The sequence below is a fragment of the Podarcis vaucheri genome (genome assembly GCF_965113315.1).
Source record: "Podarcis vaucheri genome assembly, chromosome: 15".
In the NCBI taxonomy this organism is placed as follows: Eukaryota; Metazoa; Chordata; class Lepidosauria; order Squamata; family Lacertidae; genus Podarcis; species Podarcis vaucheri.
In genome coordinates this window covers 15853735-15924481 of record NC_138753.1, presented here as the reverse complement: position 1 = coordinate 15924481, position 70747 = coordinate 15853735, and the positions used below count along the sequence as shown (strand labels likewise).

The 70747-nt window shown below is 46.1% G+C and overlaps 3 protein-coding genes across 6 annotated transcripts in view; 2 read left to right on the top strand and 1 right to left on the bottom strand.

Annotated features, from left to right (window-relative positions):
• Positions 1-35860: 35860 nt before the first annotated feature.
• On the top strand, positions 35861-42647 carry CHCHD2 (coiled-coil-helix-coiled-coil-helix domain containing 2). Its single transcript, XM_082201612.1, has 4 exons — positions 35861-36021; positions 39001-39241; positions 40756-40909; positions 42337-42647. The coding sequence occupies exons 1-4, from the start codon at positions 35972-35974 to the stop codon at positions 42345-42347; spliced, it is 456 nt and encodes a 151-aa protein (XP_082057738.1). The 5' UTR covers positions 35861-35971; the 3' UTR covers positions 42348-42647.
• A 2406-nt stretch (positions 42648-45053) lies between these two features.
• On the top strand, positions 45054-65535 carry PHKG1 (phosphorylase kinase catalytic subunit gamma 1). 3 transcript variants are annotated; one of them, XM_082201501.1, is made up of 10 exons: positions 45054-45394; positions 47757-47892; positions 48960-49135; positions 57308-57362; positions 58330-58395; positions 59719-59882; positions 61119-61209; positions 61597-61750; positions 63030-63155; positions 64382-65535. In XM_082201501.1, exons 2-10 carry the CDS (start codon positions 47810-47812, stop codon positions 64631-64633), a joined length of 1167 nt encoding a protein of 388 aa, XP_082057627.1. In that variant the 5' UTR covers positions 45054-45394; positions 47757-47809; the 3' UTR covers positions 64634-65535. The 3 variants fall into 3 exon arrangements, with proteins under 3 accessions (XP_082057627.1, XP_082057628.1, XP_082057629.1); XM_082201502.1 differs by lacking the exons at positions 45054-45394; positions 47757-47892 and adding an exon at positions 48446-48507; XM_082201503.1 differs by lacking the exons at positions 45054-45394; positions 47757-47892; positions 48960-49135 and adding an exon at positions 49311-49353.
• Positions 65536-67544: 2009 nt separating this feature from the next.
• SUMF2 (sulfatase modifying factor 2) overlaps positions 67545-70747 on the bottom strand; it is a 9089-nt gene continuing 5886 nt past the window's right edge. For both annotated transcript variants that reach the window (XM_082201546.1, XM_082201547.1), the window contains exons 7-9: positions 70319-70403; positions 69613-69781; positions 67545-68711 (exon numbers count right to left, since the gene is read on the bottom strand). In XM_082201546.1, the coding sequence (XP_082057672.1) occupies positions 68603-68711; positions 69613-69781; positions 70319-70403 (363 nt within the window). In that variant the 3' untranslated portion in view covers positions 67545-68602. The remainder of the gene's footprint in view (positions 68712-69612; positions 69782-70318; positions 70404-70747) is intronic.

Below are 70747 nucleotides of genomic sequence, written 5' to 3'. Positions count from 1 at the left end.
CACCACTGCCACAACTTTAAGAGGCCTCATTGAGGCACTGGGACACCGCTGCTGCTGCTGCCACCGTGAGTGCTGGGGAGGGCCGCTCCCTTCTGCAGGCCAATTCCACCAGGCCTAGGGGATGGGGCCCACACTCACCACTGCCACAACTTTAAGAGGCCTCATTGAGGCACTGGGACACCGCTGCTGCTGCCACCGTGAGTGCTGGGGAGGGGTGCTCCCTCCTGCAGGCCAATTCCACCAGGCCTTGGGGGCGGGGCCCACACTCACCACTGCCACAACTTTAAGAGGCCTCATTGAGGCACTGGGACACCACTGCTGCTGCCACCGTGAGTGCTGGGGAAGGCCGCTCCCTTCTGCAGGCCAATTCCACCAGGCCTTGGGGGCGGGGCCCACACTCACCATCACCACAGCTTTAAGGACACTGGTGCTGCTGCAGCAAATGTCAAAAATGTTTTTATATATTTTAAAGTGTTTTAAAAGTGTTTTTACTTTTTACTTTGTTGTACCACTGTGAACGGTGGTTTTTATTCATGTATTTTTATTTTGTTTTGTTTTGGTGTGGGATGGATGTTGAATGGAGTGGGGATTGGTTTTGTTTTGGTATAATTGTTTTTGGTTTGGTTTGCTTTTCTATTTGTAAACGGAGGCCAGTATGAGGCTTGGGATTGCTATTGTGGAGGGGCGAGGGAGGTATGGCGGTGGGGGCAGATGGCATAGGCCAGGGGTCGGCAACCTGCGGCTCCAGAGCCGCATGCAGCTCTTTAACGCCTTTGCCGCGGCTCCGGGGCGGAGGCGAGGGGAGGAGGCGCATTTTCCGCAAAGCCATTTCCGAGCTAGAGAGGAGACGGGGTTGCGAGCTAACCCCTCCCACACTCCACTCGCGGGGGCTGGCCTTTTGCCCCCGCGAGAACAGGGGAATCCCCGGGCGTCCCTGCAACCCAGCCCGCCAATCGGCGGGGCCGGGGAGGCGTGGCCTAGCCCATTTAAGGCCAGGCACGACCGGGGACCGCCCTCTTTGCCCCGTTCCAGCTCGCACCCTCTCCCTTCCTTCCCCTCGCGGTGTGTGGGATTCCACTCCCGGCAGTCCTTCTCTGCCGTCCTCGCTGCTTTCCTCCCCCCCGCTTTTCTCCCTCTCTAGCCTCCTCTAGGCGTGGGTTGAAGCTGCGGCGGCCATTTCTTTAAAGGGCACCGATAAGGGAAAATCGTCGGCGCCATCTTTGTGGGCGCACGTGGGAGTCGCGGGAGCGGCCATTTTGGTTGAGGGCTGTAAGCAGGCTGCATTGAAAGGGGGCATGTAAGCTGGTCACTGTTTTGAAGGGGAGTGAAGAACACACACTCAAAAAAAGGTAACTTGTTAATTTAACGTTTATTTCTATGAGGAGTAATTCTGAGGGGTCAAACAAAAAAATAATAAAAAAGTGTCAAAAAAAGTTATTTTAAAATGACGAGGATGACATTGGGCCCTCATTATTAATTATTATTTACATCAGGCACTGATTATGATTTATGGTACACTGGGGCCCTGATTAATTTTCTATGGCATTTTGGGGCATTGATTATTGGACATAGCAAATTTTGCTATGGGGCCCTCTGATTTCTAGTTACGTCCCTCTTTTGGACCCCCGATAGGCCAGCCATGGATAAAGGCAAGAAAAGAAAAATTTCTGAAGAAAACAGAATGTTTAATGATACATAGACAGAATCATTTGCCTTCTCTACTGACAAGACTGGTTTACCAGTATGCTTAATATATGGTGAGAAATTTGCAAACAACAAAAAGTCAAATATTGCAAGACATTTCCACAATAAACACACAGCCTTTGCTGAAAAATATCCAGATGGAGATGAGAGACGAAAAGCCATTGCAGAACTTATGAGGAAGGTTGATAGGAGCAAAAATAATTTCAAGAATTGGGTGAAGTCTGCAAATTCCACAACATATGCTAGTTTTGTAGCCGCTCAGGAAATAGTCAAGCACAGTAAGCCGTTCACAGTGTTATATTTGTTTTAAATGTCGCAATGGTTTTGCGGCTCCCAGTTGTTGTTTTTTCTTCGGAAACGGGTCCAAGTGGCTCTTTTTGTCTTAAAGGTTGCAGACCCCTGGCATAGGCGAAGGGGATCGAGCTACGGATATGCTCGTACCCCTTCCAATCTGCGCCCCATCCCGAGGGACGAGGGAAGGGTGAGCAAGGATTACTCACCTCCATCACTAGTGCTGTGCAATGCCAGGTCTATAGGCAACGAAACCGCCACCCTGCGAAATTTCTTTAGCTCACAGGGGGTCGACCTGGCTTGTGTGACGGAGACCTGGGTGCGCGAAGGGGAAACAGTTACCCTACGAGAGATGGCACCCCCGGGTTTCTCCATCCTCCATCAGTCGCGGACTGTGGGCCAGGGGGGAGGGGTGGCATTATTAATCCAGGAAGATTGTTCTTTCAGGGCTCTACCATCGCCATCGATCCCCGGCATTGAATGTGTTGGCCTAGTGTGGGTCTCCGAGGTGAGCTTGGCTGTCTGGCTGGTGTACCGGCCACCTAGCGCACCAGCAGCCACCCTGTCAGGCCAACTGGAGGCGGTGGCCGGCTGGGCCTTGGAGTTCCCTATCATATTGGTATTGGGGGACTTCAACAGCCACTCCCTCCTCACAGGCTCTGGACCTGGTGTCTTCCATGGCGACACTAGGGCTCTCCCAGTTTGTTTCAGGCACCACACATCAAGCAGGCCACACGCTGGATTTGATATTTGGCGTAAATATAGATGTGGTCATGTCTCCTTCGATGAAGGTGCCATGGTCTGATCACTACGCTCTGAAAGCCAGGATTGACTGTCCACCCCCACCCTGCTTAGGTGGCGAGCCGATTTGGGCTCTCCCGCAGAGGCTGATGGGCAGTGGTGGGGAGGCTGCATTTGTTGTTGCATAGCGTAGAACACGGTATGTCTTATTTTCTATGAGGCAGTGTCAGTGATGAAGGAATACAATTTACGCCGGCACTTTGAGACCAAACATGGAGCCAAATTTGCTAACCTCAGCCACCAGGAAAAGCAACAAAAGGTCCAAGAATTAAAAGGTAGCCTGCATTCTCAACGGAATATTTTTGCAAAAATGACCACAAAAAATGATGCAGCAATGAAAGCCAGCTATCTTGTGGCTGAAGAAATTGCGCGAGCTTCAAAGTGCTTTTCAGAAGGTGCATTTGTAAAGCAGTGTATGCTGAAGGTATGTGAACAGGTGTGCCCTGAGCAGAGACAGGCTTTTAACAATGTCAGCTTGTCAAGAAACACCATCACAGACCCAAGTCAGGGACCTAGCCTGTAATCTTAAAACAAAGTTGGCTGAAGAGGCATGCAGTTATCTGGCATTTTCATTAGCTGTTGATGAAAGCACTGACAATACTGATACAGCTCATCTAGCTATTTTTGTAAGAGATGTGAAGGAAGACTTGTCTGTCAGTGAGGAACTCTTGGATGTGGTCGCCATGTATGGGACAACAACTGGGAGGGACATCTTCAATGCATTGGAGGAAACCGTAAATAAAATGGAATTACCTTGGGAAAAGTTGGTGGGACTTACTACTGATGGCGCTCCAGCAATGTGTGGAGAGAGAAATGGCTTGGTTGGACTGTTAAAAGAGAAAATGAAAAAAAGTAATTGCCACACACTGCTGATAACTTATCACTGCATTATCCACCAAGAAGCTGTGTGTGGCAAGGTTCTGCAACTGGATAACATAATGTCCACAGTCACGAAAACAGTGAATTTTCTGCGTGCACGGGGTCTGAATCATCGCCAGTTCCAACAATTTTTGAAGGAGGTGGGCATGGAACATACAGATGTGCCATACCATACAGAAGTAAGGTGGCTGAGTAGGAGCACCGTTCTCAAGAGATTTTTTGAGCTTTTGGAAGAAATTACTCTTTTTATGCAAAGTAAAGGGAAGCCCTTGTCAGAACTGTCAGATCCAAACTGGCTGTGCGATTTTGCCATGTTGTGTGACATAACAGAGCATCTCGCCCAACTGAATCTGAGGCTGCAGGGCCGCAAACAAGTCATAACCTTAATGTATGAGGCAATAACAGCTTTCCAGGAGAAACTGCGCCTATGAAGTCACAGCTTGAAAAAGACAGTCTTGCCCACTTTCCTATCTGCCAGAGCATCTCAACCTCATTCCCAGGTACTTTTTTATGTGCTCGATTGGGTACCAAAGTGAATCGGCTGATTGATGAATTCAATCGACGCTTTTCTGACTTTAAAGAACAAAACTTAACCTTTACCAGCTTTGCCAGTCCCTTCAACATCGATGTTGACAGTGCACCACATCACCTTCAAATGGAATTAATAGAACTTCAGTGCAACAGCAGCCTGAAAGCGAAGTTCCAGGATGCGACAGTCGGCGACTTTTACCGTCTCCTCCTCCCTGCTTTGATGCCACAGCTCCGACTTCAAGCTGCACGTGTTCTGTCCATGTTTGGGAGCACCTATCTATGTGAACAGATGTTTTCAGTCATGAATCTGAACAAGACCAAGCTCAGATCACGCATCACTGATGATAACCTCCATGCTGTTTTGCGGATTGCTACAGCACAAGACCTAACGCCAGACATCGATGGACTGACCTCAGGAAAACGATGCCAGCCATCTAGTCAGAAAAGTTAAAAAAAAGTTAATGCCTTGTGTTTGCCATATGTGTAATAAACAGTGTTTGGCAATATTTGTGTGTTTAAAAAAAAATTACTGTCTGTTACCAAAAATCATTTTTCAATAAATTGTACAATAATTGTACATTTGAATATCTACTTGCCATTATTCTGACTATGTTTCTGCTTTCAGAGCTAGTTATTACTTACATTATTACAAAAAACAGTAATAGTTGAATGCAGTGACAATAGTTTATGATAATAAAGAGTGGACACATAGTCCTACAGATACAACCGGCCCTTTGAGGGTGACCAAACTGCTGATGCGGCCCCCGATGAATTTGAGTTTGACACCCCTGGCTTAGAACATTCCTCTCCCTCTTGCCTCTTTATTTTCACCTCGTTTGTGGCGTCGCTGCAGCTAGGCAACCAGCAGCATTTACAAGCTCACATGGTGAAGCTTGGGCACCCATCTTTTGTAAGGGTGAGGTACTGGCAAACAGTCGTCGCCATTTTGGAGAGCCCACGTGGCAAAGCGCGGGCGGCCATTTTAAGTAAGGGAAGGGTACTGGCAAGCATATTTTTTTATGGTTCAGGCTTGACAGTATGGCGGGGTGCCCGTGACAGAGCCTCAAGAACATCTTATAGGGTTTTTATGAAAACCTACAAGATGGCGGTGAAGGCTGCTAAGAAGTCTTACTTCTCGGCCTCTATTGCATCCACTAGCTCTCGCCTGGCGCAATTATTTCGTATAATTAGGTCTTCAACGTCCCTTGAGGGACAGCCAAATTTAAATAATAATTTGACACACAGCTGTGAGGCATTTGCGAGCTTTTTTGCGGAGAAGGTCCTGTTGCTCCGCCATGACCTCCCTGCCAATTTGGATACAATAAAGGAACTGGAGGCCCCTCAACTGTCCTCGGGTCCAGTATTGGACCACTTTGACCAGATATCCCCAGCCGATGTGGACAGACTCCTCCAAGCTGGAAAGCCCAACACCTGTCCTCTTGACCCGTGCCCGTCTTGGCTGATTAGAGCGTGTCCAGACGAGGTGTGGGTCCCTTAGTCTAGCCGCAGACAAAACGGAGGGCCCAGCTACAACTATGGTTTACTTGGGTATTGAACTGGACACTATCGCCCAGATCTCTAGACTGCCCCAAGAAAAATTAATTGCTCTCAGAGACCTTATTCGACAACTTCTCCCCCTAAGGAAAGTTACCCTCAGGCAGATTCAGTCACTGTTAGGCCATTTAAATTTTGCTTGCCGTGTGGTTTCCCCTGGTCGCCCATTCTGCGGCCGCCTAGCGAGGATGTCAGCAGGCCTGCGATCCCCTCATCACAGGGTTCGCCTATAAAAGGAGGTAAAATGCAACCTGGAAGTCTGATTGAAGTTTTTGGAAAATTATAACGGAATTTCCTTGTGGCAGGATAACATGTCGCTGCAAGTTGACTTCCAAGTACAATCAGACACTTCAGGCTCTCTTGGATTCGGTGTTTATTTTAGAGGGCAATGGTGTGCCCAGCGCTGGCCTGCAGCCTGGCAGGGAGGCCCCATTACCAGAGATTTAACCTTCCTAGAATTCTTTCCGATCGTAGTGGCGGTGCACTTGTGGTCTAAGGAATTTAGCAACCATAGGGTATGCTTTCACACCGACAACCAGGCAGTAGTAGCAGTCCTTTCCAAGCAGGCTGCCTGGTCTCCAAGGGTGAGTGCCCTTCTTCGTTCCTTCGTTCTCGTGTTTAGAGCTCAATATCCACTTCTCCGCCAATTTTGTGCCTGGTGTTAACAATGACATTGCGGATGCCCTATCTCATTTTCAGATGGACCGCTTCCGCTCGTTAGCACCGGACTCACAACAGCTTCCTCAGCCGTTCCCGGAGCATTTATGGAGCCTTGGGAACTAGAAGTGATGCAGGGAGTATTAGCCTCAGTGGCGCCTTCCACTTTAAGATCTTGTAAGAAAGCTTGGTCTGATTTCTTAAAATTTCGCAGTAAATCCTACGCCGCTAGAATCAATTCCCCTCCCGTCAAGTCAGAGGTTCTTTCCTACTTAGTGCACCTGAGATGCTTGGGCCGCGCCCCTAAAACCCTCAACTTACAGGCGGCGGCAATATCATTCTTTTGCAAGTCAGTTTATTCCTCTGACCCATGCGCAGACTTTGTTGTGCGGAAGGCCTTGGGAGGGCTGGCGCAGGCTGCAGCCCCCCAGCTGCGATACGGGAAGGCCAATATCACTTGACATCCTTTATCAGATTCATAAAAAGTTGAGAACTGTCTGCTGGTCTAAGTACGAGGCCCGCTTATTCTCAGCGGCATACTCCATCGCCTTTTTCGGCGCACTTTGTGTTGGTGAGGTGGTACACAAAGAGGGTCAGCGAGGTTCCTCCTGGGGTTTGCTATTAAGCGATGTCACGCTATCGTGGGAGGATCTAGTCTTGTGGATACGCAGTTCCAAAACAGATCAGTACGGGAGGGGGGCTTTGGTTCGGCTCTTGGCAACCGGAAAATCAGGCCCTTGTCCGGTTAAGGACGCTAGGAGTTTCTTATTTCTGAGGACTAATTCCGCTGGGCCACTATTGATCCATGCTGATGGCTCACCCCTGACACGGCACCAGTTCACGTGTGTTATGCGCTTAACAGTGGCAGCATGTGGCTTACCCCCGCGGATTTCACAGCGCACTCTTTTAGGATAAGAGTGGCCACCACAGCAATGCACTTGGGCCTGACTGCTGAGAGGATTAAGGACCTGGGCCGCTGGAAATCGGATGCTTACAAGCGCTATGTTAGAAAAAACTTTCTTCTGGGGAAAAAACTGCTTTCCTGGGGTTACCTGGCCTTGGCCTGTTCTTTCAGTTTCTTGCAGGAGCTATGAGGGCACGCATCTGGATACTTGGGCACAGCATTGTGCATTGGGCCAGGGTCCGCACCATCAATTCCAGTCTCGGGTCGCAACTTAAATTACCGTCTGACATCAATATATCCTGGATCTCTCAGAGGGGAATGCGCTGGGCTGAAATGTTGCCCGCAATTAGGGCCAGAGCAGCAGCGGAGGGCCCCCCCCCCCGATGCTTTAGTTATCCAATTAGGTGAAAATGATTTAGCTTACCGAAAGGCAGTCAACATGATGTGGCATATCTTTAGTGACTTTTGAGGAACTTAAGGCCTCTTATCCAAACATCACCATTCTTTGGGCTAAGTCCAAATTCCCGCGCCTAAGTCCTGCAACAAGCAACCTAGTTCTGCATCACATGTGTGAAAAAATGTTCATTCTTCCATTGCGCCCCAAGGGGGGGATGAGCAGGCTCGGTGCACAAGCCAAAAGGCCTTGCAAAATCCAGATAGGCGGGTTTCTTCCCCCCCCCCCCATTCCCCTGTCTCAGCTGGGAGGCTGCCATCAGTGTCATTTTCCAGCTGCACGCCGAGCAATGCGTTGTCACAAATCATAGGCGCTTACACATCCTCGGAAGAGGAAAGTGTGCTTCAATACCCAGATGCAGCTATAGCAGCCAAGAAGCCTTGTCATAAGAAGCATTCCAAAAAGAGCAAGAAGTCCAGGAAGGACGACTCGGACTCAGATTCAGGTACATCCTCCTCTTCATCCAGCTCTGACTCTGATAGCAATGAGTCACTGGATTGTTACTGGGGTCAGGGGGAAGGGGTTCTGGGTTTACCGTTATGGGTTTGGAATAGGAGAGCAAATTCCCATCGAAAGCGGTTTGGCGGGACCTTAAGAGTATTAAGGACGGGGCTCTACTAGAGGACGTTAAGGTCTCTACAAAGAGGCCCAAGGACATTATCCTGGGTAATCCGCCCTGAGCCGCCCTGAGCCCAGCTTCGGCTGAGGAGGGCGGGATATAAATAAAATTTATTATTATTATATTATTAATCATTTATCCTCAAAAACCAGGGCCAAAAAATTGAATGGTGAGTATGTAGACATCTTTAAGGCCCTCCTTCCTTATATCAAGGGCACTACAGACAAAATCAGCAAAATCCTCCATAAACACAATATCAAAACAGCCTTCTGCACCAACCAAAAAATAACCAATATCCTCAGAAACCCAAAAGACAAAATCCAGCTGGAAAACCAAGGGGTCTATGAAATACCCTGCAAAGTCTGCCCAGCCACGTACATTGGACAAACAAACAGACGAATAAATGCACGTATCGCAGAACACAAGAATGCCGTCAAAAAAGAAGAAAAAACTTCCTCTCTTTTCCAACACATGAAAGAAACAGGACATGAAATTAATTTTGCAGATTCCAAATTGCTCTTTAACATGGAACATCACCACAAGAGAATAATCATGGAAGCCATCGAGATAGAGAAACACCCTCACAACATGAACAAGCGTGACGACACGTCCCGCCTGCCAGACATCTGGAAATTAGCCCTCCCCACAAAAACCGACACCAGAACCAGAGGCACACAGAACGCCGTCACCAATCAACCACACCAGACCCAAACCCAGACCCTCTCCACAGACATATTACAGACTCCATCCAGTAGCCAAACTATAGTGGCACCTCCGGATGCTGCACCCCCCTGCAATCCCTACACAGATCTGGCTGGCACAAGGCACAAAACCATAGCTCGCCCCTATACACGAAGCCAAGCCAGAGCACAACTAAATGCAGCACAGCCATCTTCTCAGAAAAACTCTTCACAAGCTCAAGAGGTCAAGACACGAAAGCTTTAGCAACTAATCTACACTTAATGACCCACCCAGTGATATTCTGAATATCACTCATGAAATCACCCAAGATATCCCTCAAGTAATTAAGGAACAAAAGAAGAAAAGGCACACTAATCTAGGAACTTCCTCTTTGCCCAGAACGTTGGAGGCTATACACCACACCCCTCAACAGTATTTATAGGAACTCAAACACCAGACTCTGCTCTGTTCCAGTAACAAGAAGCCGAAAGCACCAGCCTGAAGATGACGAGTGAGACCTCGTCGAAACGTCGCACAGACACCCCGACTCTTACACGGGAAGACACCCGAAGACACCAAAACCTGCATCTTTAAGTTGGTCTATATAAACTATAAAGTCTATATATGGTCTATATTAACTATAAAGAAATCAATCGAGAATCGGGCCAAATACCTGAAACAGGAATCAAAGAAGAGTTTTGTCCCAAAATAGTTCACATTCACAGCTTTCATTTTTTTTAATTTGTTCTTGAAGTAATGTAAATGTAACTTTGCACGTCAGTATTAGTATTAAGTCATAATAAAAGTTGGTATTCAATATTCTCGTATCCACTTGCTTAAATGTGAAAAAAATAATTGTTGGATCGTATGAGTCACATTTTGATTGAAATGCCAATATTATCAGCATTAAAAAGTGTTTTTTTTAAAAAAAAAAAGTACTGGTGTTTATAGTATCAATCTGTATTCAGCATCTTTTACTTTTTTTTAAAAAAAAGCAATTCATGCCAAATAAAGCTGAATTGGTCATAAAGTAACGAAAACAGCTGTTTACTTGGCTGTTTTCCTATGTCATGAAGGCTGAAATTTCAATTCAGTGGAGGGGGAACAAGGCATTATACCTCACGAAATTCATGAAATTTTAGATAGCTGCAAGACCAAACCTTTAGAGCAGGCATTTAAAAAAAATAAATTTATGAACCACCTTACTGATCCAAGTTATTGAGCTTGGGGGGGCACTGAGCTGTTGAGAAATTGGGGGGGTGACAAAAACACTCCAAAAAATACAAGCCACTGCCACTCACACAAATATGACATTACTAGCAGTGATCTAAAAGATGGAAATTGCCCAAAAATTACCTGCAGATCTTGATAGCAAAGTAAATAGTTTCCATCGGTACGTAATACAACAGCGCACTAAACATGGCTATGCGTTAAGTAGTGTTGGAAATATGGATGAAACTCCAATGAATTTTGATATGGTTGGAAATAAAACTATCCATCAAAAAGGTGGAAAAAAATTTGAAACAACAGGGCATGAGAAGTAAAGACATGTGATCTTTTTGCACAGCTGATTGAGCTTGGTGAACACTTTACAGAGCTGATGGCAGACAACTGAGCAACAAATGCTGTCTGCAAACTGCTCTGCAAATCTACAGAGCTGACGGCAGACAACTGAGTGAGCAACAAATGCTGTCTGCAAATTGCTCTGCAAATCATGCTCTGTCATGATTGCCGATGGAGAATGTCTTCCTACATCGTTGCTCAAGAGAAAGAGGGAATGAAAGTCAAGTATGCCATTACAGCTATTGGTATGATTGTAAATAGTACTAACTACCGTGATGCGTTTATGCCTGGTTCAAGCAATAAATCATTTGACTGAGTTTTACGGCATCTCTGAGTGTTTCATCTCAAAGTGCAATTGCTGACCCGCTTCCCAGAAACTCTGCTAAATGGATGAAAGCTTCTAATGAGGTGCCTACACGCAAGTATTCTCAAGCTGCTGAAGTGTGATGGACTGTGACCTTTAATAGGATGGCCAGCTGCCGCAGATGCTTCAACTGAGATTCCTGCATTGCAGGGGATTGAACATGATGAGCCTTGGGGTCCCTTCCAACTCCACAATTCTACGATTGCATGATGCTTTGGGCAGAAATAGCCTCTGACATGGCGAGGAAGGGCGTGTCCACTCATAGAAGAAGGGTGGCATGTGTTTTGTCTCTGGTTAAGGTATTCCAGCAGGAATCATTGCAACGTGGTTGTGATGGCCTGGGATTCGGACTCAGATGCTGTACCTGAGGGATCCCAGCCTGCACAGGATCCCCCACCTCCAGAACCAGCTGAGCTGGGGCTGGGGCATGAGCCTGAAGGGTCCTCACCTGTGCAGGATCCTCAGGTGCAGGCATCAGCTGAGTCTGCTCTGGCTCCGGAGGTGATGGAGGACCCATTGCCTGCAGGTGCTCCACTCTCAGCCCCGTCAGGGGAAGTGGAGGTTGCCTCTGGGCCCGGTAACCCTCCAGCCTCTCCTGAGCTGCAGAGGCTCAGGGCAGAGAGGCGGAGGGAACTAAGTTCCCTCAGGAGGACTGCTTGCCTCCAGGCCAGGAGAGGCAAATCACCAGAGGATTGGGGGCCGTCCTATGCCTTGGGGCAGATAAAAGCCGGCCAGCCCCAGTCCCAAGTTGTGGGAACAACATTGTTGGTTGCTAGTTCCTGCCTGAACCCTGTCCTGCTTTCCTGCCTGAGCTCCTGACCTGCCCTAGCTCCCTGCTTGCAAGCCTGTTCCTGACTTCACCCAACTCCCTGCCCTGCACCCAGCTTCGGCTACTACGGACTGCCTCCACGTTGCACCTCTGACCACAGACCAGACTTGGACCGTGCCTCTTGAGTAACCCACGGGACCAGCACAGTGGTATTTAATCACTTGTGAAATACTTTTGCCAACTGCTCACACGGTCAACACATGGGGAAAGGCCACAGCTCAATCCCTAGTGACGTCTGCCTGAAACCCTAGAGAGCAGCTGCCTGTCTGTGTAGACAATACTGAGCTAGATGGATCAGTGGCCTGGCTCAACGTAAGGCAGCTTCTTATACCCAACTCTGGATCTCTTCACAGAGAAAGGGACTCCCAGAGGGTTTGAGAACCATCAGCTACCCTCATGTGGTTTAGCTGGCCAGTCCAAGCCATTTCCGGGGTGTGGCTGCTGTTGCATGCTGACAGCTTCTAGGAACCACAGGTGAGAGCTGAGTGCTGGGCGCCACCTCCCCTAACACCCCGTACACCTGTTAAACAAATTGGTGCAATCAAAAAACTGTATATAAAGATGTAAAGTCATGCATCCTTATGCCTTCAAGCACATACCCTTTGCCCTCTGTAGTCAATCTTCCTGTCTAGGAAATGGCTAAAGGGATACGTCAACCCGTCATTGTGAAATTGCAATATGCAGCTTTGTGCAAATATTACTTCCAAGATTCCCCAAGTGTGAAAGAAAACAGCAAATGCTCAAAAACGCAATTGCCTGCAACATGGGTGCAGTTGCCCCCCAAGATCAAGTGAAACAATATGGGTGAAATATAAAAGAAAATTGATACCAGCAAATTCCCAAATAACCGCAGAGGTGGTGATAGAAGACTTCCCAGAAAATGTTTTAAAGGAAATTGAAAAAGAAGTGAAAGAGAATAAAATACTTAAACTAAAGGACTGGGTGGAGAAAAGGAGAAGCAAAGAACAAGTAACAGAAGCTCTAACAGGAACTAAAATAACTTGGTTTAACTGTATACAACTGGAGCAATGGACAAAGAAGTGGTTAAGGGAAAACAAGAACTGCAAAGAATATACAAAATTTAAAACAATGATTTTAAAAAGGGGAGATTAAGAAAATACAGTTATAAAAGGGCAATTCCAGTGAAATTTATAAAGTATTAGTAGAAATGGAGGATCAGGAAGATCAGTTGAAAGAGGTGTAGCAATAGGAGACAACAGGGCAAATAGATTGTCAAAGCTGGGAGAAGGAAATATGGGAGAATCGTACATTGAAAATGTTGTCTATAAGAATAAAAGAAAATTATTATAAATTAGCTTGGAGATGGTATTTAACACCAGTAAAATTAAATCAAACAAATAAGGACTATTCGGTGTTATGTTGAAGGGGATGCCAGGAAACAAAGAACTATGTTCACATGTGGTGAAGGTGTAAATATGTATCATTTTTCTGGTAGGGTGTTTAATGAGATAACATAAATCACTGGGTAAAAGCTGACCAAAAGTCCAGAGGTAGTATTTGTGGGATGTAAAAACGTATTGCAGTCAAATACAACATTCCTACAATGCACATGCTGGGGAATGCTTTGTATCACTCAGGAGAAAACTTGCTAGTTCCTCCTGAGCTGGGACAGACTTCCTTTGCATGTGACTTAATGTGGGTGTGGCCTGTTCTTGGACAGAGGAGCACCCAGCCTCCATGTTCTACTCTTCTTGTTCTCCATTTTGGTTTCCTAAGAGTTAGGATATGTGACTGCTGAGTCGCAGTCACTTGAGACCATTTCCCTTAGTTCACATAGTTATATGTTGTTCTGTAAATTAAGCCTTGCGTAAAGGGAAACCAAGAATCCAAAGTAGTGAGGCTCAGACGAGCCTGCAAGTAGCTAACCGCTGGGTAATTTAAAAGGGGGGGTGTTTTAAAACTCTGCTAAGTTATAGAACTTGCTGGTGCAAGTTAGGAAGGATATCACAAAGTAATATATCCTCTCCTGCCTCCCTAAACATCCCCACAATATGACTCTTCAAAAATTATCCAAAATGTATAAAAACGTATCAAATAAATGTTGGAGATGTGGAGAAGCAGTGGGATCTATGCTGCAAATGTGGTGGACATGCAAAAAGACTAAGAAATTATGGGATGAAATATATGTGGAACTTTAAAAAATGCTCAAGGTTCCATTCATAAAAAACTCCAGATGCTTTCCTTCTTGGAATATTAGGTCCTGACTTACCAAAGAATGTAAGGGAATTATTTTTGTACGCAACAGTGGCCACAAGAATGTTAATTCATGGAATACACAGACCTGGCTAAACTATCTGGAAAGGTAGACCAGGCAGACCAAACATTTTTGATAAATGGGGTTTCTTTAAAAATTATATCCAAGATTGTAATACCATGATCTCTGTGGCAGCCTTTGAATAGCTCCTGTAGTCCACTGAACAAGTTTAAGAAAATACAGTATTTCTGATAAGCAATTATGAGAAACAGATATGAAGTGTGATAGATAAATATACAGTACAGTATAACCAAACTAAAATGGAACTAAAAGAAGACTGTGAAAGAGTGTAACAGATATTGATAATACTTTTGTTTTTTGTTCTTTTTGTATGGATAACTAATTTGTGTTATGTTTTTCTAAGTTTAATAAAGCAATTTTAAACCCTGGGAAGAAGGAAGCCAGAAAGCAGGTGCTTGCTGCCATGCTCCAGAGAGAGGAAATGGGATTCGTTCTGCTATGGCCCAAGCTCTGTCCTCAATTTGGTAGGCTTGGTCTACCAGCTCTATCAACTCTGGCAACAGCTCCTCAAATTCGGAGATTTCTCGTAAGGTGATAGCGTTGTGACTGGCTTCTCCGACTCCAGGCAAATCAACCCCCCTCGTTTCCCAAACGGTCAGAGTTCCTCAACGCTTTTTGAGCCTCTTCAATATTTATTTATTTTATTGTAAACCCGAGTAGCTCCTAGTAACAGGAGCACTGAAGTCTGAAGACTCCCCGCCAAACCAGAACAGGTAATTTGTTCCATGCAGATCTCCAGTTTGCAGGACCAGAGGCTGCGTAAGAGTGTAAAGTTGGAGCCATGGACCTGCAGTTTCTTATCTCCAACAAGGGGCCACTAGCCACAATCCAGCTTCTGCACACTTAAGAGAAGCGGCTGAGTAAGCAGCAGGTGCTCAATTGCCAAGACTCTTGTGGAAACCACGCTCTCTCCGACTTCGCTCCATTTTTTAAAGCCCCAGTTTCAACGCCCACCCGAGCTGGCCGCACCCCCTGCCTTTTCCCGCCTCCACGGCAGGGAGCGCTACAGGGAGGGAAAAGGAAACCGGCTTTCTTCTTTCTTTCCTCCACCCCCCCCCCTTTTCCTAGGCAGGCAAGCGCTCAGCGTATCACCTGCTGTTCAGGGACCTGATCAAAGCTATTGAGCTTTTTTGGGGGTGGGGTAAAAAAACCACTCAAATACAAGTCGCTGCCACTCGCACGTAGCGATACAGCTAATTTTACTTTCGCTTTGCGCATTACATAATGTTCACTATTGCTGCAGCGCCAACAAAGGGACCAAGCACTGGGGGAGGAATAAGGGGACATTACTTGCCCGCGATCAACCATGATCTACCAGGATCACCCACGCGACCACTGCCCAAGCCGCATGGTGTTAACTCACTGTTATGTATTCAGACTGGCTGCAGTTCTCACTCTGGGCCACCAGTATGCAATTGAAGAATTGAGACCTGCTTTCACCGATTGGGTAGTTAGTTGGAATTTGTTACTTTTACAAGTTATTGAGCATTATATAAGGCAGCCAGCTTCACTGTTGTTCAGAGAGACTTAGAGCAGTGCTAACTGCTGTAATAAAGAGCTGTTGCTTAAAAGAGCTGTGTCTGTCGCCCATCTTTCCCACTATACAACACCCACCCCCCACCCTGGAATACCCATTACTCTCCTAGTTTTTTCCATTCTGCAGTCCCAAAAGCTGAAAAGCTCTTTCCCTGAAGTGACAGCCTGACATTTGCCCATTTCGGCAACTGTCCTGGGGTGAGGCATTTCTCCAGTGTCCTGGGCACCTGCTATGAGGGCAAGGAAAGCCTTGTCTATTCAAAAGGTCTTGCTGCCCAGGAGATTCTGGCAAGCGAGAAGATTGGCTAGAATTTGGGGAAACGTCCTGCAGGTCTGGCTGAGACAATGGCTATGAGGACATTTGGCACAGACCTGCCGATGGTACTTGGAATTAAATAAGCCTGTTGTGTCCTACTATGAAAGAATTTAAGGAAAGGAAGTGACTGAAGAACAGATGTAAAAGTTAACTAACCAAGAGACGTGTGGTGAATGCGGTGGAAGTCTTTTATAATATTTTAACTAGGATTTAAATATTGTAATGTTTGAAGTATGAATTTGGAATAATTGATTATGTAAAGTATTTTCTCTTTTCATTTTTTTTCTTGTTTCTTTTATCTTTTGTCTGTCTTCTTTTGTAGTTTGCATTCTGGAAAATTGTGTAGATAAAATGTTTTTATGTATGGTTATGTATTGTTTCTATTTCTTTTTTTCTATTCATTTTTTTTGTAACATTTAATTTTAAATTTTTTTAAAAGCCTGTTGTGTCCTGATGTCCAAGGAGAACTTTTAAATTCCGCTCCTTGGTTCTCTGAACATCATGGAAAGAGGGCACAGTTCAGAGAGCCCACGATGATCTCGCAGGCGGCCTTGTGCCTTTGGCATAAATAAGAACAGAGCTCTAGGACACATCTTCACTGAGGGGGTTTGCCACAAGCTGTGCTCTGCCTCCTTGGTCCAGATCAGCCCCGTGATTCTGATATGCTGTTTCCTCCCACAGAAGCTGAGATGTTACACTGCCACTGAAAACATGAGAGACAGAAATCAGCTGACCAGCAGTATCCCTTTGCAGCTAGTCTACGCAATGAAGATTCCTAAACCTGAACATAAGCGTGAGCTTTGTTTAACAATTTGGCACGCCAATATTCCACTTTAGCATAGGCGCCGACTCCATGGGGCCTGAGGGGGCCCGAGCCCCCTCAAAAATTTATTTGGGGGGCTCCGCCCCCCAATAATCTCAGGCGCCCCTCCAGCAGAGCGCCGCCGCCGTCCCCCGCCTCCTCCCCACCTGCTCCCTAGCCAGCCGCGCGCCCTAACCCGAGAGCCCCGGCCGTCCCCCGCGAGATTAGGGAATCCCCGGGCGGGGGCTCCTGCCTCACTGCTTCGCAGCACCACCGCCACTGCCAAGGCACTGCCGGGGGGAATTTCCTTCCTCCTGGCGGTTTCAGCCCCCGCGAGAACAGGGGAATCCCGACCGGCCACGCCTCCCAGCCAGCCAATCGGCTGGCTGGGGGGGCGTGGCTTGCCCTATTTAGGGCCGGAGCAGAGGGGGCTCGCCCTCTCTTCTCCGGCTAGCCCCGTTTTCGGAGGTTCCTCTGAGGTTCGTATACTTGACTGCTGCTCCGGGTTTCTAGGTTTCTTTTCCAGGTTTCTTTAGCAGGTCGGACTTTGCTTGCTGTTTCGCAGGGAATCCCTGCCCACCAAACCGCCGTCTCTGTTGACGGATCGTCGGCGGATCACCTCATGCCGCTTTGCTGCGCAGCCGGGGGAATTGGATTAAATAGTCAAGGCTACAGGGCATACTCAGCGGTTTGAGCGCCTTCTGCTTGCTGCTGCTATTGCCTTGCTTAAGGGAGCTGACCGCCCACCCCCGAAGCCACTGAGAGGCTCCTTTGCCCGGCACATCGCTACTTCACGCAGGAACAGCATCACCTCTCCGAATCGCTTCACCTCTTCAGGCACGCGGCTCTGCTGAGATTCCGGGAGGAGGAGTCCTCACCTCTTCGATCAGGTCGTATTGCCGTGGAGCTTACCGGGGGTCAAGCCTGCAAGTCTTAGGGGTGCGTGGGTCCTCTCCCTGCTGTTGCGTCCGTTCCTGCGGGGGTCCCTGATTCACCACTAGCATTCAGGGCACGGGCTCGTTTCGCTTTGGGAGCGGTTGCTTTGGGGTTGCTGGTTTTCGCAGCAAACGGCTACCACTGGGAGATTTAGCGCCATCGCTAGGCAACGGGATAGCTTTGCGGCAGCCATTTTGGATGACCACGTGGCTTTTTGGCGGCGGCCATTTTAAGAGAGGCAAGCTACGTGGGAAATAAGCCTTGGTTTAAATTCATTGTTTTAAATAAGCAAAGTAGCGGAGTTTGGGAGTTGACTGCTTGGTAGCCGCACTTTGGTACCCTCTCCCAAAGTAGGCACCCCTTTTATCGAGAGGATAGTTTTCAGCGGCGGTAGTTCATCCGCGGCTGCCATTAAATTTCCCCACAGGGGCTGAGGCGGACGCCATTTTAAAGCAGGCAAGGCTTCGGGAGAAGGGTGGCCTCTGCTAGCTCCGTTGCTATAGAGCAACAGCCTGTTATTATAGAGCAACAAGAATTACGTCTACTGTGCTACCACGTTTAAACAGGAAATTTAATTAAGCGAGAGTGCTATTTAAAGTGCTTGACTTGGGGAAGACAATTTATTTAAAGTAATTGGTTGGGAGATATAATTTTTTCGTCAAGGCACCTCATCTCCCTGTTCCTTTAAATATTTTAATTCAACTCAGACAAGCCAGCTCTGTTCCTTTTAAATAATATTCTACTTTAATTCAAATTTAGCGCAGAGGTAATTCATTAGTGATTTAAAGAGTGTTTCAATTTTGCTAGTTGGATTTAATTTCAGAAGGAATCAAGGGATTTAAGTGCATAAGTGATTTAATTGCTGGGGATTATAATTGCATAAGGTTCTGCATAAGGTAGAGGCCATATAGATTATTGCAATTAATTCGCTTTTGTGGTTCTTATTGGCGGAATTTGTCCTGCTTTGCCTCAGTGCCGAGTAGAGTGGAGGTTTGGGACTGCAATTTGAATGCTGTAAATAACTCTACGTGAATTTTGCTGAGGGGGCACAGTGCCTGGTTTAGCGGTGATTCTTGGCACTGGCTACTAAGCCTCTCATTCCTCCCTCTAGCTAAAAAATTATAGCCTGCAAGCAAATAAGGGTTCTTTCACTGGGAATTTGTTGCCTTAATTAACAAATAAGGATTCTCTTTCACTAGGAATTTGTTGCCTTCATTAATTGATTTGGGGAAATTTTAAGTTGAGCCTTTTGGATAGAAACACAATTCTAGATATAGTTAGAGAACTAATAATAGCATATTCATAAATAAATAATAATAATAATAATAAATCTGGGCCTGAGCTAGCGTTAACGGGAATTGAGTCACAGCTACCGGGGTACGTTTTATTGGAATAGGCGCTGTTTAATCCTAAAGAGTAAGGTTACAGCTAAGTCAGGGCGAGATTGACTCAGCTGTCACAGCCAGCAATTTTAATTTTAAGTGGAACCTTACCCAGTGCTGACAATTCTGAGCTGGCTTGGCCGGTGCCACAGTTTAGGAACAGTGGGTCAGTGTAGATAATACTGAGCTTGGCCATCCAGCCTAGCCAGCTTCTACGTTGTGGCCGTCCCCGTCCCCTATATTTTATTCGTTTACTTTAGTCTCTTAGTGTATTGTGAATTAAGTTTGCAATGGATAAATTTGTTACCAAAAAAGCGCGCTTTGAAGTTGATGATACTGCAAGTCAACCTCTGACAATAATTGTGTCGTCAATTGCTTCGTTGTCTTCATGCGAGAACCGTTCACAGCCGAAACCTGGACAATCCGGTAAGGGAAGATCATTTCAGAAGTCTTGGTTGATCAAATATACATGGCTAGAATATGAAGCATGTACCAAAAGTTTTTTGCAAAACCTGCAAAGAGGCAGATGCTAAAAATCTATTACAATTTTCTTCAAAAGAAGAAGATGCATTTATTTCCGTAGGGTTTTCTAACTGGAAAAAGGCTTTGGAAAAATTCCGTCTTCATGAAAATACGTTTACGCATAAAGAAGGTGTTCTGAAACTAAATTCCATCACTAACCGAAGTGTGGCCTCCCAATTGAATGAACAGTTACATAGTGATATGAAGAAAGGCCGTTTAGCTCTTGAGACAATTTTTACTACCGTGCTATTTTTATGCCGACAAGGACTAGCAATTAGAGGGCACGAAGATGTAAACTCAATTTTTTTTCAATTGTTGGAACTCCGAAAGAATGATGTACCTGAGTTAAAAGATTGGTTAGGGCGTTCGGGGTATAAGTGGACATCCCATGATATTCAAAACGAGATCATTGATCTACTAGGAAAGTCTGTGTTGAGAAAAGTATTGGCTTCAATCAAGAAGAGTGAACATTTTTCTATTATAGTTGACGAAACAAGTGATTCTTCGATTCACAAACAAGTGTCATTTTGTATTCGTACTGTCGATGATTCCTTAATTATCAACGAAGACTTTATTGGCTTATACGAGACCCCCAACACTGAATCACAAACTCTGTTTAGTATTTTAAAAGACGTATTTGCTCGTCTTGATTTGTCAAAGGATAACTTAAGAGGACAGTGCTATGATGGTGCCTCGAATATGAGAGGCAAGTTCAAAGGACTAAAAAAGTTAGTTTTGGATATACAACCCAAAGCACGTTATGTGCACTGCACTGCTCAGTTTAAACTTGGCAGTTGTAGACAGTCTCCGCCATCTTACGTCTATGAGGGATATTATGGCCTTAGCCAAGGACTTAATAAACACCGTAAGGGAATCCAACAAAAGGATGGAACTTTTCAGAAGCATACGCTGTGATAGCGCCAATGACCAAGCTGGTCTACGACCCCTTTGCCCGACTCGATGGACTATGCGAGCTTCTAGTATCTTGAGAATATTGAAAAACTTTGAAGAACTTCTAGAGTTTTTTGAAACATTTTCTGCAGAGGACAAAACAGAGGCAGGTTACAAATGTGCAGGCTACCTTGAGTCAATGTTACAATTCAAAACTTATTTCTTTTTACGTCTTTATTGCCATGCAATGAACCCAGTAGAGGATGTCAATGAAAAAATTCAATGCCCTCATCTAAGTGTTGCTGATCTGGAAAAAATAATGAGGGCTTGATTTGTATATTGAATGGAAGGCGTGATAGTTTTGAACACTTTTGGGAATTGTGTTTAAAAGAAAAACCTTCACAAGTTGATGATCCTTCGCTTCCTCGGAATCGACGTATACCAAAGAAGTATGAAAACAACGAAGCCAGCTCACCACACTTTCAAAACCCCAAAGGAATACTACAAAGCTATTTACATTGAAGTTTGTAAACGGTGCAATCTTGCATTACTGAGCGGTTTGCATCAACTGGATTCACACAGGTCACTGCAGTTGAACAAGAGTGCTTGCTTTTAGTAAACAGAGGTGAAACAAATTTTGAAAAATCAACTGAGTTTTTCAAAAATGACCTAGACATTGAGAGACTGTGCTTACACTTGAATGTTAGCCGATATCGCTAATAAAAAAACAACTGGTCTTAAAAAACATGCGTGATGTGAGAAAGTACATTACACAAGAGCCTGCAGTTGGAGAAATGTTATGTGAAGTAGTGAAGTGCATTAAGCTTCTCCAAGTAGTTCCAATCACGACAGCAACAGAGGAACAGTCATTTAGCGCCCTTAGACGTCTGAAGTCATATGTCCGATCAACAATGGGACAGAAGCGATTGAACAACTTGGCTGTTCTTCAAGCCCATCGAGATGTTTTGGATGAATTGGATATCCGACCAGTCATCAACGACTTCATATTCAGTAATCCAGTCAGACGGTCGACATTTGCACCTTTCTAAAGACACTCTAGCCCTAATAATGGTATTTAGAGCAATATTAAAAATCTTTATAAAATAGAGAATTAAATACATACAGAATGTTAAATTTTCAGTTTTGAAATATTAGTACTAGTTTAGTACTGTATTTCTATATTACTATAGTACTGTATTAGTTATTTTCAAATACTTAAATATTTTTAGGGTGTAAGACCCAATTAAAGCCCGTTATTTACATACAGTATTACAGTATTTACATACAGTATTAGGCATACTGTATTAACTTTATTAACTGTATTAAAGCATTAACTTTGAGATATTATTTTTATTTAATGAACCCTCAGCCTTATTCAAAGTAAGCTTAAATTAGCTATTTCACTTATTAATCAAAGTGCTATTACTGTGCGACAGCAATATTTTATATTTTATTCTTTTAATGATAGTTTAGGATTTATTTAAATATCATTTCAGTCTTTTCAGAGCTGCTCTGTAATAGTCTATAAGCATAATTATTACTGTAAATTAAATTAGCTTTTTACGAAAATACCGTGCGTGTTTATGTTTTGTTTCTTTTTTCAAAGCCAAAAAGTGTTTCAGGCTTGTCGAGTTTCCCGGAGTGTGGAGTTATAGAGAGTCAAGTTTTCGGGGTTCTAATGTTGATCATATGACTCTAAAATACTTTTTAAAAAATTTAAAACTCACTAATTTTCATCTAAAATTTAGAAAACTTCCCGGGGCAGGACCCCGGTATGGGCCCCCCCCCAATGTTTTTTATAAGTCGGCGCCCCTGTTCATGATACACGAAAGCAGGCGAGAGATCACAGGGTATTTTTTGAAACCCTTTCAAAGCAGTGTCCTTTGCTCACTTCAGATAAAGTTGTCTCAGTGTCTGACAGAGAAAAAGGAATTGAAAAGGCTCTGGATAATGTTTTGCTCAAGAGCCACAGAGTGGTATGCTAGAATCACATCCGCAGAGAGATCGTGTTTTGGTTGAAAAAACATGGGGCCAGTTCAGAAGATACCAAGGTATACCTTGCTGACTTTTATCTTCTGAGGTCAAATTCTGAGCAAATACTACACATTCAAATTAAATAAACTTAGTAGATGGTGGAGCAAAATGTTCTTGGACTACTTTAATGAAGACCTGCACCAAGCAATAGTAACTCATGCTGGGGCCTGGATTTCAAAGAGACTGAACATATATACTGTAATGAAATCTGTCTGAGTTTTCATGCAGCTCTAAAAAAGACTTTCACAATGGAAAGAAATGATGATTGAAGCAATGGTGTTATCTGTATATGCAATGCAAAAACTTTACTCGAGTAATTTTTCGTGGACTGTAACACAGGAAACCCTCATTTGCAGCCTCAGTTCACCAGAAGATCACCAGAACACAGTCTTTCCTCATATAGCTTGTGATCCATCACAAATCATGGATCTTGTACAAAGGCGAGAACTTCTGCGGCCTAAGAAAGATGAAAGCTATGTTTTAATCAATGGAAAAAAGATTTAACAAAATTTATTTGGCAATACAAAACACCATGAATTAAAGATAAATCATTAAGCGATAGTAAAAGTAGGCTGATTGTCGTTACCCGATTTAAATTTATATTTTGATGAAGCTTGCTTCATGTGGTTGAGAGAATGGCTAACACTAAACAATGGAGATTTATTGGACCTAGAAGGGTTCAATAATCGTTTTGGCTGGCACACACCCCTAGGGTATGAAAAGTGAAGGTAAACAGGGGTTTTCTTAACCATATTGTAAGAAAATCATTATATAAACTATGGGGAAAATATAAAGAACTTTTAGAACTCAAAGTACCTTGGTGGCTGTCTCCCAAGAAGCAGTAACGATTAAAAAGAAAAATATTGGAAACAAACTGGGCTACATACAGTTTGCTAGAGGAAAGGGTTAATAAATTAAAATTAAAGGATTACAAAGAAATAAAGGATCACCTGGCAGGGTGGATTCAATACCACTAGTTATATGGTAAATTTAATGAAGACAAGAAAAACAAAGGATTTGCAACAGAAGTCTCACTATTAGATAAAAAGTAATAACAAGTAATGTTAAGGTAATTTCCAAAATGTATGGATTATTATTAGAATGGGAAATTAAGGACGAACAAATCAAGGAAGTAATGATTAAATGGGCTATGGATAAAAACATTCAAGTATCACAGTGGGAGAAGCTTTGGAGGGAAAATTGGAAATTCACAGCATGCGAAGCGATAAAGAAAATATGACATATAGTAGCCCCATATTCTCAACACAAAGTGAGAAGCGTTTGGGCAAATCACTGATTTGTACATCAGTTCCCCCATGGCACAACTCTACCTTCACCACAGTCTACAACCATCTCTGTGTATGATTTCAGTCTACAACCATCTCTGTGTATGATGACACAGACACACTGAGAGGATGAAACTGGATAAATGACCGCACAATAGATGCATTTCTTGCCTCCAGGGTGATCATGGCCAAAGAGTTAGGTCACAATGGAACAATTTTCCCACTTAGTTGCCACTTCATACAGACCATGATGTGTCAAAAATCGTCAGTGCAAACCTTGAAGTACTGTTTGAGATTTGGAGTGCTAAAGAAAGATGTTTTGATTATACCAGTAAATGATGAGAAAGTCCACTTGATACTGATAGTTATCATTTTTAAAAGGAAGATTGCACAAGCCAAGTGATGCAGGTAGTATTGAGAGTCCTTGCACCCTCCAGCCTGAGGGCTTACACAAAAGCATCGTCTTATTTCAAAAGGGTCAGAGCCAGGTTTTGCTCCAGCTATGGGCATTATGCTAAGGAATCTGATGTCTTGAAATACAGTATTTGGTTTATCTGAAACAAAAAGGCCTGGCCCTTAAGACCATGAGCCTTCCTAAGTCTGCACTCTTATTTCAGTAATTGTTTGTGGCAGCCCGACTCTTGTGACATTTCCATGTTAGGAAGCTATTTGCTGGCTGGCGTTGCGCATACCCCCAAATCCGACTAGAAATATGATGGCTGATACAGAGTATTTTGCCCAGCATTTGCTGGTCCAGCTTTGAGGTAAAACTTTTCCAAGCTGTTTTCACGTTGCAGTCCCATTAGCTGATCCTAATCGGCGCAGGCAGACAAGGGTGCTTCACTGGTGGGGCAGGCAGTGGGGCAGTTAGGTACCACTTTGGCGGGTATGGCCAAGAATCCACACGCATTACCAAGTTTTTTTAATGAATTTGATACAATGATGTAGCAGTTTAGGCCAAGGGGTGAAGGCCTTACAAGTCTCTGACCCTCAATCTACCCCCGACTGTATTCCCGACACTGGAGCCAGTTGTTCTAGTATGTCCTTGGCCAGTGATGGCAGGGATGAGATGCCTTCTACCTCTCAGGCCCTATTCAGCGACTCACACCTATCCAACCCTGCACCCCGGCCCCGCAATAAAAAGCCCACTGTGACATTGCGCTTGCGCCACAGGGGTAGTAATGAGTATCCGCCACAAGTTGGGGTGACGCAGGCTCGGCGCACGAGCCGAAGGATTACTAGAGGCACAGAAAGGCCAGTTTCTCCCCCTCCTATCAATGCTACTGCTGGGCGGCATCTGGCGGCATTGCTTCCATTTCCAGGTGCTGCAATAGCACTCAGGAAGCGCCATCATAAGAAAGACTCCAGCAAGAAGAGCAAAAAGTCCAGGAATTCAGATTCAGATCTGATTCTGATAGTGATGAGTCTATGGATTGTTACTGGGGCCAGGGGGGAGGGGTTCCTGGTCTTCCTTTATGGGCTTGGAATAGGAGGGCTAATTCCCATAGGAAGAGGTTGTGGGGGACCTTGGAGTGTAAAGATGGGGCCCTGGTGGAGGATGTTAAAATCTCTACTAATAAACCCAAGGACATTCTCCTGGGTAACCACTTGTCTTCAAAAATTTCAAGCTGTTCCTGCTAGATGAGTCCCATGAAAAACCCGAAAGGAAGCATGGTTTTGGTAAACGCAAGTTTAAGTCCCCCAGGGTTGAGAAAACTTGAAAATTGGTTAAGCGGCTTCCAAATTTTTTCCTGTGTAGTTCCTGCTGCTTATCCGAAAAGAGCCATGCATTTAATGGTCTACCAATCCCTTCCGCAGAACACGCTGATCTCCCAGCAGGCAAAATGGCCACCCAGGACTTAACGCCTTACGTTATCCATGGATCCCCTCGCCCATCACCTCCAGAACCTCTCCCAGACAAGAGCCCCATCTGGGAAGCTCGTGAAGAATGGACAACCAGCGGACCTCCACCCCGGAATCTGAAGCCAGGAGCACAAGCCTCAAATCCTTGCCTTGCTCCTGGGCATCCCTGGACACTGTTCAACTTCTCCAGCCGAGAAATCCATCCAGAAGACAAAATGTCTTGCATCCCTTTTCTCTCCCGCTTTGCTGTGGTTATTATCAGACACAATGACACCCCCCCCCAACCTTGCTGAAGTGACCTGCTGCACTGATTATCTCCTGCAGGCTAGGGACAGAGGTGAAACCTGTTTCCTCTCTTCAGCAGACCAGGATGGTGACGCTGCAAAGAGACTGCCCTTACGACAGATAATGGAAGATATCCAAGGCCCTCTTGCCAATTTTCCTCCTCAGTTTCCAATAATGACTACCAGGGCTGAAGTGTTGCAGATGCCACCCCAACCCAGTCTACTGTGAAAAGCCTGCATCCACTTGGAGCTCAAAGATCCCTCAAAATCTCACTGGCAAAGAGAGCTACTGTTGGTGGAGATGGAGGACCCAATCCATACAGAGGCCCTAAAGCTGCAAAACATGCTGATCTCCCAACAGGCAAACAGGGCATCTGATCCAGTAGTGGCAGACTGGCCAGGATGTCAGTTTCCTGATGGCAATTGCTATTTACGGCTCACTTTTATAAGTGTGTCACACAAACAACTTCCAGACACGGGTACAAAAGCATGTGCAGAGCGAGATTACATCATTTTGCAAGTTAGCAGAATACAAAAAGAACAGTTTCCCCTCCTGCAGACATTACCCAAACAGATTCTAAATCTGTCTACTTCCTCATTTCTTCCTGAATATATTGAACTAGCCAAGATGCAATCAATCAGATTGCAATCAAAATTGCATCAATCAGATTGCAATTAAAATAAAAATTAAGGAACGGAAATCGTGTTGGAAAATATATTGTACAAAATCATTCTATTAGAAATCTCTGGGTAAGTATAGACTGAACCCATTAAGTTAAGAAGTTGTTTTCCTCTCTCCCCGCCCCCCGATTTTAATAGATGAAGGACTATTGTAAGGATTAAAAATGAACACAACGTTAGAGGGTTTTCATTAAGTTGGGCATCACGCATGTGGGTGAAGGAAGTCACACGGGCATTTGGGTATAAGGGGAGGTTGGTTGCAGGGTTCGATGTAGGGAATTTGCAGAATATATTCATGCTATGTACAACAATGAAGGTGAATGGCAATTAACATGTAATGTGAATTAGTTGAAAATAATAAAAATTAAAAAGTCAAGTCACATATTACAAAGGGGTTGCAATTGAATCTAGTTGTTCAGAGAGCTGAACCAAATATAGGTCACACAAGCACTTCTTGATTTTCCATACTGATCCAGACTGACCACACCACCTTTGGAACAATGGTAAAGAACCTAAAACAGGAGGCACTGATTTATCTGCAGATTTGGCATTGCCAGACACCAAATTCCTTATATTCTTTGTGCCTATGTGGGTCATTCCCCACTCAACCACGTATGAAGTTATTGAGAAGTTTCCACAGGCGTAACCAGGACTTTTGCCATGGGGGCAGGCAGGCTTGTTAGGGGAAACAGATTTAGTCGGGGCAGCTAACCCTCTGATTGGCTATCACACATCAAAGCTTTTGCGATATCTGTAATTTATTTTGGGGGGGGTTGCTACTGGAACGGTTTGGTTTCTTTAAGATTCAGCATTTTTGAAAAAAATCACATCAAGGTATTTAAAACGTTTAGTTTTTCTCATTGTTACTTTTTAAGCTTTCTTTATTAAAGCTTAGTTTATATTTAGGCGAGCCTAGAAAGAAATTGCTAAGAAAAAGTGTTGAATATCCTAAACTGCATGAGTGAGATTTTCCCAGTTTGCCAGGAGGACTTATTTTGTTTTGTTAATCATCCCTCCACCTCCACAACAGCATATTGATTCCGACTTCCAGGTTATTGCAGAACAGCACCGAATGGCAAGCCCAATTCTGTGAACGGCTTGCTCATTGTGAGGTAATTGGGGGAAGCACAAGGGCCCCGTGCACCCCCAAGAAAGCCCAAAGGTCTTTTGGGGTTCTGAAGGGTCCAGAAGTGCAAATCTCCATCTTTTGTGCCCCTGTGTAGCTCTGTAAACAGGGTGGGGCAAGTTCAAGCCCAAAGTGTCAGCATCCAGCACAGCTCCACACCGAGAAGCCTCAAGCTCCATGCATCACAGTGGCAACTTTTCCAAAATGTAAAAATCTAAATTAATTTTTTAATGATTAACTATTTTAAAACGGGAATAAATTTGGTAAATGTTGGGGTAGTGGTAAAGAGGAGATCCACCCCAGACATTTTTTGGGGGGAAATTATCTGCATGGGAATTAGTAGATAAGTAACTAACAGGGCTATCCCTTTGGGAGGACTTCACTGGTGGAACAAGGTGGGGGCTGTCCCCCAGTAGGACTAACGTTTTTAATGGGGTTGGGGTTATTTTAAATTGTCAAGTTTTACTCGTTTCAAATCCTACAACTCTCAAAATGATTTAGCGGATCAACATTTAACAACTCCAGGCATGTCTGGATGATGCGGACAATTTGAACCACTTGCAATCACGATTCAGGAGAAACCGCCTTGGCCACATGATCATCTTGTGGGCTACAGAAAGAGGGGAAAGCTGTTTCCTCTCTTCAGCAGACCAGGATGGTGACGCTACAAAGAGGCTGCCCTTGCAACAGATAGTAGAGGATATTCAAGGACTCTTGCCAATTTTCCTCCTCAATTTCCAATGATGACTACCAGGGCTGAAGTGTTGCAGATGCCACACCAACCCATCGTCTACTCAAAGACCTCTCAAAATCACACTCAAAACAGTAGTTTTCTCTCCCTCTTTGCTGTGGTTATGCTCAGACACAGTGACCCCCCCCCACCTTGCTGAGGTTGGGATTTGGAGCCTCAGGAGGACCATCTTGGAAGCAATTATATTGGCGGCGGAGGGGAATCAAGGTTGGACCAAGATCCAGACCAGTGCCCAAGATACAGATGAACACCCGTCGGCTTTTTACATGCGGCTTGTATCTGCCTTCAAAACGTGGGGGGGGGGGTCGATCCAGATAACCCTGACAATCGGGTCATTGTGATATCAACAGTAGAAGTCTGCTTTCCACTGTCAGGAGGAAGGGATAACACAAAGCCTTACACTGTCCAAAACTACAGAAAGGCAATCCCCAAAAATACAGATTCAGCCAAAAGCGATAAATTTATTTTAAGAAGTGGAACCTGTCACAAGTCAGTCCACAGAACCTGAGCAAACTGAATAGTCAGCCTGAGAGACCAGCCGAAGTGGAACTATATGCAGACTTGTGGCATTGAATGAGGTGGTAGTTGAATTAAGGGATATTGGATCAGAGGTCACTCTAATCCAACCTCAGCTGCTAGAGACACCAGAATTCGCCACCCCAGTCCTAGAAATCAAGGCAATTTGTCAGAGTGGTGCATCCAAAATGCTATGCAAAGAATTAATGTAGTATAGAGTTCACGCTGCCACCACAGTAGGCAGTTTTCAGTTAGGCATGCCTCAAAGCCGGTCTGAAAATATTTGTCTCTGACATAAATTCATGAAAATATTCTTCAGTAACTTAAGTATTGCCTACCTCCCTTTTACATTCAAATTGGACAAGAGCAAGTAAAATTCCTATGTTGTTTTTAAAACTTGAGTGTTGCGTGGGTTTTTTCTAGAGGGAAAATAACTAGAAAGAGTCACACAACTTGGGGCAAATAGCACACAACTCTATAAAGTGTAATTACCACATTTCCTGCCTTCTTTCTTGGTGTTGTCTTTTAGTCTCTGCCTACTAGGCCACAGGACCCGTTGAGATTCTCTAGGGCAAAGAATTGGGGCCAAGCAGATGGAACTCACACAGACCCATGATGGAGGAAAGTCTTCCCTGACTTGGATCTGCTTCAGTGCTCTTCAATACCCATTATTTGTGGGTGCTTCCAAAAGGCATCTGATCCAGTAGTGGCAGACTGGCCAGGATGTCAGCTTCCTGATGGCAATTGCTATTTGGGCCACACTGATCATCTGTGGGCTACAGAAAGAGGTGGAAGTTGTTTCCTCTCTTCAGCAGACCAGGATGGTGACACTACACAGAAGAGGCTGCCCTTGCGGCAGATAGTAGAAGATATCCAAGGACTCTTGCCAATTTTCTTCCTCAATTTCCAATAATGACTACCAGGACTGAAGTGTTGCAGATGCCACACCAACCCATCGTCTACTCAAATACCTCTCAAAATCAAACTCAAAACAGTAGTCGTGATGGCCCCCCGCCCGCTCACCCACACACCTCTTGCATCCCTTTTCTCTCCCTCTTTGCTGTGGTTATCATCAGACACAATGACACCCCTCCAACCTTGCTGAAGCGACTTGCTGCACTGATTATCTCCTGCAGACTAGGGACAGAGGTGAAAGCTGTTTCCTATCTTCCTCAGACTTTGATGAGGCCCCAGAGAAGAGGCTGCTGTTGCGCAAGATCGTGGCAGACATCCAAGGCCCTCTTGCCAATTTTCTTCCTCAATTTCCAACGACTACCAGGGCAGATGCCACCCCAACCCAGTCTGCTGTGAAAAGCCTGCATCCACTTGGAGCTCAAAGACCTCTTAAAACCTCACTTGCAAAGAGAGCTACTGTTGGTGGAAGAGGACCTATCCATACAGAGGCCCTAAAACTGCAAAATACAATGATCTCCCAACAGGCAAAGTGGCCACCCAGGACTTAACGCCTTACGTTCTCCATGGCTCCCCTCGCCCATCACCTCCAGACCTCTCCCAGACAAGAGATCCCTGAGCCCCATCTGGGAAGCTCGTGAAGAAGGGACCACCTCATCAGTCACAAATTGTTAACGCTCCTGGCTCCAGCTTGGCTTCAATAATTTCAGACCCAACTCCCTTCATGGTTCCTTGTTCATGTAACCCATCACACCCTCAAAACCATCTGCCTGTCCTGTAGTGTTATGGAGCCTCCTCTGGCAGGCCCTTTACGCTTCTAGGGGCTGGTGTCTTCACACACACAACAGCCGGCCCTGTTACTCGTGTTGCCCCCCATCTTAGCCCCCCAAGTCTGCTTACTGAGACCCTACCGCAACCGCCAGCATCATGGATCTTCCAAAATCATAAATATACATTTCCACTGTTCATTTCTTTGTAATAAAACATTCAACGACTTCCCTTCTTCCACAATTCCTTTTGAATTTCCCACCACTCCTGCATATTCTTAAATATCCATTTAGTGTATTATACTGTTGAATTTACTTTAATCCTGTTAGCCTTTTCACTTGCTTAAAATTATTTTCCAAATACTTGACAAACTTTTCCCACTCCTTATATACTTCATCATCATCATCTTGTTCTTGTTTTACTTGTTAGACCTAAGAACTCTGCATATTCAATCGCTTTTAATTGCCAAACCTTATTAGGAACCTCACTCACACCATTTTAGCAGCATACATAATTTTTTTAACTCCTGGGTACTTCCACCATTTCAGTGGTTTGAAGGCCCCATGTGACCCAATTACCTTGATGTGGTAAATGATGAAAGCGTAGAAAGTTAAGAAGAGGATGCACACAGTAGTGACAGCGACGAAAGTGATGACGAAGAGAACCAAAAGACTATGGCTCCCCTCACTCGTAGCCTCAAGCAACTTTCCGCAGTCTAAGCACCACTATGGTTTCTCCCCTGAACAACTGAGTTCTTTGACAGGAAGCGAGGGCTGCTCTGACTTAAGTGGGAGCAGTGAGTGGAGCAGGAGAGTAAGTGGGGACAGTGGGCAAGTCAGGTCTGCTGTGCAGGTTTTTGCATGGGCCGAGGGGGAGGGGGTAGGTCAGACTCAGAAGGGGGGAAGGGGTTGCCTGGCCCTGGTTCAGTGCAGAAAAGCAAGAGTGACACTACCAGGGGCAGCAGGCAGGTCTTTACACTCCCAACAACCTGCCCTGCTAGTCGGGATAGCCCCCCGACCCACACACCTCTTGCATCCTTTTCTCTCCCTCTTTGCTGTGGTTATCATCAGACACAATGACCCCCCCCCCCACCTTGCTGATGTGACTTGCTGCACTGATTATCTCCTGCAGGCTAGGGACAGAGGTGAAAGCTGTTTCCTCTTTTCCACAGACTAGGATGGTGACGCTACACAGCAGAGGCTGCCCTTGCGGAAGATAATGGAAGATATCCAAGGCCCTCTTGCCAATTTTCCTCCTCAATTTCCAATAATGACTACCAGGGCTGAAGTGTTGCAGATGCCACCCCAACCCAGTCTACTGTGAAAAGCCTGCATCCACTTGGAGCTCAAAGATCCCTCAAAATCTCACTGGCAAAGAGAGCTACTGTTGGTGGAGATGGAGGACCCAATCCATACAGAGGCCCTAAAGCTGCAAAACACGCTGATCTACCAACAGGCAGAGTGGCCACCCAGGACCAGAACCTCTCCCAGACACGAGATCCCCAAGCCCCATCTGGGAAGCTCATGAAGAATGGACAACCTCCTCATCAGTCACAAATTATTAACGCTCCTGCTCCAGCTTGGCTTGCCCTTCAAAGCATTTCAGACCCAACTCCCTTCATGGTTCCTTGTCCATGTAACCCATCACGCCCTCAAACCATCTGCCTGTCCTGTAGTGTTATATGGAGCCTCCTCTGGCAGGCCCTTTACACTTCTAGGGGCTGGTGTCTTCACACACTCAACAGCCGGCCCTGTTACTCGTGTTGCCCCCCCATCTTAGCCCCACCAAGTCTGCTTACTGGGACCCTAAGGCAACTGCCAACATCATGGAACTGGAGATTAAAGTAGGTTCAGAGCAGCCAGAGCCCTTTAAGGGTTGCATCATACTGGGGTGGCTGGCTACTTCACAATATTCTTTAGTCACAGCCATTGAAGAACCCAACGCTTCACCCAGCAAGAGTTGTTATCAATAGAAAATTACTGAATTGAAACTGACCCCTACTTTTATGTGCCTTTAAATTTTGAGATTTACAACTATATTTGCTAAGAACGTGAAGATTGGTGACAAAAGGAACCTTTGGCTTTAACCTGTTAAACGTTTTGCGGCTAAACTACCATATTTCAAATACTACAGACCCGACTGTTTCTATAGAACACTTGAGTAGCTATAATTTGAGAACCTCAAGTAACCCCAGTCCAAGTTGCCAAAGGCCTTGACATCATTGACTTGCTTTCTTTAGTGAATAGTGCTCACAAAACTATCACCTTAATTGGAGGCTTTCACAAAGATGCTTGCCAAGCTTTTACGTACTATTGCCAACCACTATTCGTTTCCCAAACACTGTATTCAAACTTATATTAGAACCTATAGCACATTTTAAAGGTCTCTTGTAAAGAGACACCACTAATAAGAAGTTACTGTCCAGGTCCAATTGGCCTTGTCCTGACCTAATTAGTAAAGCCCAGGTGCTGTTGGTTAGATTCTTTGTGATAGGGTCTAGACAACACAATCCTATTAGTTCAACATGCTTGGTTGTTATACTCCTGAATTTTTTAATCCAGTTGTGCTATTTCTTTATAATAGAACACTCAACATCTTCCCTTCCCCAGTTCCTTTTGTTTCCCACCACTCCTGCATTCTTGCACATCCATTTAGTATATTATACTGTTGAATTTATTTTAATCCTGTTAGCGTTTTCACTTGTTTAAAATTATTTTCCAAATACTTGAGACTTTTCCCACTCCTTATATCTTTTCTTATTTTACTTGTTAGACCTAAGAACTCTGCATATTCAGTAGTTTTCAATTCCCAAACCTTATTGGGGACCTCACTCACACAGCATTTTAGCAGCATACCTAATTTTTTCTGACTCCTGGGTACTTCCACCATTTCACAAAAGGGATGCCTGTTGGGAGGGGGGAGTGCTTTTTAAAAACTTCATCCCAATTATTTTTTATCATTATTTCCTCAAGTTTCAAAAACTTCTGCTCTCCCTTGCAACCCTGCTTCTATGTGTGTTAACAGTTAATTAGAATGCCTTTGTTTCACATTCTCAATTAGAAGTTTGTGATTGAAAAGCTTGGTTTATTCAAATATATACTGCTCTAGGATGTCAATTCAAAGTTGCTCCATTCTCTTGTACTGTGTTTGCCTTCTACTGCAAGTTAACTTTCATATTTCCTGGTCTGGAGAGGGCTTCTGTGTCCCTAATCCTTGACAACCACCTACTTTCTACTCTGGCAGTAGCCTTCCAGGATTTTAGGCGTGTTTTCTCCCACCCCCACTAAGGCATGTCAGGGATTGGGCCTTGAACCTTCTGCATGCAAAGCATTTGCCCTACTACTTAACAGCCCTTAACAGTTTGAGCTGGATTTTTGTTCACATACCCAATGAAGTTCATTTCCCCCTCTTCCTGACTGAAAACCCTTCCCTTTCCCAATCAATTCTCTATTATGATATAAACCATTTTCCCCACCGCATTCCTTTTATTGGAATTGATATCCATTATGTTTATGAACTGTTAGGTACAAGAAACTTAAAAATTCACGTAAATGAAACCCAGAGTCATATTAACGGGCATAATTTCAGCTGGTCTGCTCTTGAGAACTTGGGTACAAACTGTAGATTTTACACAACTGGGATTTTTTGGGGAGCAGATAGTAATTTCTCTTTATATGCGAACTAGAACATGTCTTACTTTGAAAAACTGTGGATTTTGAACCACCTTAATGTAACTAATTGTACTATCTGAAATTAAGTGCTAAAATGGTAGCTGGAGCAACTAGTAAATTCTTCAACTGAGTGGTAGAGAACACATTTCATTACATCCCCATGTTAATATTGACGGTATCTTGCTTCTCTTTCCTGGTGAAGCCCAATGTGGCCAACAACAAAAAAAGCTCAGTCAAATCTAAAACTCAAGTTACCCAAATATTAAACATTGCTTTTTGGCTTTTTTATATTTTATAAGAGAAAAGGGTGAGTCAAAGCTTAAGTCTTTTGAATCAATTTCCTTCCTGATTATTGCCCAGGCTTTCCCATATATTTTTCCTGCTTTAAAATGCGCTTCCGTGCCATTTTATTAGTTTTAGGTTGCGGCTCTTTAAAAAACTGTATGACTAGACGTATGAAACATGAAGCAGCTTTCTAAGCACTTTAAAATAATTCATGTTGATATATTAGCTCATATTTCTCTTGGACCAATTATTCCATTCCCTCATTTTCCCCAAACTTGTCCTATTTCTACATTCACATTCTACTCATCTTAAATCCTCATTTCTGTTTATCAAGTTAACAAAGCACTCAACCTTTTTTTTAGTACCAGGGACCTTTATCTCCCTATTTATCCACAGTATTAAGTCCCATTATAATCTTGTTTCACCCATTTTATAAATCCTGCCGCCATTTCTCCCGTTACTTTTTTCATCTTCTCAGTTTACAATCTGGCTGTTCATAACCCAAGTTTTCGTTTCTGGTTTGGACTCCCTGGTATTTTTTAACTAGACTAAAGATAAAACAAAAAGGTTTCCCGAGGAAAAATAATCACAAGGTGGGGAAAGACAAAAAACAGCGCTACCTCCCCTCCTCTCCCCTCTGTCGATAGCCGCCAGACAGAAGAAAACTAAATATAGGTAAGCTTTTTCTACCAGAGAGGCAGGAAGAGACAAGAAGCACTTCTAATTTCGCTTGCCAAGCTGCCTATTTTGAGCTCACTATAAAGAAAATGCACAAGCCGCCCTGACCCACCCAGCCCCCAAATGGCGACCACGCTTCCCCGGCGCCTATTTCTAGCTCTAGAGGAGCAAAGCCCACCCAGCACCCATTACAAAGCTTTAGAATTAGCGTACCCTTACACTAAGGTTCGCCTATTTATGCAGCTCGCCTATTTTTGGCTCCGCCCCCCCCCGCTCGTTCATTGGTTTAGCCGCGGTCACACCTATTAAGCACAACCAACATGCGCTTCCCCTCTCCGACGTAACGGTCTGGCTCCGCCCTATTTAGATAAGTGGGCGGGGGCAGCTGCAACAGCCTCGTTCTCGGCCATCGGCACCCCGTCGTCAGTACGAATGATTTGCGCATGCGTAGTGCGGGAGACAGGCGACCTCTAGCGGTGACCTTGAAAGAGAACTAGAGAAAGAGCCGGAAGCGGAAGTAGAAAAAGGCCGGACTGCGGAGCCCTTGAGAGAGAGCAGCTGCGGCAACAGCAACTCGAGAGCCGCTTTTATTATTGTCGCCACCATGCCGAGGGGAAGCAGGAGCAGAACGTCCCGGATGGCGCCCCCTGCCAGGTAAGGGGGCGGGACGAGGCGATTTGTGAGGGTGATCTGGGAAGGGTCGGGAGGGGGAGGTGTGGTTGGAGATATTCATGGCAGGAGGGCTGGGAGGGAGCCACGTGACGCCTCCATGGCCTCCTAATTTCGCCCCCAGCGCTGCCAACTCAATGGAGATGAGGAGGGGGGGGAAAGATATTAGGGAAATGGCATAAAACTTGGGGTGATGAAGGAAGGGGGGATCAAAACAAAGGCGATGTTGGAGATTGCAGGGGGCAGCTGTATTAAGGGGGGTTATTATCTCCCTGCCACGTGTAGTAGTAAGGGGGGAGTCTCTACCCTTCATTAATAAAGAGTGAGAGAGAGTTGTAATCTCATGTTAGGAGCAGATGCTGGTGGAAAGGGATGGGATGGGGGAATCCAAAGTCTCCGTGCGGATGTGGCAAGTTCGGGTGAGGATTACAGCAATACACGTGGAGGTGATGGAAGATGAAGAGACAGATCGGTGGGTTGCCAAGTATAATACGTGCCTTGCATTTCACTTGTGGAATGGAAGTTGTGTTATGGATCTGTAAATCAGAGCTTATTTCTGGTGTTACGTTTGCATCCTTCTTTGTAAATAGGCTGAATGTAACTTAAGGGTCTAAATGAGAGTCCTGTTTATCAAATGCTTAACTTCAGAAACCTCACAGCGTACAGTGCTCCCACCACAACTGAAGGTTGCCAAATGATTTGGATGGACTGGACTGTGACCTTCTAGAATATTCCACAGGAGGAATATTCTAGAAGACCATCTGCTGTAAAAGCCAGCACTGCTTTGGTGCTTCTGGGATTAAGAGTTTCTATTCAGACAGCAAGTTGATGCTAAAGCTGGAAAAGTACTAATTGGCTTACCTTAGGCAAGGGCTGACCTCACTGGGCCTGGTTCTTGCCTAGGGGTAAGGCAGAGGTCTCTGAGGTGTGGCCAGAGAAAGTGAGAGCTGAGGAGGGGCAGATCACAAGCAGAAATGGAAGACGTGGGTAAGGGGGCAGGTTAAGTTTGGGGAAGGAGTAACAGTTGAAGTTTGTGGAGTGAAATTGTTGGGTCAAGGAGCAGGCAGTTGAGCAAGTAAAAACCTTGGCGTTCTATTGAACAAAAGTTCTGACTAAGAGAGGGATCCACATTGCATTGGTAAAGCACTGCAAATGCGGGACTTCCACAACAGACATGTAAAGCACTTTTAGACCGCTTTTAGCAGTCGTTGAGAATTCTGAGAACTGTAGCTTGTTCAGGGTGCTACTAAGAGTACCAGAGTGCTTAAAATGCATAGGGTGGCTGTGACCAGACTTTGGAACTGCAAAAGCAGTGACAGTTGGTTTTGCATTTCTTATTATTATGTACATCAAGTCTGTAAATCTAAGTTTACAAGTTGGCCTTTACTTACCACCAAGAGAGGCTAGAATGTGGTTGCTGCTTCCTTCCAAGCAGCTTAGACAGAATTGTAAAGGTGGAAGGCCCCACAAGGGTCATCTAGTCCAACCACAACATGAATTTCAAACCCATGACCCTGAGATTAAGAGTCTTATGCCGTACTACCCCAGTCCATTATCCCAGCTTTACTAGGATAGGTTTATTAAATGTATACATCGCTTACCACAGAAGTATAAAAAACCACATTGTTCCATCAGACAGGTCACTAGACTGGCAGGCAGTCAGCCACCAAAATCCAAATGTTGCAAAAACCAGGATCCCATCCCACCTTCAAATTTGGGAAAGGTAGAGATGGGTGCTGGATTCCCAACTCACATCAGTCCTAGCCAATGTGGTCAGGGATACAGGGAGATGTAGTCCAGCAGCATCTGAAGGGCCGCAGGTCCCCCACTTCTGCTCCAGACTGGCTCTCTACCAGCTCTGACCAAAGATCAGCAGTATCATGTTTCACTCCCTCTGTGTACAAGGCAGGTTTCATAAGAGGCTGTGTCTTCCTCTGTGAATGTTTAGCCAGCTTAAGGACCAATTCAGTTTTGTAATGTTTTGTGTTGACGCCCAGCTTCCAATTTAGCTCTTAGTACATAATATGTTTAATGCTGCATTCTTTGGTGGAAAGTGAGGGCTATATTCTTTGGGGATAAAGGTGGGCAAGAAGGTTGTGCATGCAAAGATTTAGAAACTTTGGATTCTTGCATCAGGGGCATTTTAGCAACTCTTCTCTGAACAGGAGCACTATCGACCAGGAACTAGCCTGCTTGCAGGTACAAGTGTGTGGGCTGGAAAGCTTGTTGCCCATGAAAGCTTATGTATCAGGTGTGTGTGAACACCATCTACATCAGCCTTGAACCTTTCTCCTCCTCCCTCAGATGTTGCTGAGCTACAACTTCTGTTATCGCCAGTCATTGTCCATGCTTGCTGGGGCTGATGGGAGTTGTAGTTCAGCAACATATGGGGGAGGAGGGGAAAGGTTCAAGGCTGATGTAAGTGGTGTTCACATGAACATAGGTGGTGAGGAAGCATAGCCCCAATTGTTGGGGCTTAACATTCTTCAAGGAGAGTATAGGAGGGTATTTTTCTTACCCTCGAAGCATTCAAAGGATCAGCATTCGGGAGAAAGGTACATATGTACTGCTTTCCAAGTCATTGTTCCTGAGCATTTTTCACATAACAGCTCTGATTTCAGCAAAATGGCTGCATCAGGTGGCTTCAGACCATGCTGTAGGGAGATGTGTTAAAGTTAAACTGAGGCAGCAAATCCCTAGAATCAGCATCCCCCACCCCCTCTGGAGGGGGGACCAGGTTGGAGGAAAGTCTGGACTTTGGTTTGTAATTGCTATACTTGTTTATTTTTACTTGTATGATTGTATTTTCGAAATGCATCAGGGGACCTTATGCTGAAGGACTGGTAAGAAGTCAAATAAATAAACACAGGCAGAATAAATAAAAAATATCCCACACTGGGCCGCTGTAACAAATGTTTGCATCCAGAATTGCTTTTCAATGTGTTTCTTCTCCTGCCTTTGCAGCCGTGCGCCTCCTATGAGGTCTGCTCCACCACCAGCTTCTCATGCCCCTGTTCCAGCCCCTGCCCCTGCCTCTGCAGTGGCTTCCCCTGCCCCCAGGCAGCCTGGCCTAATGGCCCAGATGGCCACCACTGCTGCTGGCGTGGCCGTGGGCTCTGCTGTGGGGCACACTCTGGGGCACGCCATGACCGGAGGGTTTGGAGGTGGAAGCTCTGAAGCGGCAAGGCCCGACATCACTTACCAGGTGAGAGAGAAAAGGATATGTTTTTGTTTATCTGAGCTTTTTAGGTGCACCTTGAGCCATACAGAATTCTCCTCCTGGCTGATGAAACCCATGTCAAGTTTTCTGGGCTGATAGGTGATGAGGGCAGAGCTGTGCCTCCTCCCCTCAAGTCAAAGAAGTGGGCTCAGACATGGCTTATGAGTGAGCCTTGCTGGCAGGATGCAACTTAACAAAAGCTTTTCAAGAACAAAAGAATACATGCAACGTGTGTTCCATTTGAGCACCTGCCAATCCAGGAGTAAAGCATATATTTGTATCTGGTATAGTTATGGATTTGCATCAGTTCTGAAAGTCAAGAGACTAGATAATGTGCAGTTGTGTAATGATGAATCACACCCATTTGATGATGTTAGTATGAGTGTACAAAGCCTTAAGCCTCTTGGGACCCAAGTACTTGAAAGGGTGCCTTCACCAGTAAGAACATTGTTACCTGGGAAGAAGACGCTGCTTATGGTCTCCTACAAGTAGGAATTGCACAAAGAATCCAAAACTTCATTCTTGGTGGTGGCTACGGAACTGCCTCCCAGTGAAGATCGGGCAGTGCCCTGCATTCAGGAAGAAAAACGTAAAGGCTTTCTTATTTATCCAAGATTTTGGACAATAGTTTTTATGAACCTTTTCACACTACTGCTTTTAACTGCTTTCAGCAGTATTTTATAGTGCTATTCTAATTTTTTGTGGGTCATGTTATTACTGTGAGACACCCTGGATTTCCTTTGGGGAGAAAGGATTGGTTATAAATTTGAAATAATACATAAAATAACCTTGACACCTGACAGAACTGAATGCAGAAATCCAATTAACAAGCCAGCTGGGCATCATGAGAAGGCATCATTTTATAGCACTCCCCCCTCCCTTGGACCTCAGTTGTATTAGCAGCATCTAAGTGCCAGTGTGGTGTTTCTGGACTACAACTCCCACCATCCCTGATCATTGGCTATGCTATCCAGAAACATCTGAAGGGCCGCAGGTTGTGCAGCCCTGGATCAGAGTGTAGGGCTGTCACCTGCGAGACCACAGTCCAAATCCCCACTTGGCCATGGAACCTCGATGATCTTGGGCCAGGCCTACTTCACAGGGTTGTTTGTAAGGGTAAAATGGGGGGGGCGGGGAGAGAGAGAACCATGTACGACAGCTTGAGATTGTTGGACTTAAGGTGAAAATGTAATCGACAAACATTGAAAGCTAATTCTGAATGCATAAGGTATAAAAAGTGTTGGTGATCCTTAGTAAGTGGAGGATTTAGCCAACTGACTAGGAAGGGAAATTGTTGGCACTCCTGAGATTTGGAAATTTTGTCCTCCAGCAATTTGGAATGAGGATGCTGCTGTGCCTGTTGATGCCTCCCCTTTCTGCTGGGGAGCCACCATACTCTGGCACCCTGAAAACATTGTTGAAGGCGGGTGGGGTTCTTAGCAAATGTAATCTTTAAAAAAACATTTTCCCATCTTAATTGTGCTACTGTTCCTCCTCAGGAGCCTCAGACAGCCCAGCCTGCGATGCAGCAGTCGCAGTTCACGCCTTGCCAGTACGAGATGAAGCAGTTCCTGGAGTGCGCCCAGAACCAGGCCGACTTGAAGCTGTGCGAGGGGTTTAGCGAGGTGCTGAAGCAATGCCGGTTCGCAAATGGTGCGTAGCTCCTTTGGCCTCCCCGGAGGTCTCGGCAAATGTTGGATGCTGCAATTGATCAGGGCTGAGGGGTCTCGAGCCAGTGTAACACTTTTGAGGAGGTGCTTCTGGTTCTTCCAGACCCTGCCAGGTAAACCTTTAGCCGGTTGAGGGAGAGAGAACAAGGAGCTGTACCAGTCAGTATAGAGCAAATGAGAGAGTAATACAAAACTGACTTGCATAATTGTGTGCTATTTTAGTCCTTGTCCTTTGTACATGTTTTAGATAGCTGCTAATATACTTTGCAGTAAAAGTATATACTGCAATTCCTGGCAGAATATATGGCTTCTGAATAGGCGCTGTGATTTCTTTGAACCAAAGTGGGATCCCAGACAGGCTTTGTTCTCCCAATCACACTGAAGCTGTTTTGACACGGGGTTGTATTCAGTGCCACCTCCTCTCCTGCCCTAAGATTCTGCTGGGGGGGGTTTGAGGGAGCCTCACACAGATTATGGGGGAGGGTTGTTGCTCCACAGTCTTGGATTAGGTCCTCTTTATTGGGTGCATTGTACCCAGGTGAAAGATTGGTGCATAGGCTCAACTTTATTTATACCCTGTATCAGCCACAAAGGCAAACAAGACAGTTCCTGCACACTTGCTTAATGGTCTAAAAATCACAGCACAAAAGGAAAAATGGATGAGGAGGAAAGAAGGAGGGGGAGCCCAGCTCAGCCACCGATTTTTGAAGTTAAAAGGCGGTGCTTATCATGAACTAGCTGTTGTCAAAGCGGTTCAGGGGCAGGAAGAGTTCAGTGGAACCAGTTTTTTCAGCAGGGCTGATGGAATGAGACCTGCCTCCCACCTCTCCCTCTGTGGCAGTTTCTCATTAATGGTTGATGCCAGATCAGTTGAAGGAGCTGGTTTTCCAGTTTGTTTGCTTTCAGAGCACCAGACTCTGAGGTGTGGGGAACAGACACTTCCTATAATCTGAAATGTGTGCCCTCCTGATGTTTTAGGACCTAGCTTCTATTAGCAGCGCATCTGGAAGGTGCTGGGTTAGCAAAGGCTGATCTACAAATAAGGCCACACCAGTATATTTGCGTTAGATGGGTTCCATCCTGGGCCCCTTTTCTGATATGCAGGTTCTGTACTGAAATCCATGAACTCTCCTACCTACTTCACCACCACCACCATGCCGGAAAATAGAATAATACTGCTCTGAAGCTCCATTTCAGCAAGGTGGATTATGTTTAGGTTCTTGTGGAAAAATCAGAAATGTTATTAGGGGCTTGGGGTGGCTGGGGAGGGGGCAGAAGCAGTCTTTGGAGGGCACATTAAGAAGCCAGGGGTCTGCTGGACACAGCAAGACCTCTTCTGAATATATGGCTTTTATGTGTGTCTTGATAGTAATCAGTTTCCTTTCCTCTTTTTCTCTTTCAAATACACAGGTTTAGCCTAACGAGCTCTTCGAGATGAATCTCACCCCCCTCGTTGAATGACATGTCGCTAGTGAAACTCTTTCTTCTTTTAACATCTTAAAAGCTGCCTGGCATTCCTTCATATGTGGCCACTTGTCCGTCTCCCGAGGAAGGAAACCTGGAGTGCTTTTTACAGCCGGAAGGGTGCTTCTGGCAAGAGAGAGTGGGGCATCTGTTGCGTGGGGAGAGATAAGACACACAGAATGCTAGGATTGTGATCGTCCCCTGCTTGCATTTACCAGTATGCGCCTCTGAATAAAAGTCAATTTCTCTCTAGAAAACATGTTTTGAAGTGCCTGTTCTGTAGCTCACATCATGGATCTCTGATGAGTATGGCTGAGCTGGGAAACAGAAGGTGGTAGGATCTCTGGCAGTCTCCATTTTCCCTCTGTATGGTGAATAGCATGCTTTCCCCTGTGCTGTTCAGTGTCACGGTAGACTATAAGCATAGCATTGTAGAGTTGGATGGGATCATCCAGCCCAGCCCTCTGCAATACAGAAAGCAGAGTATTGCTGCGTGGGAATCCAAATTCTGCAGCTCAAACAAACTGATGCAAGAAAGCCATGCCAATCAACTGCAGCTGAGTGTCTTGGTGCCAGCACTGTGCCAAGTGGTGGAGAATGTGTCTCAGTGTAAGAACTGCTATGGGATGTCTTCTCCACGAGGGGGAGCTTCCTGCCTGGTTTATATAGAGCCCTGATCTCCCAGGTCTCAGTTATGCAGAAAGCCTTCATGCTTGAAGGAGGAGTTCTATTCCAGAATCTGTATAGAGGTGAGAGAGGAGGTAAACATTGGGGTGGAGAAGCCAAATATATCTCCCCTTTCTGCACACTTGCCCTCTACATGTGCAGATGCCTTATTTGAAGATGGAAGCAAGTGCAAATTAAAGTGGGCATCCTTCAAAAAAGGAACAGCAGGCTATGAATATGAAATAAATCTCTGCCTGTGAGCCGAGGTAGGGCCTGTTCTGCTCTGGGCTGCAGCCAGGGTTATGTTACTGCCATGAATGGCTGTTTGCAGGCTGCAATGGTAATACATGGTTGGCTGAGCACAGTGCAGTTTTAAAAGGCTGTCTGCCCAGCAGTGCCCAGGACTAGCCATGAACTACCTTACAACATGATACCAGCTGCCCGGGCACAACCCCTCTCTACATGCTTGATATGCATGAGCCTCCTTAATAGGCAAATTCCACATGGCTATTTCCGGTCATTGTTTCAGGGAGTGAGCACTACAGAAATAGATACAGACATATTGTTCCTGCTGGCTACACCGTGTAGAATATGCTGCAACTGAAAGACTTGTGGTTCCCAAACTTTCAAGCCACTGCCCCCTTGTGCAGTGTCCCCTACCCTATAAAAAGCATGATTTAGAATAGCTGTTTGCATAACCCGCCAAAGCAGATAATGATAAAATTCAAAACAGCAGTGACTGCACCTTTATTAAGTTCTAAGTCAATAACATGGATGAACTGGATCCAGTGATGCTAACTTTTTGAAGTCTGATAGTCGCTTACACCTCTATTGCCACCACACACACCCTGCCCCACACTTGCCTCTCAGCACCCCCAGGTAATTCCACTGCCCCCTTTGGAAGCTACATAAGCTAGGCACTCCTAATAATTGCTAGTAAAGACTGAAGGGAGACATTTCTGCATTTCTCGCCCAGAAGTGTGGAGGACCATGAAATAACAAAATGTAGCTCTGCACCACCTTGTGGGGTTTTTACTGCTACATGTAGCTTGTCATGTGCCTGGATGCCACCTGGCAGAAGAAAGACAAGATTGAAATATGCAAAAAGAAAAACTAGACGAGTCAATAAGATGTGTGTATTGGTTTGAATGTGGTTTGGGTCCAGTTTTGTTTTCTTCAGAAGTCATTCTGGATGTGAGTCCCTATGGGTCCCAGATTTGATCACTGGCCATCTCAGTGTGCGTCGCCCAACTTATCTTTGTGTGCCAGATTCCCTCCTTGGGGTGACCCTCTAGGACAGTGTTTCCCAACCTTGGGCCTCCAGCTGTTTTTGAACTACAATTCCCATCATCCCTGACCACTGGTCTTGCTAGCTAGGGATGATGGGAGTTGTAGTCCAAAAACAGCTGGAGGCCCAAGGTTGGGAAACACTGCTCTAGGAACGTGAGAAAAGCCTTCCCAATGGCCCATCCAGTCCAGCATCTTGTTCTCACAGTGGCCAACCAGGTGCCTGCAGAAAGCCCACTAGCAGGATCCAAGCACACAAACTCTGCTGTGGTTTCCAGCAATTTGGTATTCTGAATGGAGGCAGAGCATAGCTAACGTGGCTAAGTAGCCACTGAGAGCTGCATCCTCCATGGATTTGTCTAATCCCCTCTTAAACTTTGGGGCCATCACTGCCTTCTGTGGGAGCAAGTACCATAGTTTAGCTATGCTCTGCATTAACTTTCATTTATGAAATATTCAGCTTCATTAAATTCCCTTGAGTTCTAGTCTTATGAGAGACGAAGAAAAACTTTTCTCAACCCACTTTCTCAATGCCATGTGTAACTTTACACACCTCTATCATGTCTCCTCTAAACTAAAAAAGTCCCAGTGCTGCAAAATCTTCTAGGGGACCCACGTCATCCCCATGATCATTCAAGTTGCCCTTTCCTGAGCCTTTTCCAACTCTACAGTATACTTTTAGAGGTGAGGATTTGACCACCCTGTTCAGTGTCACTCCAGCAACTCAGAGACAGCGTTGTTGCCTCTGCTGAGCTGCTCCTTCACCTCAAAGCAGGGTCACTCCTAAATAAACACTCCAGCAGTTCAGCATGCTCAAACCGGAGGGCTGGACCAGCTCCCAGGTTGCATGACCGTTCTTATTTTGGTCATTGGTGTTCCCGCAGCGGCAGAACGGCGCCCACAGCAAATTAACAGAGAATGCAGAAGGCTGGTTTGTTGTAGCCTCAACATAATCGAGGCAATTTGTTTCTGGAGTTGCCTGCTGGATTTTCTCACAAGGCATTTCCTAAGGCCAGATTAAGTGAACAGTTTCAGAGAAAGGAAGGTAATGGTGAGTACCAATTTACTTTGTCCAGAAATTGCTCCTGTTCAGCAAAGAGATTTAGGGGTGGGGACTTATACTCAGGACAGCCCCCCTGAAAATGATGGGCATGATATACATGGGCCCATTAATTCCAGTGGGCCTACTCTGAGTAGGACTTAGTTGGAGACCATCCTACGTTTATGCAGGTGTAATGATTACTTTCTAATACATAAGTATGTGTTTGTTGGGATGGGGCTGAGTATGCCTGGAAGCAGAGCTGAATCTGCGCTTGGGTTCAGCTTGAATTAAAGCAGAGCACATCTTGTCCAGAGTGTGGCTTTTTCCTCGCTGCTCGGAAATCACAATTAGTCCCCGAGACATCTGGAACCGAGGTCAGACTTTTGACCCTGAAGCTCTCAAAGCTGCTTGCTTTAAACCCCAAATGCATATGAGCTGCCTGTATGGGTATGAGAGGAACGAGAGGCTTGAACTCTGCACGTGCCTCAAAGGATTATGTCCTGAGGTGGACTGGGCTGTCAGAGCCAAAGGCAGGCTATTTTGATACCTCATGCCACAATTGCGGGTGGGAGTGTGATTTTGTGTCACAGCACAAAATGAGGGGAAGGTTAACACTCCCTTTCTGCGCCGTTCAGTTGTGACCACAGGCTTTTTAAAAGCTTCAATTGTCACTAATGGCTTGTTTGTTTTTAAGCAAGCCTAATTGTATGGGGGATCAGGGCATGAGAAGGGTGAGGAACAGGAAGACCGTGAGCCCGCAGAATGAAGATTCCCTCCTTCCCCATAGAAGGCTGAGCCCATTGAAACCAATGAGATTTCAGATGTATGTTTTTTGGTTATTGCAATTATAGCCCACCTTTTTCTTTCAAGGAGCTCAAGGTGGTGTACATGGTCCTCCATCACATCAATTAATCACTACAACAACCCTGTGAGAAAGGTTAGGCTAAGGGGCAGCAACTGACCCCCAAGGGTCACCCAGGGAGCTTCATGGCTAAGTGGGGATTTGAACCCGGTTTCTCCCAGGTCCTAGTCCAACACGGCACTACCACTGCACTACTATGGCTCTCACTAGACTTCACTGGCTTCATTCGTCCCATAGACTTCAAGGGGAACTACAAGCCAATTTAATAGCTTTCAACCTTTCCCTTTTCTTGCACGGAATCCTATTCGGAATAAGGGAATTTCCCTTTAAAAAAGGGAAACGTTGACAGCTATGGCCAATTTGACACAATCCTATTACTGCAAGATAAGTTGGTATAAACCTCAAAGCAGTTTAAAAAAACAATAAAATTATCCGCTATTGAAGCTATTGAAAACATTTTAATAAACAATCCAATTAAAACATACACCAACATTCTGCATGTCTGGATAGACTTGCCTAAACTAAAACATTTTAGCAAGTGCCAAAAAGGGTGCAGTGAAGTCGCCTGCCTGGTGTCAATTGGCAGGGAGGTCCAAAGTGTGGGTGCCACCACACCAGAAGATTGATTTATTGCAAAAACATAATGACTATAATCACCTAGCATGTGTAATAGTGCCAATTCCGCAGGTGGAAGCAGTCTAGTGGGCTTGTATATAGGATAAGGCAATATTGCATGCTGCAAAGGGCTTGGTATACTAATCGTAATACCTTTATCTTGGCTCAGGAACAAATCAGCAACCAGTGCAGATCTTAGAGCACAGGTGTTAAATGCTGACAAGACCCCACTCCTGTCAGCAATTGTGCTGTAGCATTTTGCACTAACTGCACCTTCAGGATACTGTGGATTTGACTAATGTTGGGCAACATCCCATGTCAGGAATGGGGGACCTTTTTTGGAAAAAGCAACAAAAACAGACTATACACACAATGGAAAAAACAAGCAGTGACAACAAAATAATACAAGATCAGCACAAGGAATTCTTCTTCTTCTTTGATAATAAAGTTGAAATAAAAACCTATTTTCAGCCCAAGGGCCACTTTCCCTTCTGAGCAACTTTTTGAGGGCCACGTCCCTGTGGCGCGCTTGGCCAGTGGCAAAAGTGGGCAGAGCAAGGAATGTGAATTGTAACTTTTTAAGCAGGCAATTTTTCACACATACCCTTCTCTGTCCACTGTCCAGGTAAGGCAAGTGCCATGATGAGAGTTCAAGGGCACATCCCAGTCGGGCAAAAACACCTGAGGAGGATGCAGATTACTGCTGTCGAGGGGCATGGCCTGTGAAGGGGGGGTGTGGAATGGGAAGATTCCTGAGGGCCAGTTAGAAAAGTGTAGAGGGCCGCAATTGACTCCCAGGCCTTCTGGATCCCCTCTCCTGCAATAAGATTTGGTATATATTGGAGAAGACGGCTAATTTCCTGTGGGTGTTTTTGCTTGTTTGTTTCTTTACAGCTTTTTGTCATCTTGAAGTAAACCTCTAGAAGGTTGCTGGAAATCAGGCCAAGATGACCAAGACTGAAGAAGTGCCGGATAGCCATACGTCTGGGGAATTTTATGAGAAATATGAGCCAAAGGAAATCCTGGGGAGGTAATGAAATGAAATGACATATATGGGACTAATCTTGCTGGTTAATACGCTGCATGTCCCTCAGAACCAGAATATGGATGTCAAATCAGCCAGTTGTGGAAATTGGAAAGCTTTTGCCAGGACAATATAACAATATAACATATATATATATATATATATATATATATATATATATATATATATATATATAGTGCACAAGTACTAAGAACCCAAAACAAGTCTTGTTGGAACTGTCTTGTCAAGAGTCCCATTTCTAGCAACTGTAGTTCTCAAGTATACCGCTATTGGACTTGGAGGTTCCATCCAGCCACCATGGCCTACAGCTGTTGATGCACTATTATCTTTCATAGCATGGGGTGGAGGGCTTGATCTGGCTGATGGGCCCGATCCTGAGTTCCCCCACTCCATGGCCAGCCACTTTGACAGGTGCAGGGGACTCCTATTGACCCTGCCAATCACCTTTTTTTGGACCTGTTGGCAATTTGAGAAAGTGCCAGTCACAAAATGGCTGCCTTCGGCGGGGCATAATGCAAAATGGCTGCCATGGGAGTGTGTGCCATAGCACAAAATGGCAGCTGGGGGCGGGGGTTATAGGACACATGGCTGCTGTGGAGGGTATGGCATTATACAAAATGGTTCAAAATCCCCACCTGAAAGTGGATGGCCTTGGGGGCCAGTCACTGTCTCTCAGCCTAGCCTGACTCCCATGGTTGTCATTGAGTTCCTTGAAGGAAAAGTAGGACACAAATGTAGTAATATTAGGATTTATTTTTTTATTGCATTTTCTCCAAGGAGATGGCATAACGCATAGTTCTCCCCCTCCCCTCCTGAATTAGTCCCCTGTGAGGTGGGCTAGGCCGGGAGGGGCAGTGGATGGCACCCATGGGCACCCAGTGAGCTTCTTGGTTGAGGATGGAGCGGGATTTGAACCCTGGTTTCTCAGATTTTAGTTTGACACTCTAACAACTACACCACACTGGCCCTAGTACCTATGTATTTGTAGATAGGGTGTAGATATAGGGTTTAATTCTTGGCTAAAACCTCTCTTGTCTGCTCTGCCCTTCCAGGGGAGTGAGCAGCGTCGTCCGGCGCTGCATTCATAAAGTTACAAGAGAAGAATATGCAGTGAAAATCATAGATATCACAGCTGGGAATCTGTCTCCGGAAGAAGTCAAGGAGCTGAGGGACGCCACTCTGAAAGAAATTGACATACTCCAGAAGGTGTCTGGACACCCAAACGTTAGTAAGTCAGGCTTTGGTTCCAGAAAGTTCTGACGGAACAACAGCTATGAACTGGGGGGGTGGTGGCAAAAAATGGAGTCTGCTGGCTGTTATTTTCACTGAAGTGAAGGACCTAGACCTCAAGATCATGCCTGTGGATTTGCTTTGTCTTTATGATTCTGAACCCTGCATCCCGCCATTTCTCAGGAGAAATGTGCTGCTGTCTTTCAAATGCTCTGGGTAAGAACATAAGGAGAGCCTGGCTGCTGGATCAGGCCAAGAGGGACCCATTTGGCCCAGCGTTCTGTTCTCACAGTGGCCAGCCAGATGCCCATTTTGGGAAGCCCACAAGCTGGGTTTGAGGAATGGAAGAAAGAACCCTCACATTAATCCTTTTCCATCTCCTCAAACATAAATTCGACAAAAATTCTGGCACCCCACCCATTTCCCTGAAATGTCATCTTCCCTTTTTCCAATTTTAAAAAGAACCCACACCTCATTGACATGCAAGAATAAGAAATAAAATAAAAACAATGCAACTTAAGTAAAATCAAACATATGTGCAAAATGTTTCGATGAGAATAGAAATTGCATTTGGAAAATTATGAATTGATGGGTGTGGGGAACAATGGGCGAAATCTGGTCTGGGATCTTGTTATAAACACCTTGGCAGCAGCGTCTCGATTCCGTGTGACATTTGCAGTGCCGAGAGAGTAAAATTTCTGTGCCACAAAAAAAATCCTTGTTCTGCTTTCCTTGATCATTCGCAGTGGTGGACACGGGTTTCTTCCCTGTGATAGATGGTGTTCTCATTTGACACCCCCCCCCCTGCTTTAAATCCAGCCCCTGAGAGATCCCCACACGGCCCCAGCTATCATATTATCGATGTGCTGATGAATCAGCATTACCGTAACACACAGGCTATAACTTAAGGAGGACCAGGCACTCCCAGGAAAAGGCTTCCCTCTTCTTGCTATCTGCTCCTTGCCTCATGGCATTTGTAAAGAGGTGCCTAATGTGTTTCTGGGACCCATTTGTAATTCCAGGGCTGATTCCAGGGAGTTTTGACAGCAGGGGGTTGACAGCCTCTGCCTTGGAAGATTTCCTAGACATGTTCACAGAGGATCAGCCAAGCAGAGGAATCGGTTGGTTCCAGGGCCAGAACCACCTAGAGGCAGAGAGATCAGGGGTAGCTTTTCATTAATAATAATAATAATAATAATAATAATAATAATAATAATAATACATTTTATTTATATCCCGCCCTCCCCAGCCGAAGCCGGGCTCAGGGCGGCTAACAACAATAAAACAGTACAAAAGTACAACATAAACAACATTCTAAAATCATTCATTGTAAATGTTAAGTTGTGGGTTGACATAGCAGCCGGCACAGCGATTTCTTCAAGTAGCTCTTTTATTCTGGTAAGCTGGAAATAAACTGACAGCGAACAGCTCAGCCGGCCTGTATTTATAGTCAGCCGGCTGTCAACATTGTAACCACAACAGCTCAGAGTTCCCGCCGAAAATAACGGACGCGGACCTGAGTGAAAACTATCTACAGACCTGATTGAAAACTATATACAGTATCCCCCTGTTGGCCCAGGGTGAAACTACACTACATAACACCCCTCCCCACCGAGATAAGGCGTTAGTTACAATCGTAATGGTTTCCTTATATACAGCTCTACGCGTAATGGTTCAATTAGGCACAAAAGCATATCGGTTACATTTCCCCTACTTAGACCAACAGTGATACTTGTCCAACAACATAGTCCTTTAAATAAGTTGGGCGCTTGGAAACTCTGCCTGACCGCCGGGGACTGGTAGCCAAGTCCGGAGGGCCACACAGTTCTCGCTGAGGCTGTGGTGCGACCCTAGGTGGCGTTGGAACCAACTCCCCTGAATCCGCTGCTGTGGGTGGAGTCTCCGCAAGTGGAGTGGTCTGAGTCTGTTCTGAAACGGCTTGGTTCGGCTCCACGCTGGCAGTTTGCGAGGGAGGTGTAGGTGGGGCCTCGCCATCTGTACGTGTCTCTTCTGGAGCCGCAAGCGCAGTTGGGGGCACCTCGGTAGTGTCCAAGTCCCCAACCCTGCGCCTAAGCTGGTCTATGTGCCGTCGCCACAAGCGTCCGTCTTCGAGTGCCACCTGTATGAGCGAGGTCCAGTGACTCCCACTACTGTGGCTGGCACCCAAGGAATGTCCCCCACATAGTTCCGGGCAAAGACCTGGTTTCCTGGGACGAATGACCGTGGTGCGTTGGCACAGCCTGGGGGTTCAGCCACGGCAAAGTCTGGGTGTAGCCGGTCGAGCGGTGATCTGAGGCAGCGGCCCATAAGCAGTTCAGCAGGGCTCCTCCCTGTGGCCGCATGAGGGGTGATGTGTTGCACGAACAAGTATTCGGCGACCCGCTCATGCCAGTCTCCCCGGTCCAGGCGCGCCAGTGCCTCTTTTGTCGAGTGCACCATTCTTTCTGCTTGCCCGTTGCTGGATGGATGAAAAGGTGCCGTTAGGGCATGGCGGATGCCCAGTCCCAAAAGATACCGCTCAAACGTGCCTGACGTGAACTGCGGTCCGTTGTCAGAGACCAGGACATCAGGACACCCATGCGTTGCAAACAGGCCTTGCAGCACCCGGATGACAGCTTCGGTAGTGGTGGAGGGCATCAGGGCGACCTCCAGCCATTTGGAATAGGCGTCCACCACTACCATAAAGGTCCGGCCGTGAAAGGGGCCAGCCAGATCGATGTGCACCCTCGACCAGGGTGTCTTTGGCGTCTCCCAGGTGTGTCCCTTAGCTGCCGGTGGTGCAGGCCTCGACTCTTGGCACGCTTGGCAGGCGGACACCCAGGCAGTGATGGCATCGTCCATATTAGGCCACCAGACGTAACACCGAGCCAACGCCTTCATTTTGACAATTCCCGGGTGGCCAACGTGCAGAGCCTCCAGGACGCGCTGACGGAGTCCCTGGGGAATCACGACGCGGTCTCCCCACAGCAGACAGCCGCGATGAGCTGAGAGTTCATGTTGTCTGGTTGCGAAGGGCTGGACCTCCGATGCAAAAGGCCCTTGTGGCCACCCCCTCCACACCCAGTTGAGCACCCGGCTGATGGTGCGATCCTGGGCAGACGCGGAGGCCACAGTGGCAGCCGATACAGGCGCTGTCGGAAGATCCTCAATCAGAAGGAGCGATGAAGCTGGAGCCGGGTCTTCCACAAATGCTGGAAGAGGGCAACGGCTGAGGGCGTTGGCATGGCCCATCGATTTCCCCGGGCGATGGATGAGCCGGTAGTGGTAGGCAGCCAGGAAAACAGTCCATCGCAGCATGCGTGGTGAGAGGACCGGTGGAGTTGGACGATCACCGGCGAGGAGGCCCAGGAGTGGCTTGTGGTCAGTGATGAGGTCAAAAGTCCTGCCATAGAGGTATTCATGGAACCTCTTCACTCCAGCCACAAGTGCCAATGCCTCCTTGTCGAGCTGGCTGTAATTCCGTTCCGTCGGAGATAGTGTCCTGGAAAAGTAGGCGAGCGGTGCTTCTCTTCCATCTGGAAAACGGTGACTAAGGACAGCACCGATGCCAAAAGGTGAAGCGTCGCAGGCAAGGACCAGCGGCCTGGATTCACTGTACTGTACCAGCACACTGTCTGAAGAAAGGAGAGCCTTGACCGCGTTGAAGGCCGCCGTCTCCCGATGACCCCAGGCCCAAGGCGTCTTAGTGCTAAGGAGTCGGTGAAGAGGCTCAGCCACTGTGGCTTTGTGGGGCAGGAACATGTTATAAAAGTTCAGCAGCCCCAGGAATGCCTGCAACTCTGTTTTGTTTTTTGGGGTGGGGGCCTGCTGGATAGCGCGGATCTTGGATGTGGTTGGATGAAGGCCGGAGGCATCGATAAGATAGCCCAGGAACTCTACCTGTGAAACAGCAATCTGGCACTTCTCCCTCTTTACCTTGAGCCCGGCCTTCTGGAACCTGGTCAGCACGGCACGGAGGCGCTCGAACAGCTGCTGGTGTGAGTCTGCAGACACCAAGACGTCATCGAAATATGGTACCATGCCCGGAAGCCCTTGCAGGAGACGCTCCATAAGGCTTTGGAAGATGCCAGGAGCCACACTCACCCCGAACTGCAACCGGCGGCAACGGAATGCTCCCCGGTGGGTGACGATCGTCTGGGCCTCAGCAGTGGCATCATCGACAGGCAGTTGTTGATAGGCTTGGGCAAGGTCCAGCTTAGCAAAGACCTTACCCTCACCCAGGGAATGCAGCAGGTGGTGGACAACAGGAACCGGATAAGCGTGCTGCTGAAGTGCCTTGTTAATCGTGCACTTGTAGTCAGCGCAGATTCTCACCGACCCATCTGGCTTGACAGGCGTGACGATGGGGGTTTCCCACTTTGCGTGGTCAACCGGCTCCAAAACTCCTTGGGCGATCAGTTTGTCCAGTTGTTCGTCCACCTTAGCCTTGAGAGCAAAGGGAACCCGGCGTGGCTTTAGCTTGATGGGGGCGACTTGTGGATCAAGGCTAAAGGAGATGGGCGTACCTGTATATTGCCCCAAGGTGCCGTCAAAAACCTCGGCAAAGTCTTTGACCAGACCCTCAGTCTCTGCGTTAGAGATGCAGTTGATGCCGGTGATTTCCAGGCCGAGGGCATCAAACCAGTCTAGCCCTAGGAGGCTTGGCCGCTGACCTTCGACCACCACCAACCGGAGCAGGCCCGAAAAATCCTTGAAGGCGATCCGGAACCGGCCAACGCCTACCACGGGAATGTCGTTTCCCTGGTAGTCTCTCAGGTGTACGCGGTGAGAGTCGAGTTGCCTTTTGGACACTCTGGGTACCAGTCTTTTGAGGGTGCTCCATGACACGATGGACAGGGCAGACCCGGTGTCGATCTCCATGTCACATGGAGCTCCTTCAATGAGCACCGTGACGTTCAGCTTGCGTCGCGTCGACGAGTCGGTTTGGCCAATCGTGGTTCCAGACAGGCAGCGGCAGTTGGTGAGAGCGAAACAACTTTCCTTGGCAGACTGGAGTGAAGACTTGGACTTGCGAGTCGATGAAGGGGGGGTGTCAGACGGAGCCGATCGGCAGACCTTAGCAATGTGGCCCCTTCTGGAACATTTCCTACAGATGGCGTCCCTGAATCGACACTTGGCACGGGAATGGTTGCCTCCGCAGCCAGCACATTCCGGTTGGCCCTTGGAGTTCTGTTGGAACTTCCTGCGCTCCCGCTTTGTCTGGTGCACATCATCGTCTTCACTGGAGGATGCCTCATCACTGCTGGCCTCTTCATGATGCACCGGAACTGGCTCCCTAGCAAGACGCGGGCTGCTGGACTTGCGGATCTCCTGAGCGGAGCGTTCAGCAGCTTCTGAGGCCACAGCCTCCTCAATGGCTTTCTGTAGCGTGAGGTCTGGCTTGGCTAGGAGACGCCGTTGCAGATGGATGTCCCGGACCCCGCAGACGATTCGATCCATCAGGGCATCGTCTAAGTCTCGGAACTCACAGTGCATTGCAGCCTGTCGCAGGGTGGTGGTGTAGTTGTTGATTGACTCCCCCTCTGCCTGGTTCCGGTGGTAGAACGCATGGCGGGCAGCAATCTTGGACGGCTTTGGTGCGTAGTGGCTGCGGAGCTTCTCTTGGATCGTGTCCCATGGTGTTTCCTGGACTGCTTCAGGCGCAACCAATGCTCGGGCCGTCTCAAACACCTCAGGCCCACAGAGGCTGAGGAATAGGCCCCGCTTCCGATCCTTTGATACTGCTGTCAGCTCGTTGGCTTGGAGGTAGCAGTCGAACCGAGCGAGGTAGGAGTCCCATGATTCAGATGCTGGCGCAAACGGCGGTAGAGGCACAAGTGAAGCCATGATTCCGATGCCGGCATGAAGGGCGATGGATGGAACACAGTGCTCCAGCCAGAACAGTCAGCTCTGAATTGGTTCTGCCCAGTGATTTCGCTCAGTGATTTCGCTCTGTGATTCAGCTCAGTTCAGAGGCTGGCCGCATCTGGCTGTGCTCTGATGTCCATCGATCCCATCCTCGTCGCCAGTGTTAAGTTGTGGGTTGACATAGCAGCCGGCACAGCGATTTCTTCAAGTAGCTCTTTTATTCTGGTAAGCTGGAAATAAACTGACAGCGAACAGCTCAGCCGGCCTGTATTTATAGTCAGCCGGCTGTCAACATTGTAACCACAACAGCTCAGAGTTCCCGCCGAAAATAACGGACGCGGACCTGAGTGAAAACTATCTACAGACCTGATTGAAAACTATATACAGTATCCCCCTGTTGGCCCAGGGTGAAACTACACTACATAACAGTAAAAAATAATTAATTAGTGTGAAATGGCAGCAATTTCTCAATTACTGCATCTGCTTTGCATGCAGAAGGCACCCGTTTCAATCCCTGGCGGCAATTCCAGGTAGGGATAAGAATGTCCCACACATTGTAGATATTGCAGAGCTAGGTAGACCAATAGTCTGAGTGAATATAAGACTGTTTCTATCTTCTTATTCAAATCAGAACAATGAGGACTAGAATCATGCTTTATTCTTTGGGAAAGGGACATAGTTCAGTGGCAGAGCATTTGCTCTGCATGCAGAAGATCCTGGGTTCAATCCTTGACAGCATCTCCAGGTAGGGCTTGAAAAGACTCAATTTATGAAACCCTGGAATGCCACAGACAGTCAGTGTTGACATTACTCACCTAGGTCAATAGTCTGCAAAGGATATATGGCAGCTTCCTATATTCCTGTGCCCCGCAAAAAGTGCATTGGGGGTTGGGGGACGGCACCACAGCATGAATCACATGAGGTCAAGGCAACCAAAATGGCTGCTTGGTTTGTGTGATGGAAAACAGGAAGATGGCGTCCTGGATTTTGGCTTCAAAGTGTTGGAGGGTATGCTAACGTCCTTGAGCTATGGGGTCTACCATTAAGCAGCCAGCAAACCTTCTGTATGTCATACAACCTGTCCTTGCCCCTTGCCCCCAGTCTCCCTCTGCCACCACTAGCCTGTTGGCTTCAGGTGTAGCGGAGACATCCATCCCATTGCCAGTGTTAAAATAAGTTTTAACTGCCAGTCCAGTCAGCTTCTGTACATGAAACAACTTGCCTTTCGCCTCAGGCAGCCAAAATGTCCCAGACTGACTTTGCTGAGTCACCCTGCCTGAGTCACGCCATCCACGAAGGATTTTTAAACAAACATACATTTCAACATTTTACGGGCATCACAGTGGAATTTATTTATTGCTTTCCTTATATGATCACATCTCTCCCTATGTGCTATTTATGCACCATTTTAATTTAATTTAAATTATTTCATACCTGCCGTTCACCATAAGGTGTGTGACAATTATAATCTGCTCTACAGTGAAGGTGCTTAGATGCACATCTGTGGGGAGGGAGTTTCCTAATCTAGGGGCTACCACAGAGAAAGCCCCGTCCCAGCCTGTCATTCCCCATACCTCTTAGGGTCCCCTCTGCAGAGCTTAACACCTGAGAGGGTCTGTAGGGAAAAGGGGGGTCTTTTAGACATTAGGGGCCTCAATCCTTGGGAGACAATTATGCTTTGTGGTCTTCTGGATGATGGTGGACTCAAGCTCCCATCAACCTCAGGTGGTCACATGACCAGTCTTGTGGCGTGGCTGGCCCCAGGTGACAGGTGAGGGAGAGCAGACCTGGTGGAGCTGAATTACAATGCACCGTTGCTCAGCGATCTCCAGTTAAATGGCCTTGGAAAGCAGAGGACAGGAAGGACCTTCCCAGTCTCATATCTGGGCCAGAGCCAGTAAAGTGATCTAGACCAGAGTTTCCCAAACCTTTTCAGGCCATCACAATGAAATTCAAAACAATGAATTGCACATTTATTCAAAATCCAAATAAAGCTATTTAGTTTAACTAATACAACAAAACGAATGGACCTGATCTAGTGATGCCAGCTTTTAAAAGTTTAATTTACACTGGGTCAGAAGTGATATAAACCAGCTTCCCCGGTTGATCTTGCAGAGATATCTGCACTGATTTTTAACTACAGTTCCTAGGATATCTTGAAGGAAAGACATCATCAACGTTAGAGTGGTATAGAACAGTTTGTAAAAAGAGCTGTCCAGAGCCCTCCCAGCCCAGTTCAGCTTTCAAGCCCAGATTTTGTGGAGGTGGTGAATGCTTCAAAGATGATCCCACATTGCTAAGAATACCATCTTTTCTTTTGCAGTCCAGCTGAAGGACAGCTTTGAATCCAACACGTTCTTCTTCCTGGTGTTTGACCTGTAAGTACTGTTTTTTTTAAACCAACGCATCATACTGAAAGAGCAAGATTTTGCCATGGGCATCCGGGCTGGGGCTTACAAACAATATAATGTTTGGAAATGGTTTGGGGAGCTTTTCAGCTAGCGAAAAATGCAGCTACTCGTCTGCATACAGGCTCGAGTCATCATCTTAGTGGGTCACCTGTTTTGAAATCTAAGAAGATCCCTGCTGGATCAGAGCAAAGGTTCATCAAGCCAAGCCTCCTGCTTTTCGCAATGGTCAACGATAAACGTTCCCATGGCATGAAGGGAGCAGCTGTTCGTCTCTGCCTCTCTGTTGTGGGGCTGGCTCAGATTTCCCCATAACCTTTGCTAAGGTCTCTGCTGCTGTCACAGATCCTTGGGGGTCTATTCTTAGCCGCCACGCATTTGTGTAATAGCTGGTGTGGTGGCTGCTTTAACCGGAGTTTTTCCTGCACAAACAGTCTTGATACATTTTTAATGCACTCTGAGTAAGCAAATTCTCCTAACATCATTTTCAGACACACTTTTTCTTACTTCTCTTCACATATCTATTATCTGTCAAAGCATATACCATAATTCATTCATAATGATACAGTCATTAGAATTTATCCAAATGTATCTTCTGGCAGAAATTCTGATTCCCATGAGTGCTTTAAATATGTATCCTGACCTGTGGAATTCTTCTTGGTCCGTCTCCTGGCTGAGATCTTACTAGGCTATATCCCCATTTCTGACCAAGCTTATCTTTTGAACCATGAGGACCAGAGGCTTAAAAAAACCCACCCCAAAACCCTGAGATTTGGAGTTGTATACAGTTGAAGTATACATTGGAAGTTTTAGGAGTGCTGTTCGATCTGTAAAAGGGGAAAGAGGAGTTGTGAAGCTTCCAACCTTCCCCACATCAGCTAATGCCCTTTATTTAGCTTATTTTTGATGTAATTTTCTTTCCCCTCCCTCAACTTAGAATGAAGAGAGGGGAGCTATTTGATTACCTCACAGAGAAGGTGACTTTAAGTGAGAAGGAAACCAGGTAAGGCATTTCAGCCCTCTCTGTTTCAACCGCCCTAAAGAGACAAAATGGGGGTGATAATACTGGCCAGCCACACAGGGCTGTTGTGAGGCTTGATTAGCGTTGTCAACCTATCCCCCTGCCTCTGCACCCCAGGTCTGGGTTTTTGCTCGCACCGGAGCATGGCAAAATATCGGGAGTTGGGTTTTCTAGAGACACGAACTGCTGTAATAAGAAGCCTGGGTCTGAGCCCGAGAGAGAGAACAGATTTGCTCTGAATACAAGTGTCCTGCGAATTAATCTTTGGACAGGATTGATTAGAAAGGGTTGTTCCCTGGAATGCCAGGATCTCTGTGTTATCACCAACAACTGTGGGTGGGGGCTGCTCCCCTGCTCCCCTTGCTTGCCAACTCCCACCCAACTTCCCTATCTCCTCAGAGCATCTCATGTCCCTCCATCCTTACTTTATTCAAATCTCTCCTGTTGTTGAAAACCACCATTTTAAAACCTGCCTTCTCTTTTTGCTTCCCACCTCGACTTCATGCAAATCTAGCACTACAAATCCTCCTATGGGGCTGTGTGGTGACAGCCTTATATTTCTATTTCTTGTTATAATTATACAATTATAAACAAAACAACTGATAAAAAGTCAAGAGAAGTATACTACGATAGCAACTTTATCTGTTTCTCGTTATAAATTTAGGGTGCATTTCATTTCCCTCTAGCCTCACTTTTTGTAGCCTGTGTGTATATAATATTTATTTAATTTATTTCATAAAATTTATACACCACTTGGTTGTACAAAAAACAAACAAACCTCAGAGCGATTTGCAAAAATGGATAAAACAATAAAATTACCAATAAGAAGAATTAACAACAATAATTTAAGACTTTTGAAAAGGTAAAATAACAATGGACTAAAAACAGATTAAAACTCGTGCCAGCTTTCTGAACAAACAGGTAGGGTTGTCTAATCAATGTTTTAAGAAGGTGCATAAAAAGAGTACATTGAAGGCACCTGCCTGATGTTAATAGGAAGGGAGTTTCAAATTGTTGGTGCTGCCACACTAAAATATTGAGTTGTTTATGTTTCTCTTTCTCTCTGGGTTAGGCAATGTGGTGCCCTCCAGATGTTGCTGGACTTCATCAGGCCCAGCCAGTATGACCAATGGTCAGGGATGATGGGAGATTCCAGCAACATCTGGAGGGTACCACACAGGCTCCCCTGATCTATCTATCCATGCATCTACATACTTCCAGCAAAGCAATAGGGAACCGGGGTGCCCATCTTCTCCTTTGGATGGTTTCCTTCTGCTAAGAAGCATCTGCTCTCTCTCCCTGCAGGAAGATCATGCGTGCTCTCCTGGAAGTCATCCAGTATCTCCACAGCATGAACATTGTCCACAGGGATCTCAAGCCGGAGAATATCCTTCTGGACGACGACATGAACATCAAACTGACCGACTTTGGCTTCTCCTGTCAGCTGCACAGAGACGAAAAGCTCAAAGGTGGCATGGCGGGCTTATGGCAAAGATAAGAAAATGTGGGGTGGTGAAGATGGAGCCTGCATTCTAACCCCTGCCCCTTAAAAAAAAAAAGTAGGAACTTAGGAAGCTGCTCCATATCAGGGGTAGGAATCTTTTTCAACCCAAGGGCACATTCCCTTACAGGAAAACCACCCGGGGGGGCCACTGGCTGGAGTGGGTGGGGCCAGAGGCAAAAAGTGGGTGGAACAACTAGTGGGACTCTTACCTTGGTACAATAGGGAACCTTAAACACACACACATATTCACCATTGTACCTGCGCAAGCAAAAGGTTTTATATTATTAATCTTATTTGATTTGTTAACAAAAAGAAAGTGCAAACATGACAGAAAGAAAACAAAGAATAGAAACTGTAAGTCCTAAAGTGTCACAGCTTGGAAAGAGAAAAGTTCATCGTTATGGCACAGCTCCTAAGGGAGGCCAGAGAACTCTGAGGGAAATTGCTGTAGGTTTGTTTTATTCATCTTGTGTCCAGAACGGAAACAAATCCAACAAACATTATTGGTGTTCCCTGTTGCTGTTTTCTGCCCGCAAACCATGTATTGTTGATGACTTTCCTGCTAATTTGCATTGTGTTCCTTTGCCCTGAAATGAATGGCGTGGAATTAGGTAAAATTTTGCCATTGCTAAGAGATGAATAATGTAGTTTTTGCCAGAAGACGAATTGCAGTGGAAGGGAAACAGTGTTGCATGCTGTGTAGACAGAGCAGAAATCAATTCCTTCCTACAGCTTTAGTTTTAAGGGATGCATTTTGCTCCAGGGCCGGAAGTTCCCCATCCCTGCTCTATACGGAGTCCATCTAGTTTAGTACTGTGCACACTGGCCAGCCAGGGTTTCAGACAGGGGTCTTTTCCAAACACTCACCTAGAGGTGCTGTAGACTGAGCCTGGAAAACCTCACCATGCAAACCATGAGTCAAAGCCCTTCCCCATTTTACAAGCCCAGAATCATACAGTCCTGCAGCATCTGTCTAGACAAAAAATCCTGAAACTGGCATGTTTCCCACATGCATCTGGTTGGCCACTGTGAGAATAGGATGCTGGACTAGATAGGTCTTGGCCCGATCCAACAGTCTTTTCTTAGGTTCTTAACTTGCTTTGAGCCAATGGGTATAGCAGGATTTTAATAATACCTAATACTAACTGATATTAGCGGTACTTTTAACAAGTATTTAGCTTTTTATTCCTGTTCTTTGCAGAGATCTGTGGAACTCCTGGCTACTTGGCTCCCGAAATACTAGAATGTTCCATGGATCCAGACCATCCAGGTTATGGGAAGGAAGTTGACATGTAAGCAGAACCAATATATCATCATGGGGTGGGGGAGCAGACTTACCTAAAATATCACATACCCCTCGAAGAACCTACCTGGGTGCTCAGGTACTCAGGGAAGCACTTTCTCTTAATCCCATCAGCATCAGAAGCACAGCTGGTGGTGACCCATGAGAGAGCCTTCCCCACGGCTGCTCCCAGATTGCAGCATTCCCTCCCCAAAGAGGCCAGACTGGCTCCCTCCTTGTTATCCACCCACCGGTACACTATTGGAATTACCCAACACTTCTGTCTTCATCCATCCTTCGTTCTGCATGACTCTCGGTGCGCGTTGCGTCTGCTTTACATTATGCACGACTCAGGCGCAGATGCATTTAATTATGGGGGTGGGATTGCTTGTTTCAGGTGGAGCACCGGGGTCATCATGTACACCTTGCTGGCAGGATCCCCTCCATTCTGGCACCGGAAGCAGATGCTGATGCTGAGGATGATCATGAACGGGGACTACAAGTTCGGCTCCCCGGAGTGGGACGATCAGTCAGACACCGTCAAGGACCTGGTGGGTGGTGTTTCAAGAGGGAGGGCAGAAGGGCCATAGCTCCATGGCAGAGCATCTGCTTGGCACGCACACGGCCCCAGCTTCAACCCACACTATCTCCAGGTAGGGCCCCTCTACCTGAAACCCTGAACAGCTGCAGCCATTCAGTGTAGACCAGGCCTCCTCAACCTCAGCCCTCCAGACGTTTTTGGCCTACAACTCCCATCATCCCTAGCTAGCTGGACCAGTGGTCAGGGATGATGGGAATTGTAGTCTCAAAACATCTGGAGGGCCGAGGTTGAGGAAGCCTGGTGTAGACGATAGTGAGCAAGGTGGACCCAATGGCCTGACTACATGTAAGGCAGCTTCCTAAGTTTCTGTGAACAACAGATTTAAAGTATAATATTTTGTTGTTTAAGCGGAAGGGGCTATAGCTCTGTGGTGGAGCATATTCGGTTCACATTCGGTTCATGCAGCAAGTTTTAGGTTCATCTCCACATAGGGTGGGGAACGTCCCCCTTCTGAAACCCAAAGAGCCACTGCCAGTCAGTGTAGACAATACTGAGCTAGATGCAGGGACAGACTTTGGTAATATGGTGTCCTGAGCAAGGAAAATATTTGGTGGGCCCCTTGCCCATATATTTCTTATTTTCACAGTAATTCCTTTTTGTACTTGGGGGTAGGTACTTATATTATTAGCCCCCTTGGCTTGGTACCCCCATGTGGGGGAACTGCCCACACCACCCTACATCTGGCACTGCTAGATGGTCTGACTCTGTATAAGCAGCTTCCTGTTTAAATTGGCCCTTTGTTTAGAATCAAGAGGACTAGAATCTTCCTTTATTTTCAGTATAGGCAGTTTCCTATGTTCACTTGCCAGGTCTCCTGACCCTCAGGAAGAAAAGGCAACTCAAAGGACAGAGGTCAGAACAATTACAAACAGGGTGCAGAAACTGAATTGAGTTGTTTTTTTCCTTCCACACTCATAATGCCAGACCTTTAACTACACCACCTGAATTTTCTGGGGTGCAACTGAATCCCCCTTGAAAACAGAGACAGTCTGAAAGGGTCCACTGTCTCTAAAACCCATGGGTGACCCCTCATTCAAGGCCTGAACAATTTATAAAGCAAAAGAAGAGAGAAGAGTTTGATTGCTAGGTATGTGCCAGGCCATGATCTGCGGCTGGTGAGCTCTGACTGGTACAGGGCAATGGAAAATTGTCTGGGCCCCAGTTCGTGCTTTAGCAGCCCCTGAAGCCTTCCTGCGGCCCAACCCCAGCTCTTCTTCCTCTGCCTACAGATCGCCCATTTCTTGGTGGTGAAGCCGCAACACCGCTACACCGTGGAAGACGCCCTCGCCCACCCCTTCTTCCAGCAATATGTCGTGGAGGAGGTCCGACACTTCAGCCCCTTCCGGAAATTCAGAGTAAGTGAGTTAGCCAGGTCCTGCTGGGGGGCTCACCTGACTCCCAGATGTTGCCTTTCACCGTAGAATTGCAGTCCTTTTCCCCTTCTTTAGCTGCGATTATTGCATTGCTGGGGGTTGAATATGACCCTTGAGATCCTTTCCAACCCTAAAAATTTCTGACATGGCCTGCTGTGCACTGGAAGCTCCTCCTTGTTCTTTTTATCACTTAACTCTCATTTCCCCAGGCATCATAAAGCTGTGCTGGCTGAGGCTGATGGGAGTTGAGAGTCCAAAAGAGCTGGTGACTGCAGCCTGGGGAAGACTGGTCTAAACCTAGTAGTACAGATGTCCTGTGTAGAAGCTGGGCCTGACCTAAACAGGTTTCCCCCTCCCAAAAGTCAATTATTGACGCTGAAGATCATTTCAAAGCAGTTAAATTGATATAGATTCCTCAGTCAAAAGACAGGTGATGAGTCAATGAAATGCTCCCTAAACATAAGGGGCTGCTGGATGAGGCCAACTGCCCAGCTAGTCCAGCATCCTGCTCTCACAGTGGCCAATCCTGGTGCCGCTTCTGGGAAACCCACAAGCAGGATCCAAGGACAAGAGCATACAGCCCTCCTTCCAGAAACTGGTATTCAGAAGCATTGCTGCCTCCGACCGTGGAGGCAGAGCAGAGCCATCATGGCTAGTAGTCATCAATAGCTCTCTCCTCCGCCATGAATTTGTCTAATCCTCTTAGGTAAAGGTAAAGGGACCCCTGACCATTAGGTCCAGTCGTAACCAACTCTGGAGTTGCGGCGCTCATCTCGCTTTATTGGCCGAGGGAGCTGGTGTACAGCTTCTGGGTCATGTGGCCAGCATGACTAAGCTGCTTCTGGTGAACCAGAGCAGCGCACGGAAACGCAGTTTACCTTCCCGCCGGAGTGGTACCTATTTATCTACTTGCACTTTGACGTGCTTTCGAACTGCTAGGTTGGCAGGAGTAGGGACCGAGCAATGGGAGCTCACCCCATTGCGGAGATTCGAACCGCTGACCTTCTGATTGGCAAGTCCTAGGCTCTGTGGTTTAACCCACAGCGCCACCCGCACCTCGAATCCTCTTTTAAAGCCATCCAATTTGGTGGCACTCACTGCCTCCTGCAGAAGTGAGTTCCACCGTTTAACTATGTGCTGTCCTTTCATTTTATCAGCCTACAGCCCTCGTCACTGAGTTTCTAAACGTGTTCCGTCTCCCTCTCCAGGTCATCTGCTTGACTGTTCTGGCATCGGTCCGCATCTACCTCAACTACCGCAACGTCAAGCCCATCACCAGGGACGTGTTGCAGCGGGACCCCTACAGCCTGAAGCCTGTCCGCAAACTGATCGACGCTTGTGCCTTCCGGGTCTACGGGCACTGGGTGAAGAAGGGTGAAGCCCAGAACCGGGCCGCTCTCTTTGAAAACACTCCCAAGGCCGTTCTGTTCCGCTTGGCAGCCGAGGAAGAGTTGTTCTGAGTTCCAGCACACTCAGTGGTCGGGCGAAGCCTCCTAGCATGTTAACAGCTAAAGCAAAACTTTATTATTTACTTTAAAAAAACAACAACTCACATTGCCTTTTCTCCAAGGAGCTCAGCTACACTTCCTGCTCACCATTTTTATCTTCCCTGCGACCCTGTGAGGTAGGCTAGGGTGAGCAATCTCCAGAGAACTTTATGGCCGAGCTGGGGTGGAGATTTGAACCCAAAGTCTTAGTCTGGCAATCTAACCACTATACCACATGCTCTCATTATATACACTTTCCTTAATTACACAGTCTGAGACACACCAAAATTATAACAGTATAGTAGTGCTCTAGAAACTTTCAGAATTTTGTCTAGTTTTCCTTCCTGGACTGGGTGGGGTGGGGTGGGACATTGTTTAAATCTCTAACCAGCCCCATCCTAAGAGTGGCAGACAAAAATATGCAAGGCGATATATGCTCAGAAATTAAATGCAGGCATTGAATATTCCTGCATTGCAGGGGCTTGGACTCTATAGCCCTTGAGGCCCCTTCCAGCTCACAATTCTGATTCTGTTAACAATTTTGAAGCGGTAAACTCCAGCCATTGAAGGGTCATCTCCATGCAACGTAAAAAGGGGTGCATGGCAGGAAGAAATTCAACAGGGCCTCTGGAGAAACTCAACAGGTGAAGCAAGCTTCTTTTCACCCCAGTGTATGGCTGCTTAAATGAGGAGGCAGAGAAGCTGTTTTATGGAAAGGAGCCCCAAAGCCCTTAAACCTCTTAGAAATATTGAGTTTGCTGCCCCAGGAAATCTTTTAAGACTAGACAAATGCATGGGGTTTTCCAGGAGTTGTGAGTGGCGAGAGATAAACATGGAACCTCCAGTGTCAGAGGCTGTATACCTCAGAATACCAGATCATATATTTTTTTTTTTATAAAATTTTTATTGGTTTTACAAAATTTTTTAAAGACAAACAAACACTTAAAAAGACATACAAACACGTATAATTTCATAACATTTTTTCATAGACCTCTTTTCCGGGACTCCCCCATACCCCCCCTTTCTGCATCCCAATGTCCAAAATTTTTATAGCAACTCCCAATTATTCCTTTCCACCCTCTGTCATCTTAGTCTTTTCTTTATTCTGACCTTATATCACTGTATCCCTTTATTCCTGAAAACCACAACATTCTAACATTCATCAAGTTTATAATAGTCCTTAAGATAGCTTTTAAATTTTCTCCATTCTTCTTCCGCCGTCTCTTTTCCCTGGTCTCGGATTCTGCCTGTCATCTCAGCCAATGTCATGTAGTCCATCACCTTCGTCTGCCATTCTTCCAGGGTGGGTAGATCTTGTGTCTTCCAATACTTTGCAATGAGTATTCTTGCTGCTGTTGTAGCATACATAAAAAAAGTTCTATCCCTTTTTGACACCAAATGGCCGGCAATGCCCAAGAGAAAAGCCTCTGGTTTTTTCAAGAAAGTACATTTAAGTACCTTTTTCATTTCATTATAAATCATTTCCCAGAAGGCCTTAATCTTCGGGCATGTCCACCAAAGGTGATAAAAGGTACCTTCAGTCTCTTTACATTTCCAACACTTATTATCGGGCAAATGATAAATTTTTGCCAGCTTGACTGGGGTCATGTACCACCTGTAAACCATTTTCATAATGTTTTCCTTTAAGGCATTACATGCCGTAAATTTGATACCAGTGTTCCATAACCATTTCCAGTCAGCAGACAAAATGTTATGACCAATGTCTTGTGCCCATTTAATCATAGCCGATTTAACTGTTTCATCTTGTGTATTCCATTTCAGCAGCAAGTTATACATTCTTGATAAATTCTTAGTATTGGGTTCTAACAATTCAGTCTCTAATTTTGATTTTTCCACCTGAAAGCCAATTTTCCTATCCTGTTTGAAAAACTCCATTATTTGATGATATTGAAGCCAATTTTGTACTTTATGTTTCATTTTCTCATAACTTTGCAATCTCAATTTGTCTCCCTCCTGTTCCAAGATTTCCCAATACTTTGGCCATCCGACCTCCATATTGAGTTTCTTCACTGCTTTAGCTTCCACTGGAGACACCCATCTAGGGGTTTTGTTTTCCAACAGATCTTTATACCTTATCCAAACATTATACAATGCTTTTCTAACAATATGATTTTTAAAGGCACTATGCAGCTTAATTTTGTCATACCATAAATATGCATGCCAACCAAATGCATTATTGAAGCCTTCCAGATCCAAAATGTCTGTGTTTTCGAGGAGCATCCACTCTTTCAGCCAGCAGAACGCTGCTGCCTCATAATACAGTTTTAAGTCCGGCAGGGCAAAGCCCCCTCTTTCTTTAGCGTCTGTCAATATTTTAAATTTAATTCTGGGTTTTTTGCCCTGCCAGACAAACTTCGAGATATCTTTCTGCCACCTCTTAAAACATTCCATCTTGTCAAGAATCTGCAAGGTCTGAAACAAAAATAACATTCTAGGCAATACGTTCATCTTAATCACTGCAATTCGGCCTACAGAATACCAGATCATAGGGCACAAACAATGGGATTGGGCAGGGGGAGTGGGGGTTGCCTCTTGCTTTCGAGTTCGGCTTCTCGTGTTCCTGAAGGCGTCTGTGCAGCCAGCGTTGGAAACAAGGATGCTGGACCAGGAGGGAGGCATTTGCATCCTCTGGTTGGCCTGCCATGGACTCTGGAACTCAACTGCTGCTTCATGTCTGTATTGCGATGCCCAGTGGCAAAGTGAGTCTCCAGCAAGCCTTAGAAAAGGTGCTGATGAACCACAACTCCCATCAGCCCTAGCAAGCACAGCCAATGGTCAGGGCTGATGGGAGTTGTAGTTCAGCAACATCTGGAAGGCTAGGGATGTCCCCCGCACTTCCTGCTATGTATAGCATCAGCCCAGCTCAGGGGTGTGAAATATTTATTATGACTATTTATTACATCTGCACACACGGAAGGGAATGGATTGGTTTTCTAGGGGAGGGATTGATTTAAGAATGAATAAATGTGCTTTATTTATTGGATGTGGACTTTTGTTCATTGCACAGCGACATCTTGCTTCCTCGAATCACTTAGCGACGTCTACAGGATTCTTCACATAGCAGGGGGTTTGACTAGAGGACCATTTGGTCTCCTTCCACCTCTAGAATCCTATGATAAAACAGGCGCCTCTGTGCGCTTCCAAGTTATAATCCGTTTATTCTGCAGTGTTCTGCAGCTCAGCCTCCCACAAGCTGGTACCCTCTGGATGTGGCTGGACTCGAACTCCCATCAACCTCTCTGGAACATCTGCAGGGAAGGGTGACTCAGATGATGAAGGGTCTGGAAGCCAAGCCTTTTACGGGGAGCGGCTGAGGGTGCTGGGCCTGTTAAGCCTGGAGAGGTGAAACAAGACCCCTCTTCCAATTTCTGAAGGGCTGCCACATGGAAGATGGAGCCAGCTTATTTCCTGCTGCTCCAGAGGGTCAGACCTGAAACAATGGATTCAAGTGGCAGGGAAGGAGATTCCAACTAAACATTACAAAGAAACTTCTGACAGGAAGAACAGTTGGACAGAGGAACAGGCTCCCTTGGAAGGTAGTGGACTCTCCTTGGTGGGAGGTTTTTATAGAAAGGTTGGGTGGCCTTCCGTTGGTTACAGCAAGGCTCGATCCCCATATGGGACAACTGCATATTCCTACATTGCAGGCGGTTGGACTAGATGACCCTCAGAGTCCTTTCCAACTCTATGATTCTGATATAGAGCTGTAATTCCTGCATTGCAGAAGGTTGACCCTGAGGGTCTGACCACATATGAAAGATACCAGGTTGGGGAAGACACCTTTGCCTCAAACTTGCAGCATCACCAATTCAGCCCTTCCTAAACCTCCTTTTACAAGAGGCTCCTCCCCAGAACCAAAGCGGGGATCCGGTCTCTCCACTGGAGAAAAGGTCTCTTCCTTCCTTTGGGGAGGAAGCCCCTTCAGAGCTCTGCTTTTTCGCTCCCAGTTGCTGGGGGCGTCTGCTTGGCAAGGCTGGCAGCACACCGGAAGCTCAGGTTGTCCGAGGCCGAGTCTGGAGTGTTCCCCATCCTAAGGAGCGAAAGGGGGAAAGGTTAGTTCCCAAGAAGCTGCTTCATATGGAGTCAGCCCACCAGCCCACCTCAGTATTGTTGGCACTTACTGGCAGCAGGGAGTCTTTTCTCAGCACTACTTAGAGAGGCTGCTGGGACCTTCTGTATGCTAGGCAGCTGCCCTGCCCTGAGCTCACAGCCCTTCCTCTGAAGGTCTCTCTTCTTCATGAACCTAAATCAAGGGCTCTACACGAGGATCGGACAAATTCATAGGAATGTAAGACGCTGCCATCAACAGAATCAAACCATCAGATGTATCTAGCTCAGTACGGTCTACACTGACTGGCAGCAGCGCTCCAGTGCTGCAACCCCAAAGTGCTTCATCCCTGTTAGAATCAGTGCTATTTTACTCAGAAGTAAGCCCCGCTGACTGCAATATGGACTACAGTGGTACCTCGGGTTACATATGCTTCAGGTTACATACGCTTCAGGTTACAGACTCTGCTGACCCAGAAATATTACCTCGGGTTAAGAGCTTTGCTTCAGGATGAGAACAGAAATCGTGCTCCGGCGGTGCAGCGGCAGCGGGAGGCCCCATTAGCTAAAATGGTGCTTCAGGTTAAGAACAGTTTCAGGTTAAGAATGGACCTCTGGAACAAATTAAGTACTTAACCTGAGGCACCACTGTACTGTCCAGTGAGTGTGAGAAATATCGCCTGCGTGTGTTTTTTAAAAGCCATTCCCACAAAACCAAAATTTCAGAGATTTAAATTGTGAAGTCTCAGTTACAACTGTCAGATTCAGAAAACGGGAGTCCGTTTTGGACAGTTGAGATGTTGTTTTCAAAATGAGTGCTAAATATTAGTGGGTGGAGCAGGTGGGTGGGGTGATGCTAATGAGGAGCCCAAGGGCCAACCTACCTTGTCGTCAGCTGAGCCTTGTGATTGGCTGATCCATCCACCGTGTCAATCCAAGAGGCTCCCCGCAGAACACGCATCCCCTGAGCCGAGTGGCGGACCCTGGTAGGCCCCTCTGGACTATACTCTGAGTCTGTCCATTCCCAGGTATTTCCTAACAGGTCATATAACCCTGGGATACAGAGCAACAGCAGTTGGTTAGGCTACTTGCTTTCCTCCCCCACTGGAGAGGAAAATGCACTCTGCACATGTTCAGGAACCAAAACTACTGTAGCTCATTGGCCAGGGCTTTTCAAGTGGGTGGGATGGCTAAAGGAAGATTTGAACAAAGTCCTGGTAACAGAGTATGGAATCACAAAAGCATAGAGTTGGAAGGCCATTTCGTCCAACAGCCCCTGCAATGCAAGAATCCTTTGCCCAATGTGGGGCTTGAACCCACATCCCTGACCTTAAGAGCCTCACGCTCCACTGACTGAGCAATCCCAGGAAACTTTGTGGAGTCTAGAAGGAGGAGTTGCCAGTGTGGCATAGTGGTTAGAGTGTCAAGACTAGGATTTAGGAGACCAGGGTTCCAATCCCTCCCAGCCATCATGAAGATAACTGGGCCAGTCAGGGATAACTAGGGATAAAATGGGAGGGGGAGAACCATGTGACCAGCTCCTTGGAAGAAAAAGTGGGATATCAATGCAATAAAATAAACTTTCCTTACCGTAGTTGTTCTGAGGAGGAAATGCAGCCACTGGGGAGACCCCATGGTAGCCATCTTCGGCTGTGTCGACAGCAGGAAAATCGCCCTGTGGGGAAAGAGGGAAGGAGCACCCACTCAATATTTGTGTGTGCATTGCACAGCTGGAGTCACAAGCCCCCAAAGGACACCCCAGGGCATAAGCTGATTCAGTTGTAACTAAGGGCAGCAAAACATGAAAACTGGCCTTGAAAAAACACTCTGGATTGCGTCCATTAAGAAGCTGCAGAAATCTGGTAATCCTTTCAGGCTAATGTCTCTGATATGTTAGGATACCATATACCCTGGGAACCTAAAATATTTCTGCTTGTTTATCCTGTTATTGCAGGAAGTGATCAGAAAATGGTGTTTCAGTGTTATAGCTGCTGCTGAGATTATAACAGCTAGTAATTG

Coding starts and splice junctions, on each gene's coding strand:
- CHCHD2 (XM_082201612.1), top strand. CDS start 35,972: ATGCCGAGGGGAAGCAGGAGCAGAACGTCCCGGATGGCGCCCCCTGCC. Junction 36,022..39,000: donor CGGATGGCGCCCCCTGCCAG/GTAAGGGGGCGG, acceptor CTGCCTTTGCAG/CCGTGCGCCTCCTATGAGGT. Junction 39,242..40,755: donor GGCCCGACATCACTTACCAG/GTGAGAGAGAAA, acceptor GTTCCTCCTCAG/GAGCCTCAGACAGCCCAGCC.
- PHKG1 (XM_082201501.1), top strand. CDS start 47,810: ATGACCAAGACTGAAGAAGTGCCGGATAGCCATACGTCTGGGGAATTT. Junction 59,883..61,118: donor CAGAGACGAAAAGCTCAAAG/GTGGCATGGCGG, acceptor TGTTCTTTGCAG/AGATCTGTGGAACTCCTGGC. Junction 61,751..63,029: donor CAGACACCGTCAAGGACCTG/GTGGGTGGTGTT, acceptor CTCTGCCTACAG/ATCGCCCATTTCTTGGTGGT.